At 53.0% G+C, this 60,948-nt stretch overlaps 1 protein-coding gene across 3 annotated transcripts; it reads right to left on the reverse strand.

The window, feature by feature from the left end:
- Positions 1 to 15,293: 15,293 nt before the first annotated feature.
- On the reverse strand, positions 15,294 to 60,629 carry TFEB (transcription factor EB). Of its 3 annotated transcripts, none has more exons than XM_090282385.1 (9): positions 60,462 to 60,629; positions 21,369 to 21,594; positions 21,038 to 21,292; positions 20,365 to 20,442; positions 18,537 to 18,657; positions 18,397 to 18,453; positions 17,818 to 17,893; positions 17,062 to 17,209; positions 15,294 to 16,102 (listed from the first exon to the last, which is right to left on the reverse strand). In XM_090282385.1, the coding sequence occupies exons 2-9, from the start codon at positions 21,570 to 21,572 to the stop codon at positions 15,614 to 15,616; spliced, it is 1,428 nt and encodes a 475-aa protein (XP_090138511.1). In that variant the 5' UTR covers positions 21,573 to 21,594; positions 60,462 to 60,629; the 3' UTR covers positions 15,294 to 15,613. The 3 variants fall into 3 exon arrangements, with proteins under 3 accessions (XP_090138511.1, XP_090138510.1, XP_090138509.1); XM_090282384.1 differs by lacking the exon at positions 60,462 to 60,629 and adding an exon at positions 57,718 to 57,997; XM_090282383.1 differs by lacking the exon at positions 60,462 to 60,629 and adding an exon at positions 49,357 to 49,470.
- Positions 60,630 to 60,948: the final 319 nt, after the last annotated feature.

The following is a 60,948-nucleotide window of genomic DNA, read 5'->3' on the forward strand; positions in this document are numbered from 1 at the left end:
TTATTCAGATGTCAATTCTCCCCAAAACTGATCTGTAGATTTAATGCAATCCCAATCAAAATTCCAGCAGGCTTTTATGTGGAAACTGACAGGCTGATTCTAAAATTCATATAGAGGCAAATGACCTAGGATAGCCAAAACAACTTTGAAAAAAGGAACAATTTGGAGGACTTACACTATGGGATTTATAAATGGATAGTAATCAAGGCAGACAAACTGATACACCTAAGAGAATAGAAAACAACTAAGAGAACAGAATAGAAAATTTAGAAACAGGTGCAAACGTATATGATAAATTTATTTTCAACAAAAGTGCCAAGGCAATTCAAATTTCAAAGGTGCCGGGGTAATAATCATCTTCTCAACAAGTGATACTGGAACAATTGACTATCCATTTGTAAAAAAATGAACTTCAAGCCATATCTTGCATTATATTTAAAAATTAATTCAAAATGCATCATAAGCCTAAATGTAAAATCAAAAACTATACAAATTCTAGAAGAAAATATAGGAGAAAAATCTTTGTGACTTGGATTGGTAAGTATTTCTTTAATAGGACAAATAAAAAAGTGCAAACCATAAAAGAAAAATTGATAAATTTGACTTTATCAAAATTAAGATCATCTGCTCTTCAAAAGATTTGTTAAGAAAATGAAATGATAAGTCACAGACTGATATAAAAGATTTGCAAATCACATATATTATAAAGGACTTGTATGTTGAATATGTAAAGACTTGCAAAACTCAAGAAAAAGAAGACAAGCAACCCAATAAAAATGGGCAAAAGATTTGAACAGATGTTTCACCAAAGAAAAAAATACAGATGGCAAATAAATGCATGACAAGGTGTTCAACATCATTAGTCATTAGGGAAATTAAAATTAAACATACAATGAGATATCACTGTATACCTATTAGAAGAGCCAAAATGAAATACCGACTATCCCAAATATTACTGAGATAGTGGAGGAACTGAAATTCTCATATGTTGCTGGGGGGAATATAAAGTTATCCAACCACTTTAGAAAGCAGTTTAGCAATTTCTTTAAAACCTTTAAAGAGCCTTGGCTGGGTGTGGCTCTGTGGATTGCATGCCAGCCTGTGAACCAAAGGATCACCGGTTCGATTCCCAGTCAGGGTACATGCCTGGGTTGCAGGCCAAGTTCCCAGCTGGGGCTGTGCAAGAAGCAGCCGATCTATGTATCTCTCACACACCCATGTTTCTCTCCCTCTCTTTCTCACTCCCTTCCCTTCTCTTTAAGAATAAATAAATTAAAATATTTTTAAAAAAGAAACCTTTAAAGACATCGCCAAATTGTGTACCTCAATATACACCCACCAAATGGCCCATCTATTTCACTTCTAGGTATTTACCCAAGAGAAATAAAAGCATACGTCTATAAAAAGACTTGAACCCAGATGGTCATAACAGCATTATTCACAGTAGTCAAACTTCTAAGCAAACCAATGTCTATCAAAAGGTGAAGGTACAGCCCTGACCAGTGTGGCTCAGTTGGTTGGGCATCATCCGCAAGACAAAAGTTTGCCAGTTTGATTCCAGGTCAGGGCACATGCCTGGGTTTCAGGTTCGGTCCCCTATCAGGGTGTGTATGAGAGGCAATCAATGAATATTTCCCTCTCACATCAATGTTTCTCCTCTTCTCTTTCTCCCTCCCTTCCCCTCTCTCTAAAAATAAATAAGTGAAATACTTTTTTAAAAAGGTAAAGGTATAAACAAATTGTGGTACATTCATACAATGGACTATTACTCAGCAATAAAAAGGAATGAAATACTGATACATGCAACGCATAGATGAATCTCAAAATAGTTATCCCTACTGAAAGAAGCCAGAGGGAAAAAAACAGGCTTCATAGTGTATGATTCCATTTGGGTTAAATTTTAGAAAATGCAAACTAATCTATAGCGACAGAAAGCAGGTCAGTGGTTGCCTCGGGGTGGGGGTTGGGCAGAAGGGCGGGATTACAGAGGATCACGAGGAGCCTTGGAGGGAATGGATACACTCCACTATCTTGATCGTGGTGATAGTTTCATGAGTGGAAACATATGGCCAACCTTATCAAATTGTATTCTTTCAATGTGTGCAATGAATGTCAGCTGTACCTCAATTAAGCGATTTTAATAAATGGAGAAAAAAATTATTTCAAGAGGAATACTGAGGCAGAAAAGAACAACTTCGTGGTGGGGACAGGGTGGTGTCGTGCCTGAGCACAGGGCCTGGAGAGCCAGCTTTTCGGGTCTCCTGCCACGGCTTCTCCACTGACTAGTGTTGGATATTATAAACAACACCATGACAAAAAAGCTTGAACATAAAAATCCTTCCAGCACACCTTGGATGATTTCCTTGCAGTACATTCCTTCATGTTACTTAATTTCAGTTTTCTCACCTGTAAAATGGAGAAAACGGTGATATCTATATCATTGAGTCACGGAATAAAATAACTCTGTGTATGTGTGTGTGTGTGTCCATCCTAGAACAGTTTCCTGACACATAGTAATTCTACGTTACCAAAAGCTGGCTGGATGCTCCAAAGGCAAAAACACAGATGTCCCCATATCCTTGTGGTGTTGGCCAGTGGTTTCCAACTAGATTGCCAGCTCCCGGAACTCAGGGACCAGGAAGGAGACACAGACCAGTGGAAGCCATGAGGGGGACCAGGCAGGGGAAGGGCAGGGGACAGGGAGGGGGAGAGGTTAGAGGCAGAAGGGGGAGCTCAGATCACCTAGCTTGTTTTCTAGGACAAAGCCTCCAGGACAGTGAAAACCAAAATGTTGTGATAATGTATTTCTTCCCCCAATTTCATCCTAGTAGAATTACTGGCCAGTAATTACCTAGCAAATTAGAGAATCTACCAGGACCCCAATTAGGTACCCGAGGACATAATTGGTCCCTAATTAGAAAAAGTTGTCAAACGGGAACAATTATCTCTGTTCTGTTTCATTTCCTCCCTCCTCAAGCCAAATCTCTCTGCCTCCCCTCCCCCACTCGGCCTTCCATCTACTCCTGCTCATGGGAGATGGCTGTGGGAGGCAGAGGCTCCTGTTCATCACTCCCAGTGGCCAGCTGTGCTCCCGGGAGCCCCATGCCCTTTTCACCTTGTTCTCTAAGGGCCTGTTCACGGGTCTCCTCTCCCACTAAAGTGTGGGTGCCCTGAGGGCAAGGGTTTGTCTTATTTCTCTCCCCGCCTCCGGATCTAGCCCAGGGCCTGGCTTCTGAAAGAAGTCTCGAAAGGACCCCAAGTGATGATGCTGAGTGTCTCCCTCCACACACAGGGCAGGGCGCTTCCAGCACAGCTCTCACTTACCACCCTGGCTCACCCAGCAGAGAAAGCCTGGCAGGAAGGTGACCTCGGCCCACCTCCTGCAATCTGCATTGCTCCGAACTTGGAGACATCACTTCTGGGTTGAGGGATCAGGGAAAGCTTCATGGAGCAGCTGGTGCTTGGTTTGGGGATTTGGAGTTAAGAGGAAAAGCCAACAGAAGCCATCGCAGAGGGTTGGAGGTGGAGAGCTCAGGGCAGGTGAAGGGCCTGCTCTGGTTGCATTATTGGGGTATGCAAGGGAAGAAGGAACAAGGCTGGGAGTGCAGTAAACCCTGAAGGGACACCAAGGAGCATGGGCTTCATCCCACAAATATTGGGAACCACTCAGCAAAGACATCCTGGGAATTGAAGGCAGAGTGCCTGCTCATGACGGAAATAAAAGGTGAGGAATGAAGGAGAGAGAAGGGGGACAGGAGGTGGTGGTGGGGTGAGGGGTAAAGGCACTAGAGAAAGATGGCTGTCAGGGCCGGACAACCCCAAACAACTTAGCGAGTGAAGGCAGACGGGGGTGAGGAGCAGACCAAACCACATGCCTCATCTTTTGTCTTAGCAATTTCACTTCTAGGGATTTACCCTGAAGTACTTCTTCAACAGGTGCTTGAAAGTCTTATGTTCAAGGATGTTCATCACAGTGTTATTTAGAATAGTAACGAGAGTGGAGAAAAGATTGTGCTAAATGGAAGAAGCCAGTCACAGAAGACCACGTACTGTATGATCCCATTTATGTGAAATGTCCAGAACAGACATCTCTGTAGAGACAGAAGGAGTTTAGTGATGGCCTAGGCCTGGGGTGGGGGTGGAGAATAGATAGCTAGTCACTGTTGATGGGTACAGGGTTCTGATTTGGGGTGATGAAATATTCTAAAATTAGATTATGGTGATGGTCAAACAACTCTGTAAATATACTAAAAATCATTGCATCACACACTTAAAATGAGTGAACTTCTTAATTTATATCTCAATAAAACTGTTCACATTTTTAAACAGGGTTCAGGGAGTTGAGGGCCGGAGATTCTGTGCCCTGCGAAGAAAGTGGTTTCTGCCCCAAAGGAAATGAAGCTGTCCTGCGAAGGAGATGGAGCCCCTCGGTGGACACAGTGAGACCAGGTGGCCGGGACAGGAGAGCCTCAGGGAAACAGCTGGCCAGGAGCTGCAGGGCGAGAGGAAAACCGCCGAGTGTGATATTCCAAACGTGACTTAGTCCCAAGTGCCTTCCTCACAGACAGCCAAGCAATTGGGGCCCTGCGGTCCAGCATGCCATGCTCCACCTGCAACCTCTGTCTGCAGGAGGGTAACCAGTGTGGCCACCAGGCCAGATCAGGGCTGAATAACAGAGGAAAGTGGGGCACCTAGGTAGGGGGCAGAGGAGAGAAAAACAAGAAAGAATCTGAGTCCTGGGGTTGAATCCCAGATCTGCCACTAACCAGCTGTGTGACCTTGAGGGAGTTACTTAACCTCTCTGGGCCCCCATTTCCTCACCTTCCTAAGGGGGAGCAATTGAAGTTACCCTAAAGCACATGTGGAAAATGAGGTGCAATGCCTTAAGGGTCCCTTCCACAGGAGTTGTGCAAAGTATCATCATTCTGGCATGAGCAAACCCTGGTAATGGGGAGAGCCTCAAAATCTCCTTGACCGGAGCCAGTGGGAGTGGGGCCAAGGATCAATAAATCACTGATCCCAGAACTGGAGGGGTTACAACAAGAGGAAGTAGGGCTTTCCCCATACCTGGGTTGTCACTCCTTACACTCACCTCCCCACCCTCACCACCATCTTCCATTCCAGAAGCGTCCAGCATGAGGGTCTTTCAGGCTTCTCTGAAGAGGGGACTAATTAAACCTTAATTGACACAGCACTAATTAGCTTCTTAATTACACAGAACCACATGATTAGCCACGGCAGCAGACACTAATTGCTCATTAGGAAGCAGCCTCCCCTCTCCCTCTCCCCTTCCTCTTTTCTAGAACCTACCAGCCAAGGCACCTGAGGGACCCGTGGTAGGCGCAGCCCCCATCACAAGCCCCCACCCCCAGTGCAGCCTCTGAGCCCATCCTAATCCTAGAGGGGGTTGGCTGGAATAGCCCACCCTGCCCTGGCCTGAAGTCAGGTGCCCTTCCACGAAAACACTCTATAAATAATAGCAACTTCTACCCTTATGAGCATCTTAGATTCAGAACCCTGAAGCTTTCTTTCAAAATTCCTGGCCCGAATCAGGATGGAAGTGTGTGCTACTGTAACCACAGAACCAGCTCAAACTGGTTCCATCTTGCTTCTAACAAGACCTGGAACCAAAGTTTAAACTTCGGATATACCACTGATGGGTAATACTTGTGGACCCTTAACACTTCCCTGCCCCCTGCCCCACGGAACCAAAGGACGGGGACATGACTAGGACCTGAACACGGGAACCTGAACATGGGGACCCTGTCAGAAGTGAAGGGTCTGTTGTCCAGGAAGACCTGGTGCTGAAACCACTTAAATCTTGCCCTGAACCCTGGACTGGGGAGATTTGGGAGACAGGTTTTTGTTTGTTTGTTTAGATTTTTAATGCTTTATTTATTTTTAGAAAGAGAGGGAGGGAGAGAAACATCATGGGAAAGAAAAACATCAGTTGGTTGCCTCCTGCATGCTTGCCTCACCCAGGAATCAAACCCTCAACCTTTTGCTTTGCAGAATGACCCTGAACCAACCGAGCCACACCGCACTCTGGTCAGGGCAGGGGAGACAGTTTTGAGTCTTGCCTCCTTTCTCCTTGCCAGTTAGTCTCACAATAAAAGCCTTTCCTTTTCTCGGAAGTATTGGCTCTGCCCTGGCCAGGTAGCTCAGTGGTTAGAGCATCATCCCGATACACCAAGGTTGCGGGTTTGGTCCCCGGTCAAGACACATACAAGAAGCAACCAATGATGCATACGTAAGTGGAACAACAAATCGATGTTTCTCTCTCTCTCAAATTAACAAATACAAACTTAAAAAGTATTGGCTTCTATGTGTGTCGGGCAGCGAGCCCTTGCTCAGTAACACTCTGGAGCCTCAATCTTTGGCCTCCCTGGGGTGAGAGGACCCCAGCTTGGAGAGTGAGAGGAGAGGGAGCCAGCATTCGTGAGACATCCACCTTGTGCTGATCACCTCACACAGCTTAGTATCTGAACCTGGACAACCAGTAGAACAGGTGTTTTCCAGATGAAGTGACAGGCTTGGTGAGAGAGAGCAAGAAGTCAACCAGGATGAGGCCAGATTCAAGCCAGTTCAGAGTGCAAGCCAGGCTGCTTTCTGCTAGTCCTACTGCCTGCCTCCTAAAGAGTTTCCCTAAACTCAGGATGTTCAAGATTGAAACCCGGAGCAGGAAGGACTTACCCCTCCCAGGGGAGCCGTTTGCCCGCAGCCCCAGCATCACAGCTTAACTGCTGGGTCAGATCGCAACTGCCCTTCCTGGCTCTGTGGCATTGGACGAGTTCCTCCTGAGCTCCCTCAGCCTTCTCCTCTGAAAAGTGGGGATGATAACAGCACCTTCCCCCACCTCCAGTATGTCATGTCCCCTCTTGAGAGTCTGCCACTGGGTGTGACCTTCTCTGGGTGCCGCCCCCAGCCCCCAGCCTGTGTGGCCTCTGAGCAGGCCCCTAGGTGGTCAGGCCTATCTGGCCCATAGAAGCACACACATGCCCCAGCCCATCCTGCCAGAGGTCTGGGCAGGAAGAGGACTGACCCTGATAATCTAGTGACCACACAGATTGCTTCTCCCAGGACAGTCCCAGTTTCGCCTATTACTCACAATGCCTCTGTCCACCCTCAGTGTCCTTAGACAGTAAATGGTATGATCCCAACCCCCTCCCCTGCCTGCCATGGGCCAAGTGCTATATACACCGTCCCGGTCCCGGGGAACCCTCAGCCCTGTGGGGTTTGGTTGCCTCCACACCCCTTACCCCTGACAGAGGAAGAAAAAACAAAGACATGGAGATATGGAGGGAGGACTTCCCCAAGTTCCCACCACCAGAAATGGGAGGAATTGGGGTGCCAACCCGCATCTGGGGGCCTCAGAAGCCCACGCCTCTTCTCCCCATTCCCTGCCATGTTCCATCTCCATGCTGGCCAGAGGGCTCCATGAGAGAGGGGCCAGAGGCTGTTTGTGGGGCGGTGGCCTCCAAGTTGGGTCTCTGGTGGGCAGGGCTGGGGTGCACACTGCGGTAACAGGGGGAGGGTTGGGCAGAGATCAGTGTGAGCAAAGGCATGGCCAAAGGAACCTGTGTGGTGGGCACAGCGACCGGGAGTCTGGAGTAAAGGCTTTGGGGGTCGGAGGGTGAGAGTAGGCGGGTGACCGAGTAGGTTGGGAGAAGGTGAGAAAGAGGAACCTGCAGGGGGTCAGCGTCAGGGGCCATAAGCCAAAGAGCTATCCAAAGAACTACCCGACCAGATGAGGCATTTACAGGGTGGAGGGGCCCCCACGAGACGGGAACCGGAACTTCATGGGGTAGAGGCCGTTGTGTAGGCTGGGCACCAAGAAATGGACGGCAAATAGGAACCGCTTGTGTAAATGCTGAGAAAGAACCGCCCGGGATCTCTCCTCTCTGAGAACGGAGAGTGGGGCAGCCTGTCGGGCCCGGGGCAATTTAATGGACAGGGGACATTACCCGTGCTCGTGCAGAGCCTTGTGCGCCCTGATACCTGGCTCATTGCTTGTTGAGAGGCCCCAGGGAAGTAACCTGTGGGGTGCGGCCATGCTCGCCTCAGGGTGGGGTGGGCAGAGATTTCCTCACTGCCCTCACCACCTCCTCCCACAGCTTCTTGTCTTCCTGAGTCCTCCTCTGCTCCTTTCCCAGAGAGCCAAGCCTGGTCTCCAGAGCTGGGATGTTCATGATGATCCACGCCCTCCCTAGCTGGGTCCTTGGAGGGGGAGGTGGGAGAAGGGAAGATGGCCAGCTCCTGCTCGTGCCCCAGCATGCTGTGGGCTGTGCCACACCACTCCCCACCCCCGTTACTGTCCCTGGTGTCACTGCAAGTGACACAGCAATTAGGTCAGAACGCCCCTCCAGATGCTCACCCCTTCTCATTATCTGGAAACAGTTACAGTGTATCAAAGAGAGCCCTCTGGGGGTGTTTTCCCATCTGTTGCTATATTTCTGACACATGCTGCTTTCCCACCTGGAATTCCCCTGCCCTCCTCTCCTCTTATCTATGCCCTTCCTGTCCTTGGACAAGTTCCCAAGTCTCTCGGCATCTCTTTCTCCTTGTCCATAATGTGGACATAATAGTAGCCACCCCCTGGGGGATCACAAAGGATTCAGAGGGTGTGTTTATACAAAGTGTTTAGTGCAGGGCCCAGCACAGAGTAGGTGCTCACTGAACAGTGACTACAGTTCTTTTCGAGGCCTAGCCTAAAAAAAAACACACAAAAAAAACCCCTCTTCCTCCAGGAAGCCCTCCTGGACCACCTATGCCCTAGGTGATCACTCCCTCTTCTGCCTTCCACTGCCCACTCCTCAGGGCTTATCATAACCTGATGTACATCCTTTGTCATAGATACACACCTTGCCTCCACATTTATTGGAGCATTGCTATGTGCCAGGAACTAAGTGCTTTACATCTGTTAATTCATTTAACCCTCACAACATCTCTATGAAGTAGCTACACTATTACCCCCATTTTATGCAGAAGAAAATGAGACACACAGAGGTTAAGTAACTTGCCCAAGGTCACACAGCAAGTAAAGTGATGGACCCAGGCCAAGGACCGAGACAAAATCCAAAGTCCATGCTTTTATTATAATCATAGGCTGATAAACCCTTTAGAGGTGGGAGGATATACACACAAGTGCCCATATGCTTTGTGGAGTTTCGAATTTCAGTGGCATGTATACTTGAGGCTCTACGCCAGTCGTCGTTGGCAGCCGTCCGTCTCGAGAGACGATGGTGTAGCTTCTTAAGAGTCTATCTGCACCGCCGAGAATGGCTGTGCAGTCCGACTCGGACGCCAGTGCTGTGTGTATATGTTCATTGCATGTATATAGTGTGTATACAGAGATGTGTTCAATGACTGCATGTTGCACACATGGAAAGCTTAGACAGCACGTGCTCAGAGTGTGTGCACACATGTATAATGTCTGTGTGCACTTAGTGTGCCTTTCTACAGGGGGTTGTAGAAGGACACATCACACTCCTTTGTGTGGCTGTCATTCTGCCTTAACAGTTAAATACCAGTGAGGGAAGTGGAGCAGAACATATTTCCCCTTCTTAAGAGACTGAGATGCTGGAGCCTGGAGTGGCTACGTGACTGACTAGTGCACTGTGTGTGTATGGACTGTGGACATTATGTGACCCCACGCATGTACACACATGTGTATATCTGTGTGTGCACACTAAGTACATCATGCATGTGTGTGTCAACAGTGCACGGGCGAACATTTGTAGTGCGTTGGTATATGTATTGGGGGGCACAGTGGATATATGTGACCTGTGTGTGTCTGTACGTTGGGCAGTGTACATATATATGCAAGCACACGTGAGAGGAGATGAGGGGGGTGCAAATTAAGACAGACCTGACTCCATTCCTACCTCTGCCTCTGCCTAGCTATGCGGTCTTGGGCAAATTGCTTCATCTCCCAAGGCTCTGTTTCTGCATCATAAAATGAGAATAGTGATACCTACCTCAGAAGTGGGAAAGATTAGAGATAACAGACTGAAGCACAGTAGGTACTTAGTGCTCACATGCTATTTGAGGACATGTTTGTGTGCACATGTATGTGTGTGAGCCCTGAGGGTGTGTACAGGGAGCTGTGTGTGTTCACAGGGTGTGGAGTGTGTGTGTGAGGGAGCGGAATGGGTAAGTGTGTGTGTGTGTCTAACGGCCCTGTGCACACTGGGGGTGCATGCCCAGGCTGTGGGGCAGAGTTTGTGGGGGTGTTGGGTGCACAATGGTGTAACAGTGATGTGTGTGACTGTATGTGTGGAGGGGGGAGCTGTACTCCAGGCCCCTCATTCTAGGTGGGGCTGGATTTGAGGAGCCTGGCTGGGCTGAGGGGGGTATCTCTGGCTGTCAGGCCCAGGGTGGGTGGGGGTGCACCCGCGGGCGGTGACTGAGCCCCAGCTCTCCCACCAGGACTGCCAAAATACAGCGAGACAGGGTGTAATTACCGGCACTTACCGCGGCCATTACCCCCCTAGCCGCTGCGTGTGACACACGACCCGTCAGCTCAGCGTTCGCACCATTAAGGGGCCTCATTAGCATCCCGGCTCAGAAGCAAAATTACCCTCACTGCTCATTTCAAGATGTCATCAATTTTAATTTAGGGCCCAAAGATAGTACAATGGGAAGGCCCTCCCAGGCCTGCTGCACATGGAAAGGGATGAGAGAGTGGGGGTGGGGCTGGGGGGCAGCCAGGGCCGAGAGGGACAAAGAGGGAGAAGGGGCTGAGCAAAGAGAGGAGAAAAAATGCTGACCTCCCCTGCCCCAGAAAGGTCCCCAGGCTAGGGCTTCTGCTGGCACCCCCTTGGAAGGGAAAAGAAGTTGAGGGCACAGCCAGGGGCAGGCTCCTGGTCCACCTACCCCCTTGAGGGCCATCTGGAAGCTATGATGTCCAGAGCCAAATATTGAGTGACATGCTGTGTCCAGCACTTCCATTAAACTATTCTTTTAATTCCCACAACCACCCTGGGAGGCAGATATTGAAATCCCCCATTACGGGAGGGGAAACTGAGGCATGGAGACCCCCCACCACCACCACACAGCAAGCCATGGCAGAGCTCACGTTTAAATGCAGGCCTCTTTGGCTTTGCTGCTCTCTGCCTTTCTGAACCCAGAGCCTGTGGCCCATGAAAGTCTTCCAGGCGACATGCCTGGGCCCACCCACCTACTGCAAGTCCCACCCGCCTCCTCAGCCACAGGCACTCACGTTCATCACTCCTTCACACACTCCATGCCCTGAGCCCGGGATGCCCCTTCCTCTCCTGGCTCAGCTTAATTATCACCTCTCGAGACCTTTTTAAAAAAAACCCGGCCTGCTCAGAGTGGGTGCTCAGGATTTGCAGGCACCCACAAGTGAAAGACCACTACCTCCCAGCCGTCATCCTGCCCTCAGGTGGAGGTGAGGACTGTTGTCTGAGTTGAAGGAAACCACAGATCTCTTCAGCCCACCCCTATTGTTCAGAGGAGCTGCTGAGGCTCAAGATGAATGGGCGGGCCTTCAAGAAGGGCTATTTCAGTCTGTCTCAGACAGCACAAGAGGGCCATGCCACAGATGTTTGTTGAATGAACGAATGATTGAACACATGAACGAATGACCATTCGTGACCTCTCCCAGGCACCTTCAGGTCCCTGCAGGGACAGAACCCTCAGCTACTTCCTCACTGGCCTCGAAGCAACTGGACTTACTAGCACTCCTGGGGCCTTCTCATTTTACACACAGAGCCTCCATTGGCAAGAGGGGAACTTCACAGGCCAGTGGAGAAGTTTCTGGAAAGTCTGGCTTGGGAAGTGGGGGGAGCCTTCTTGTTATTTCCAACCAGCTCTGCCACTCCAGTCTGTCTTAACTCATAGTGAGGCTCAGGTCAAGGCCCTGATTCCTGTGGGCTGTGGTTTCTCCAAGTGTAAGGCAGGAAGGAGGCCATGGCGTGAGGCGCAGGGACAAGGCAGCGAAAGGGGCGGGCTGGGACACCAGCTGAGGGGAGAAGGCACTGATGATCCCTGCACCTGCCCTCAGCCAGACTGAAGCCTGCCTGCCTCCTCTGCTGCCCCGCACCCCCAGCTCCCTGACCACCACTGGAAAGGGAAGGGCCCCCATCCTGAGTCCCAAGACAGTGTCTTTGCTGGCAGCAGGCGCCGCTGCCTGGCCTCACAAAAGACGGATAGCTCCCTTAATCACTCTGGAAAAGAACCCCAAGCCGATATAATATTATAATTAATTAATTCACTAAAAAGGTATTAAATTTCTCTCCCCCCTGTGGATATTATCTGAATTCATTGACCTTTAGAAAAATCACCCTCTAATTGTAACCAGGTCCAAAAGCATTTGCAGCCCGTCCCTTTTACATTAATAATATCTTCCCGGACTTGGCTCTGGCTGCTTAAATATTGTATAAATTCCACTGCCCCCTCAGAAAAGAGAGAGCAAAGAAAAAAATGAGGCTGGAGGAGCCTGAGAGGGGGATGGGGGATGGACCCTGAGAGATGGGGATCCCAGGGAGTGGGGAATATGAGGTGAGTTGAAGGGGTTCTTTCTGGCTGCTCCAGCTGACATGCCACGTGGTTTGGAGGAGCAGGGAGTGTGGATTAGGAGCAGGAGTGTTAAGTTTGGGGTTCATTTTCTGGAGGCTGTGGGGGGTGGGGGGTAGATTCACAGTGTGTATCAGATTCTCCTCGAGAACCAGTAAAGGAAGAACCTCTGATTTAAAGGAACAAGGGGCGATGGAAATCTGACATTCCAAGGACATTATTCTGAGGTTCTACTTCTTTCCTCCCAGGTTCCACTCCAGTTCAGTTTCCTAGACAGCCCTGGCCCACACGTGCATGGTAGACAGGCCTCGGAGGCGGTGTGGTTGGACAACTAAGGCAGCTGAGGAGGCAGGTGCTAAGGAACAGAGAGCCGGTGCCTCCCAGGGCCTGGCCTCAGCAGGGCCAAGTCCACTCCTGCCCTTCGATCTGGAGACACTCCCTTTTCACTCTTCTGTTTATTCTCAAGGCCTCGGGAGCTTCCTCGGTGAAATAAGGGCATTGGACAGGTCCATCTCTGCTTACTTACCCACTCCACCTTTTAAAAATCATTTCCCGTTGTGGACCTGAAGTCTGGAAAGGTGTTTCCTACCAAACAAAGAGCATGGATGAAGAACTACTCCCTTGTCATTTACTCAGAGGTGCTCATAACCACCATTCAGGAAGCTGTTGGCCTGATCCTCTCCAGCCAAAAGCTAAGCAAGGTCCATGCAGACCAGTCTCAGATACAACGCATGCTGGAGGTAGCACCTCTGCCAGCCTTCATCAGGCTGGTAGGACTGCAGGGTCTATGGGCAGACGATGTGAAATATACAATTAAGCTAAGACTCCGAACCTACCCACACCTTTACACACACACACACACACACACACACACACACAGACACACACACTCCCCACCCCACCCCCACCCAGCAACCAGATTGACAACTGCCAGCGCTTTGGCGCCCCCTTGTGTGTAGAACCCCACTCACATCCTCAGTCCTATTCAATGGGCCACCAGATCCTGCTTCCCAAGAAACCCAGGGGTAGAACGCCAGCAGGCAGATGAATGATGCTGATAAGGTGGTCTTGGCGGGCTGCATGAGGAAGCTGATGAGAAACGTTTCACTGCAATGAGTGAATCCTCAGGATAAAGAAGAATAAATGGAGTGACAGGGAGTTCTCAATCACCTGAAGGACCAGCCTTGACAGTTCCCAGACTCCCAACCCCTCCGGTGCTTATACAGTACAGCCCACACCTGGACCCATCAGGTATCTCCCAGCCAGAGTCCAGGGCTTGTCCCAGGAGGGACTGATGGGGTGCTCCCAGGGCATGGGCAGGTCCCTGGCAGTGAGGTGGGGCCTGGAACTGGAAAGACGTGCCAGTGCCCAGGCTGACTCAGACTCCACAAGGTCATCCTCTGCTCCATTTGACCTTGATCTTAATCCTACAGCCTCTGTCAGCCCAGTGCAATCAGTGCCCATGTGCCTGGCCCCCTTTTCTTCTCTCCCCTCACACATTAATTGCTCCAAAGCTGATTTGATCTCCAGTTCTACACAGAGGAAATTGCCCTCTTAAACATTTTCATCCTGGGGTTTTCTTTTTTAAAATTAGGCCCCATCAGCCTCTCAAAGCACCATGAAGGGGGGATCCACTTTGATCTCTGCCTGGAGAGACTGGGAGAATTAGGCAAAGCCCTAAAAAAACCCCCTCCTTCCTCCCCCCCAGACACCTGGGGCTCAAGGAGCTGCTACTCCACGCCTTGCTGCCCCAAGCCCGTCTCCCCATCATACAGCCCCAGGAGCCTGGAGCAGAAACCCTCAGGAACTACTGTGAGGCGGGGGAACTGAAGCCTCACTGTCTGGCTAGAGCAGGGAGTAAAATCCACGTCCTTGGCTCTACCCAGTGTCCTCTGTGCCTGCCTCCTTCCCCAAACCCATACAAGAACACAGCCCCTCATTACTAGGGAGCCTGTCCTAGAGACACTAAGCCAGAGAGCAGAGGGGCTGGCCTTGCCTGCTTCTCAAGCCAGGTCTGGGCCCACTCAGGGAGGAGGAAGAATGTGGAAAGGTCACCACCACCAGGGGGTGGGGAACAAGAGAAACATGCCTCCTACCCTGGCCAGGGGTAGCCTAGGTCAAGGGTGCTGGAGATCAGTCCTCCTCATCATCCAGCTCAGCCGGCTCCGAGGGAGTGAGACTAGCGTGGCTGCAGCGCCATCTTGTGGCCACGAGGGACAACAACCCATCAGCACCAAGTCCCCTGAGTAAGGCGAGTAGGAACATCGCCAGCTTCCCTGGGGCACTGCTGAGGAGTTGCGTGGAACCGGTTGCCGGCCTGTTCCCTCCTCTCTGTATCCCATACTCTCACCCCCACTCGGAGCATCCGAACTTTGTATCCATCCAGAAAGGAGCCCACTGGATTGAAGCAGCCCCAGTCCCACTCCAAAGAGACAGAACAAGCGGGTACAAAGCACGGTCTTTACTAAAGGCACACGGTGGGGAGCCTGAAAGGGAGCTGCTCTTCCAGCAGTGACCCCACACTAACCTGAGCCCAGCGCTCCCTCTGCCGGCCACCCCCGCCCTCACACCACCTGGTGGAGAGCTGTTAGCACCAAAGGGGGTGGGGGTGCCCCACCTGTGTGAGGGGGGTAGCCGGGCTGGAGGACGGGCTTGTCGCCATCTGAGTCCCAGAAAAGCAGGCGTGGGCACCCCCTGGATCAGTCACTGCTTCAGAGAAGGAACTTCCTGAACCCCCTGCTCCAATGGGTCCGATCAGGCTCAGAAGATAATACCCTCCCAGGACCTCTTCTTACCTCCAGCACACCCCCTGGAGTCAGGATGAAGACCTATTCCTGCTCAGCCTCATCAAGAGGGCTGCCCCGGGGAGTACTGAGCCAAGTGGGGGGCTTCTCCTGACCCCTCAGGCTGCCAAGCAGGCAGGCACTAAGTCCAAACACAGGGCCAACAGGGAGGAGTGAGGCAGGGCAGGTGGCTACTTCACACACAAGTGCAGCCTGAGCAGGGAGGAGGGTGGCTTTGGCCCCCCTGCCCTCAGCCCTGCCCCAGTTCCCCAGCATGGGGGCAGCCGGGGTCACAGCACATCGCCCTCCTCCATGCTGAAGCTGCTCCTGCGGCTGCTGGCTTTGGAGGCCTCAGGGGACATGGTGGAGAAGAGGGGGTCGGAGGCCAGTGGCAGCAGTGAGTTGTCCAGGAGCATGAGGTCCAGGTCCTTCTTGGACAGGTTGGGGAACAGGGAGCCATGCTCCGGCCCCAGAGGTTCAGCATAGCCTGGGGGCCCTTCATCGCCCCCGCCCCCGAAGCTCAGGTTGTGGCTTAAGTCCAGATGGTGGAATGGGGACGGTGGCTGTGGTGGCTGGGCTGGTGGGGGCAGTGGGGCCTGGGGGGGCAGAGTTGGCAGTGACTCCCGGTCGGGGACCTCGGCCCCCAACAGCAGGGCCTCCCCTGGGCCCTCCTCGCCAGGCAGCTCCTGCTTCACCACCTGCTGGGCCAGCTCAGCCATGTTCATGCCAGATGGGGAGGTGGTGGGGAGGCCGTGCACTCGAGCCTGCATCTCCAGCTCCTGCAGGTGGGACAGACAGAGGGCTAAGGGCACACGCCCGTGGATACCAGCTGACCCCTGCGGCACCCAAGACCACAAAATGTCTCAGCCTAGGGTAGCTCTAGTCTAGACCAGTGTTTTATCAAACTGTAAGTGGCAACTCATTAGTGGGCTGTAAAGCCACTTAGTGAGTCTTGACCAGCCCTCTCTCTATTTTCCTTAATTGAAATAGACTTGCCTAGACTAGACGAGACTGGAAATTACCAGAATGCATTGCATCTATTACAGATGAGGGTTCTTTGATGAAACTTTGATCTTTCACTTTGAGTGTGGCTATGGGTGCTGGGTTGTAATGTAAATTATAGTATCTACTATGAGAAAAAGAAAATAGAGAACTAGAAATAGGAAAGTTTAAAAGCTTCAGTCCAATCACCCATAGATGACCAGCCTCAGATCCAAGAGGACAGAGACCCTCAACACAGAGCCAGGACTAGACTAGAACCTGTGGCTCCAGGTGACTCTCCAAGCCTCTGTTCTTTAGTTTGCCTCCTATGGTGGTTCTTAGCACTACCCACCAAATAGTTCCAGATCTCTGCCTTTCACACAGGGTAGGTTTCCTGCCCCCTGAGGTTAGATGTAGACAAGTACTTGCATTGATCCAAAAAAAAAAAAAAATGTATGCAGAAGTGACAAGTGTCAGTTTAAGAGTGACATATGGCTTTAGGAGCCAGCTCTAGATGTACCTATCTATGGTGCTGGGTCCCAGGAATGAAGGTCTCACAGAACAGAACCTCCAGCTGATATTTGCTGCTTAGTTGCTGGTAACGTTGTTACCAAACTGTAACATCCTGACTGATACATCTTCCCTTCTCATGGCATTATTCCCAGGACTTCAGTGTAAGCACTACTCCTAAGATAAAGAGCCAGGCCAGGGGTCAGGAGTCAGAGCTACCCAAGAAGTATAAGTGCATGGGCCAGACCTGGATGCGGAGCCAGAGCTGCTTGTTGGTCATCTCCAGGCGCCGAGAGTGGTTCTCAAGCTCCCGGGACTTCTGCAGGTCCTTCTGCATCCTCCGGATGTAATCGACAGAGGCCTTGAGAATGGTGCCCTTGTTCCAGCGCACATCCCTGCAGGCCAGCAGAATCAGAGGTGTGTGCTCAGAGTGGCCGAGTATTTGCCATGCACTCAGGAGGTGGAAATAAAACCCTGCTTTGGTTTCAGAAGCCAATGTCACCTGTCCCAAACAAACCCCAGACCTAGCCAACCCCTATTTGTGGATGAGGCTGATCTCCATATGTACAGGACAGACTCTCCCAGGTGACTCCACGGCCACCACCCACCTCACTAATCCCAAGCAATTCAGCACAGCCTCCTCCCCTAGGCCTTCCATTTCTGCCACCTAAACCCATACCTGTCCTTGACCCTCACTGCTCCTACCCATGGAGCACCTCGGTAGCAGTCCAATGTCCTTGCCAAACTAACCCAGCATGGCTTCTCCTCCAGGAAGCCTCCCAGACCCCAGCCTCACTTTCAGAATATCTGCTCGTCTGTTTCGAGTTTCCTAATTTGGGTAAAGGAGGGATCTTCTTTCTCAAACAGTTGATAAGCTCTTAGAGGGCAGCAATCAAGGGATTCTCTTCCCTCCCTTCCCCCTGGCAACCAGCATGGGTGGGGCTGATTGTTCCAGCTCCTACCCAGCCTCCACCCTTCCCCAAGAAACCCCCACCCAGCTCACAGGTCGTTGGCCTTGGGGATCAGCATTCCCAACTCCTTGATGCGGTCGTTGATGTTGAACCTCCGTCTCCTTTCAACTAAAGGTAACAGATTCCAGGGTGGGCAATTAGACATGGGAACCCTGCCTGGGGAGGAGGGCCCAGTCCAAGGGAGACCTCCTTAGCCCTTCTAGGAAGTAATGCATGCCCAAAGGGGTAATGTGGGATGGGGTGGGGCGGCAAAAGGGGGAGGCATTGGGCGCAGGCCAGGCACAATCAAGGGGCTCTTCAAGGGAGGCAGAATCAGCCCTATTGGGCTGCTAGCAGGCCAAGCTGCCTGGGTTAGGAGCCCCCCTACTGCCCTGAACTCATTCCCAGAGGTTCCCAGGTTCCACACCCCAAAGAAAACAATCTGATAAACTCATTCACTCTGAAGTGCTGGGAGTTTCATGAATGCCTCTTCCCTGGAGCCCCTCTCCCACCCCTTCCAGAACAGGACAGTCTGTATAGGCCCAGTCCCACCAAAGGCCTTGGGTAGGGAAGGCTTCCTAGAACCTTGGCGGAGATGGACAGGGAGCAAGGGCAGGGTGGGGAGGACTCACTTAAGTTGTGATTGTCTTTCTTCTGCCGTTCCTTGGCCAGGGCCCGGCTCTCAGCATCTGGAGGCCAGAAGAGAAACAGGAGCTGAGAGGGAGGGAGAGGAAGCAGGGGGCCAGGACACAGGGAGGCAGGCAGGTGGTACCTGTAAGTTCACGCTTCTGGGTCAGGTCGGCTGGGCAGGAGCTGCTGGTGACACCCACCAGGGAGGCTGTGACCTGGGGGTCACCACTGTACACGTTCAGGTGGCTGCTGGACAGTGGCAGCTGTGGGGTGAGGTGGGGAGAGGGACTCGGTGAGCAGCCCCCCCTCCGCGGGTGGTCCTCCCCAGGGCCCATCGTTGCTGGAAGAGCCATTCCCAGGGACACCAGGGGGAAGTTGTGCTCGGGTCTCCCCAGCCACAGTTTCAGCTTTAAGGGGTCTGCTGCCAGCACCAGGGATGTCAGGATTCACCCTGGGCCTCTCCAGCCAGCAATTCCACGTGAAAGTCTGCAGTAACCAGAGCTGAATAAGATGCGGTTCTTAAAAGAGTCCCAGCCTAGAGTCCTGGGAACCTCAGAAGAGAGAGTAATCAGCCAGGTACTCATGCAGGAGAGGATTTACGCCCTAGGCATTAAGAAGCCCAGGGGCGGGGCAGCTAATCTGTTCCGGAGTTTCTGAAAGGTTCCTGGAGGGCGTGGAACTTGAGTCCTGAGCAGAGCCTGAGGAAGATCTCTAAGGGCAGGTGAGGGCCGGGCTGAACAAAGAATGGGGGCTGGACAGAGTGTGGGAGTCACAGCCGCTGAGGCTGCAGGAGCACAGTGTGAGGTAGGCTGGGCAGGAGGTGAGGCTGGATCCTGCAGTGATGGGTTCAACTTGCAAAGACCCTGGGACTTTGCGATGGGCAGCCAGTGCCGGTTTAAGCAAGGGCCTGACAGAAACATATTTGAGCTCTGGAAAGATTTTCCCAGCTCCTGACACAGAAACGTGTACAGAGAAAATCACAGGCCCGGAGCCCTACAGGGTACACAGAAAGCACTAAAAGGAGAGGACACTTGTGCCCTCCCTCTCTCCCTTCCTAGACCTCGGGGCCCTTGCCGGCAGTAGGTTTCAGACCCAGCTGGCCCTAGCCAGCTCCTGCAGGGGCACTGGATGTTGAGGAATGACTCCTTGAGCCCCCACTGCAAGAATTAGGGGTTTCCCCTTGGTAGCATGGCTTGGGGCCAAGATCAGGGTGACAGCCCGAGGCCCAAGGGGCAGGAGTGAACAACTGAGGTTCCGTGTAAATGCCTATCACCTTTGTGCACAGTAGCCCCCAATCTCCTGCCTTATCTAATCTTTCCACAGCCCTGTGAGTACAAGGTATCTTCCCCATTTTGCAGCTGAGAACATGGGCTCAGAACAGTTAAGAGACTTCCCAAGGTCATAGTCAAAGCCAGAAGCCAGGCCCCCTCTTGATTCCAAGCCTGGCTCCCTCCCACCTGCTACTGCCCCCCACCCTCCTCTGCCCAAGAGGCCCAGAGAGCATTCAGAAGGCTGCTGGAGGAAGGGAACAAAGCCAGCCCCTGTCACTCACCCCGTGGAGCCAGGGGCACAGGCCTATGCCCACTGGGCCCTTGGCTTGGTAGATGAGAGGAGCCCCAGATCCCAAAAACTCACCAGCTCTGGGCCATCCTGTGGCCACACTGCCACCCTCCAGGAATGCTCTCCCCACCTCCCTTCTGCACTGATGCCTCTGCCCCCACCCCCCCAGGAGGCTTTCCCTGACTGTCCAGGCACCTCTCCTTGCCAAAGCGCTATTGCGCATGCAGGTGGAGGCCCATCCATCTGCATTCATAGTTCTCCTGGGCCCTAGGCCCTCATTACATGATTTGATGAAGGGAACTCTCATCTCTGCAGCTGAGGACCCCATTTCTGGCTCTCTCCAGACTCAGAGCCATGTAGGATATCTGCCCCTCCCTCAGACAGAGCCACCCCACCCTGGCCAGCAGTACCGTATTGGGCATCTGAGACTCAGGATTGATGAAGCCCAGGACATCGTCCAGACACATAATGTTGTCGATGACATCAAACTGAAAGAGAGAAAAGTCCGCCTGGGGAGGGCCCACCAGGAGAGGGGCAGGGAAGGGCCGCTGGGACAGCCAGACCTGAAGGCACCTTGGAGACCACCTTCCTCAACCTACTCATGTGGGGGAGAAGGAAACAGGCCCAGAGAGAGGATGAGCTGTTCAAGGTCCCACAGGTCCCCAAGGCCCCCAAGGCCCAGGCCAGGTCTCTTCCCAAGGAGCCAAGTTGCCCAGGGAGATTGCTTTATATACCTTCCGTCTGGACATGGTTTTGCAGGTGGGTTGGGCTTTCCTGTATGAATCTCCTAGCAGAGCTTTCCAAAGTAGGGATGACGTTTCTCCTGTGAGACTGGGGCTCCCTGAGGTCAGGGCTGCGTCTCCCCTCAGACTGGGGCTCCCCGGGGTGGGGCCACCTCTCCCCTCAGACCAGGGCTCCCCAAGGTCAGGGCTGTGTCTCCCCTCAGGACAGGGCCATGTCTCCCCTCAGACTGGGGCTCCCTGAGGGCAGCACTGTGCCCCCACCATTGCACCAGTTGTCCCAGAAACATGGCATCTAGCACCAGCTCTGTTGGTGGCAGCTGCTGGCCAGTTCCTCACTCACCTCCCTCTCAGGGTTGGAGCCAATGTGCAGCATGGCCATGGGGCTGTTGGGCGCACTGTTGCCAGCTGAGGAGGACACCACGTGTCCAGCCCGCACCCCAGGGGAGGCAGCTGGCAAGGGCTTCGGGGAGCCCTGGGCAGGGCTGATGTGGGCAGCAAACTTGTTCCCGTAGGTCTCAGACAGGTACTCCCGCACCTTCTGGTCCCGGGACTGCTGCAGGTGGTAGGAGGTGGGGTTCTCCAGGTAGGACTGCACCTGCGAGGGGGAGAAGGCACAGGCTCTAGTGCGTCCTAGGACTGGGGCAGGAGGGGACAGGCCAGGCAGGCTCTACCTTCAGCACCTCCCCAGGCACAGGTGGCGGAGACTGGAAATGGACAGGCGTGCTAATGGCCGGGGTGGGTGGCCCTGCCAGCTGCTGCTGCTGCTGCTGCTGCATGTAGTGCATGACGGCCTGCTGCTGCATGCGCTCCCGCTGCTCCTCCTGCTGCGCCTGCTCCCGCATGAGCTGCATGCGCAGCCCAATGCGTGATGCCATGGCGGCTGCTGGTGCTGGCTTCCTGTGGACAGGGGGACAGGTCTGTGAGGCACGTGTCCTCTTCAAGGCACTGGGACTAGGGGAAGGGACCAGGGCAAGAGGGATCACACCCATCGTACAGGAGCGGACACTGAGGCCCCGAGAAGGGAAGGGATTTTCCCAAGATCACCGAGTGAGGGAGTGATGAAGCTGAGACCTGAATGCAAGTTTCCTAGTTCCTAGAGCAAAAGTACGGATTCCCTGGATTCTCCCTGCTTCCCTCACTGCAGTAGCTCAGCTCCTAAAGCCTGGCATCAAGTTCATTCCTCTCTTTCTCTCACGCCACATGGTAACCCTGTCAGGTCTAACCTCAGATACATCCTTGTTTGCCACCACCTCTCTGCCACCAGTGTGGGCTTCCTGAAGGAGCCTCCCCCTTTTCTTGCTTCGCAATATTCCATGAACAACTCAGTAGTTAGAGGTATCCTGTTAAAACCCAAGCCAGATCCTGTACCTCCCTCTACTCAGAACTTGCCATGGTTCCCACTCCACTCAGAGTAAAACCAAAGTCCTAATCAGAAAAGGGCCTCTTCCCCTCTTCCACCTGCTCAGGCCACCCCTAATCCCTCAAAGACACCAGGCACATTCACACCTCGTGGCCTTTGCACAGGGCCTTCCCTTTGCCTGGGATGGCTCATTCCTTCATCTTCTCCAAGGCTCATAAATATCACCTTACAGAGACTTTCCATGGCCGTGCTATTTAAAACTGCAAAATCCCTACCTGCCCTCCACCCCGTGCCTCTTTCCCTTTTTATGTTTTTCCATCTCACCTATCACTATCTTAAATATTATGGATTTTATTTATTTTTATTTATCTATTATACTTTTAGAGAGAGGGGAAGGGAGGGAGAAAGAGAGGGAGAGATACATCTATCTGGTTGCCTCTCACAGGCCATTTTTGCTTAGTTTTTTCATTCACTAATCTCTCTCTCATCAGGAATGCAGGAATGGGAACTCCCCTGAGGGCAGGCATTTGATTGTCTGGTTCCCTGCTGTCCCCCTGGCCTCCAGCCCAGGGCCTGTGCCAGCAGATGCTCTATCAATGTGTGCAGGGACCAGTTACTATTTATAAACCAGGCACTGGCCATATAGCCCAAACCAACTGTAGTCCCTGAGCTCGTGAAGTCCACAGGCCTTCACAACCCTGTGCAGGGAGGGCCAGTTCAGGGCACCCGGTCCTGCTAGGGCTCAGAGTGGGCTTCTTGCAACTTGACCTTTGATGGGTCTCAGTAGGACAGAAGGACTAAGGTTTCCAGGTCTAGTCTGGGAGGAGGGAGAATAGGACAGAATGAGTCCTGCAGCTGGGCCCACTCTGTCCCTAGCTCACCAAGTGACCCTGGTCACATCCCTCCTCCTCTCTGAACCTCCATCTCCTCATGCACAATATGATAGGGTTGGATGGGGCGATTTATAAGTAAGGTCCCTCCCAGCTGGGATGGACTGAGACTCTGAAAGACGAGGGGCCTCTGCAGATGCCCAGACTCTATACAGGTCCTGGCAGGGGCTAGAGGGTCCCATCTCATGGATTTCACAAGAGTCAGCATGGCTTCATAATTAAGCAAGGGCTATCAAACCGGGCAGGGGTGAGCTTGAATCCCAGCTCTGCCACTTTGCTGTGTAACCTTGGGCAAGTCACTTAACCTCTCTGAGCCTCAGTTGTCTCATCTTTAAACAGTTTCTACCTTATAAGATTGGTGACATGTCTTTCCAATAAGACAGTCTTGTAGATATAGAGACTGGTTTGTGGGTTATGTTGCATAAATTAACATGTGTGTTCTATTTTCATAGGGCATAAGCCTATGTCTCATTACCTGAGTGAGTGTCTGTACCTATAGGCCTCACTTAATCCTGTCTGCATCGCTGCCTCCTGAGACTCAACGGTTTGGCTGAACTAAGTGGCTGGGTGAGTGAAGCATGGGGTGGTCCGTAGGCTTCACTTTAAAACTGGTTTCTCTTTTTTATCCTAAAGGCTTGGACAGAAAGGGCCCAGAGGTCTGAAAGAGGGGAAACCTAAAATATTCCCCTCAACACAAACTAAGTACAATGGGCAAAGGGCTTTGGACAGGTGTGACATGCCTTGCACACCTTCCTCCAAAGAAGTCTTTTTCCCCCTAATGTGGGACATTGAAAAATTAATCCCTGCCTTTTGTCATCTAGTGGTTATGGATTGAATGATGCCTTTTAATCCTGTTGCCAAATCTGTTGCCCCCAGAATACAACAAGAATGCCAGCCTGTTAAACCAAACATGCCGTGGTCTGGGGACAACCAGCTGACCTGGAGTCTGCAATATCCTTCCCCATGTGGGAAGGCCACCCTCCCCTCCACACCCCCACTCTTATTAGGGATTTCTGGACCCAAGGGTAGGTGGGACGACGACCATGCCAGCTTGAAGCAGCTAGAGGAGCTTGAGACCTTTGCCCATTGTCCTTCATAAGATTATAAAGGGTCTTAAGTCTGAGAGGGAGGGATCGTTATTTTTTATTGTTATAAAAAATAATTAATTTTTTTAAAAGAATAATATAGGAAAGGGTGAAGCCAAAGAACTTATATGCACGACCCATGGACATGAACTAAGGGGGGTGGGGTTGCTGGAGGAAGGGGGGTACTGGGCAGAGGGGAGCAAAGGGGGAAAAGTTGGAACTATTGTAACAACATAATCAGTAAAATATACTTTAAAAAAGATTGGTGACAGTGTTAATAAAATGTGTCTTGAGCAGCACATGGCACTTAGGAGGCTGAGTGGGTGAGTAATGGATAGGTACAGACTGGTAGGGTGTGCAGTGCACACCAGAGGCCAGAGCTGCACCATGGAGCCTAAAAATGAACCCCAGGCCTCTATGGGCAGCAAAGGAAAGCAGCAAGGTTTGCATGGTCTGTCAAATCTTGGACACCAGACGCAAACATGAGGGGGAGGGACTGGCAAAGACTCAGTGAAAATCACTGGATCATGGAAATAATAACAATCTGCATTTACTGTGTGCTGGGCACTGTTCCGGGCACTTTAACCTCAAACAGCCTTATGAAGTAGTTTTGGTTATTATTCTCCTTTCACAGATAAGGAGAAACAGAGACACAGGAGGTTAAGGATCTTGCAGTAAGGACAGAGGCTAGGACCCAATGCCAGGGCATCTGGCTCCCTGGCCTGGGGTGGGCATGGGGAGTGTCTGGAGACCTCCACGTCTCCACACTGAGCTGGGAAGGAGCTTGTCCCAGGTTGAACGTCTGTTTGATACAAGCCAGGAATGGAACCCAAGGCAGCTGACCCCCAACCCAGGGCTGATTATCACCACAGCCGCTTCCTTATAAAGCAGGACAGCACCATCCACCTCCAGGTCTGAGCACTCAGTGGCCCCCCTCACCACCGCCCTCCCTTCCCTGCCCTTCTAGGCCAGGATTTAGTAAAGGGGCTGCCTCGGCCCCAGGGGTCTCTGCCCAAGACCCACCAGGACAGTCCCCAAGGAGAAGAGGGCAGACACCCCACTTCTGCCCCCTTCTCCATTCTGTAGCAGGGCCACAGCTGCAGCCTCCACCCCTTTCCTGTGCCCTTTACCCCACTGCCCACCTCACACACCAGCCCCAGGGGCTCTGACCCCAGCCTAGCCGCCCCCCCCTCACAGCTGCACACACCCACACAACAGCGCGGGGGAGCCCCTCCACCTCAGGAACAATTTCACCTCAGCTGGCCTGGCGGGGGGGGGGGGGGGCTGGGCCTGGGCCTGGCAGTGCCAGCCGGCACAGGGAGACGGGGGGAGAAGGAGCCCCTTGTTTGTTTGACAAAGTGCTGGGCTAGAGCTGGTGCTGCCAAGGAGGCCCCAGGCTGGGCCCTGCTCAGCCCGTGCGGCTGCCTCTGCCTCAGTTTGCTCACGTGTCAGATGGATGCGGGACTCCCTGTTACACTGCCCCACCACCCTCAGGGTCTGCATGAGCCTCCTGGGACAAGGTGTCAGAGACTGGGCCATGCAGGGTCTGTGTGTCACAGGCTGTGGGCAGTCTTAGCCTGTCCCGTCCGAGGGCTCGGCAGCGGCGATGGAGGCTCTCCCACCCCCACCGTTGAAGCTGGCATCCCTCACAGCACTGCTCTTCGCACAGCGTCCCAGCCTCCTCCCCTGGCCCCAGCCTGAATGGCATGGGTGTGGGGTTGAGGGAGGGGCTTGAGGGGATGCCGTGGTCCAGGAGAGACCCTGGGCATGCGAGTCCCTCCTCACCCCCAAGCATTTCTACTTGCTCTCAAAGCCGGAGGGGCCATGTGCAGCCTCCCCCGTGCCCAGTCTGGGCAGGAAGAACTGAAAGGAGGGACGCAGAAGAGCCAAAATGCCTCCAACATGGAAAACACACACTTCGGGAAAGCCACTTAACCTCTGTGTCTTGGTTTTCTCCTTGGTAAAGTGGAGCCAGTCCCATCCCCTCCTTGTGGGGGTGTTGTGAGGACTCAGGAGAGTGAGTGTGCAGAACTGTCCTCAGCTGAGACTTCAAACCCTGCTCCATTCCCCATGGACTGTGGAGGGGCAGGAACTCCCCGGGACAGGCCCTTCCTTGGGCACTCGGGAGCAGGTGGATTCTGGGCTCCCTTCTGAAACTGCCTGCTGTGCTCAGGGCCAGAGCAGGTTTCAGACCATCAGTCATTTACACCTCAATATGGACAGGCTGAGCAGTCTTTCCCGAGGGGGGATGTGGAGAAATCCCAGGATCCCCTGAGGCACAGACAAGGAGAAAGAAAGCTCCAGAACAGGAAAATCTTGACATAGGAAAAAGAATCTCAAAGATCCAGCATTGAGTGGAAAAAGCAAACTGCAGAATAAAATGTACAGTCTTGGGCCACTTGGGCAGGAAATGGATAAATGTGTAGAACAGATCAGAAGGATCAGGATGCTTCCTGAACGCCTGCCATGGATCAGGGCTGGTCTATGTGCTTTGCAAATGTTAACTCATCTGTTCTTCACAGCAACCCTACGCTGTGACTACTATTATTGCCCCCAGCTCTCAGGGAGAAACTGAGGCACAGAGAGGGGGAATAATTGGCCCAAGGTTTCACAGCTGATAAGCAGCAAAACAGAGGTTTGATCCAGGCATCCTGGCTCACAGCCCCCCACTTTATCCACTCTTCTGGGCTCCCCCAGCCCCCCAAACTGTTCAGAGTGGTTACCTCTTGGAAGGGGAGTGGGAGCAGGTGGTGGAGTGGGAGTGGTAATGAGGGTTTTTATAGTTTTTCATTCCATTTTCAAACCACTTAGCTCTTAGAATGTATATATGTGCTAATTGTGTGATTCTTTCAAACAAGGGAGAAGGAAGTTTGTGAGGGGCCCAACCTGCTTTTGATCATGTCCAAAGTTGGGGTCCCCCCATGTCTACCTGGAGTCTGGCCCAAGCCCTGCTCTGTTCAGTGCATTGGTTGTTAGGCCAGCCTAGGACCCTGGGTGAGGACACTGATTGGCCACCAGAGGCACAGGGCCAAGCACACTCAGAAGCTACATACCGGTTGGAGTTCTAGGGTCAGGGCCCATGGCCCAACTCAGTTTCCACTACGGCCCCAGACAGGAGCCTTCAGAGGCAGCACAATCTTCATGCCCCTTAAACTGCCCTTAGCTGAGTCAGGTCCCTTCAATTGCTTGTGGGGCCTAAACTCCTCTGGGGATTTTTCTGCCTTCCAGGTGATCCTTTAGAAATTGGAGCAGCCAGCAGAAAATACACCTACGCCGTCAGCCAGCAACTCCATTCCTAACCGTATGCCCAGCAGAAAAGCACCTGTGTGCTCCACAGAGGACATGCACTAGGATGGTCACAGCCTCACTGTGGTAAGCAGCCAACACTGGGGACACCGCATGTCCATCAACAGGGAAAAGGGATAAAGAAGGGTGGTCCGTCCAAACACTGGAGTGCTATTCACTAGGAACATAAACCCACTATTGCTCCCACAAGTCAGGTGACTCACAGACATGATGTTGATCAAAAGAAGCGAGACACAAAAATGAATACACCATGATCAATTTTTATAAAGTTCAAAAAAAGGTGAAACAAACCTGTGTTAGAAGGCAGGATCCTGGTTACCCTTGGGAGGGGGTGACTAGGAATGTTCTGTAATTTGATGTGGGTGTTAGGAATACAGGAGTGTCAAGTTTATGAAAATGCATCTGGACACTCACTCACGATTTCTTTCTTTTCTCTGTGTTATATTTTCATTAAAAAAAATTTCATAAGAATGAGGGCAGACCTTAAATAATTTAACAGAAGAGTTAAACAAATTACCCTCCCACCCAAGTGTGGCTACAACTTTAAAATTCCTTTGGTACCAGGCAGCTTCAACACATACAACTAACTGCCCAAGTATAGATGGGTACATCCTCTTTGGAAAAGCAATTTGGCAATATGTATCAAAGCCTTAAAAAAATAGCCACTAGCCCAAGGAAGTAATCCTAAATGCAGAAAAGGCTTTTCTGCATAAAGATTAGATAGAGAAAATTCAAAATTAATGGCAATGTGCAGTAATAGGATGCTTAGATAAATTACGGTGTGTCCTTCCTGATGGAATATTATGTTTACAATAAGGAACATGGGGATATGTCAAGTGACAAAATGTAGGCCGTAAAGTGTATATGAAATCTGGTCACCACCATGTACAAATATGTGTAGAAAAACCTCTTAAGAAGAAATAGGTAAAAACATTACTGACTTCTTTGGATGATGCAATCATGTGGGTTTTTTTTCTTTTTTTCTTTTTACCTTTTGGAATGTTGTTCTTTTTCTGTAATGGACATGTATATCTGATTGGGAAAAATACTTTATACTAATAGCTAATGCTTATGGAGTACTTACTATGCACCAGGTATTGTTCAAAGCGCCTTATTTGATTATCACAATTATTTCATGATGTGAGTACCAGTACTGCCCCCACTTTACAGATGAAAAGACAGGCACAGACAGGCTGTCGCTTGCCAAAGGTCACAGAGCTAATGAGCAGCAAGGCTGGACCCTGGCAGTCTGGCTCCACCACCCAAACTCTCAGGCTTAGAGTTTGGCTTTGGTCCTGCACTTGGGGTGGGGGTTGCCACGTTTTATCTTAGGGATCACAACTGCAGAAGCCCCCCTACAACCAAAGAGTGTCAGCTGATCTCTGAGCGCTTTCATCTAGCCCTGGAGGCCAGAGGGTGCCTGGGATGATGAAATGGTCTGGAATCCCCAACACAAGCAGAAAAAAACTCTACCCTTCCTCAAAGGGCAGAGACAATTTCCTGTATTCCCAGAAAAACACATGTCTGGCGGCTGAAACAACAAAGCGTGCAAGCCCGGAGGCCAGGACGCCTGTTTAGCCATTTAGTGTGTTCTGTGCCTCTGCGGTCAGAAGACGCTGTCTTCTGATCCAGTCTGTCCCAAGCTAACCCAGGTGTGCGGGGACTGCACAGTGTGGTGGAGGGGAAACCAAACTGACCACCGAAGGAAGGCCTCTGAACAGGTGCCCAGGCTCCTGTGACCTCCTAGGGAAACTTTCGGCCTGGGGAAGGGACGAGAAAGATTCCAGGATTGGGGTTTGTCTTGTTTTCTCTGAGCCCCCTCTGGCAGAAGAGGCCACAAAGGAAGATCCGATGAACAAGGAAAAGGAATGAGAACATCCGCACAATCCCCACACCTTAGGATAAAGCCATTTCAAATTACCAAGGCAGCCAAGGGCCCCCACAGGGCCGCGGGAGTATCAGTTGGGTTGGACCCAAAGAGAGCCAGGGGCGGGGAGGTGTCATAAGATCCCCAGGAGCCAGCAGTCCTGCTTACAAGAGGCTATGGGAACTTGCCATCAGAATCCTAGAGTCTGACTCAATGTCTGAACCTAGCCTCAGCCTTTCCATTGGTCAAGTGGGGCTTGCCAGCAGGGGCCGCCTCTCCCACAGAGCTGCTGTGACCTAAGTTGGGATGTCCCTGTAAGGGTGGAAGCATGGGCAAAGGGGAGATATCACTGTTCTGTCACTGTTTACTGTCACTTTGTCCATGCCCACCTGGGGCATCCCTGGACGAGTCTCCTCTTTCTCTTCTCTTGAGTTTTTTGAGAAAAGGATCCCATCCATTGTCTCTTTCTTGAGCTCTCTCTCTCTCTCTCTCTCTCTCTCTCTCTCTCTCTCTCTCTCTCCCTCTCTCTCTCTCTCCCTCTCTCTCTCTCTCTCACACACAACACACACACACACACACACACTCGATCAAGGCCCCAAAGCTGTGGCAGAGCAGCTTAGTGGTAACCGCAGCTCTGTCTCTCCTTATAGGGCAGGGCAGGATGGCCTTGACCAGCTTTTCCCATTATTGGGCACCCTCTTTGCTTCCTCTTCAAAAGCCTTGGGTTTTAAAGGGGTTTTTTTCTTCCCAAAGCTTGTAGATCACATTATTTACTTCAGTGCTATGGGAAAGGTAGGTAGATAATAACGTGCACTTTTGGGTTCTAAAGAGACCAAAAGCAGGCAGAGCACTCGGCATAGTCCCACACGCTGGAGATACTTACTAAGGCAGGTGGTTCCCTAGAAGTCTTGAAAGCCAACAGTGGGGCTCCTTCCAATATTGAAAAAGAGCAAATGGAAGTCACACTTGCCCCTGGTAAGTGTGCATTGTTTGATTGGAAAGTATTTGGTAACAGGAACAAGAATGAGGTCAGTGGCACATACTTTTAATATTGTCATTTTAACATTTGGCCTTTTTACTTTTACTGAGGTATAATTTATTTCAGCAAAACACACAGATTTAAAGTGTATAGCTCAATGAATTTTTACAGATGCACACCCATGTGTAATCACCACCTACATCAGATGCAGAATGTTTCCATTACCGTAGAAAGTTCTGTCTAGGTCTCTCTCCCACAGGGATCCTCCAGCCTGACCTCCATCACCATGGCTGAGTGTCATGTGACCTTGGACAGACATAAAGGCTATCATGCAGGATGTGGTCCTCTGTATCTTTTTGCAACATCATCACTCTCCCAAGTGAGAACCCTCTTGGCGCAGGCTAATCAACCCCTGTTTGTGATGAATAAGACTGGGGAACAAATAGTGAATTACAGGAGGAAGCTAAGGCTCCATGAGGGTGGAGCAGAGCAAGACTAGAAGCCGAGATGGGGTCCACTCCACCATGCAGCACAGAGCACCTGCTTCTCCAGGACCCAGTGCAGGATGCTCCAGGAGGCTGCAGCTCTGAGGGGAGGCGAGTGCAGTCAGGGGCTTGATTTTGAATCTCTGTTGAACACAAGCAGGAGGTAGGGAAGACGAAAAGGAAGGAGAGGGCAGGTAAAGGGAAGCCAGAAGAGCTCCCAGCCTGCTTAGTGGCCTCCAGTGCCCACAGCGCAGGCCATAGGTCACAGGTCCCAGCTCAATCCCACAGGAAAGGGCAGGAGCTGGCATCTCCTGACTGGCAGGCCTATTGGCCCAGGGCAAGGCAAGGCAATTATGCAGCAAAGGTGACAGCCGCTTCAAAGGCAGCCACAGATCAGGGAGGAGCCTGTCCTGTCCCATAGGGTCCAGCTGGACCCAGGCATGAGGCCACTGTGCAGGGGACTGCCACTGTGCCACTGGGCTTTGAAGGACAGTGGGGACAGGGGAACATGTAGCTGAGGGAAGCATGCAGAGGAAAAAAACCAGAAAGGTCCTAGAAGGTGTCCACCCTTGAGATATACATAGATACAGCCCAGCCACACATGCAATCTCAATCTCTCAATCTCTTTCTGTCTCTGTCTGTCTCTGTCTCTGTCTCTCTCTCTCTCTCTCTCTCTCTGTCTCTCTCTCTCTCTCTCTCTCTCTCTCACACACACACACACACATAGACGGACGTGCCAGATCCCTCACCCTGCCCCCCAATGGGCAGCTGCCTTTCTCCTGGGTTGGAGTGGGGCAAGGGGACTGCAAGCCCTCTATTTCTCTTGTACCCCCTGCACCCTCTTCTAGACACTCAGTCCACTTGAGTGTCCTGCCTGCGTCCACACTGCTTTGTTCTCTGGTTGTTTCCTGGCTACCTACCAGTCTCCCCAGCTACAAAGAAGCTTCCAGAGAAGTCAGCTTTCTTCTTCAGAACCTCCACCCCATCCCACCCCTCAGGCTTCCCAGAAGGAGACTCAGGGCCCTCAGAGGCTGCTTGTCCAATCACCCAACATCCGCTCAATTATCACTCACTGAGTCCCTATTACGGACCAGGCACTGTGTGATCCACTTGATCTACTGCCAGGTCTCATTTGTGTTCCACAAGCACCTCACGGGGCAAAGAGCACTTGTGGCCGATGAGAAGACCAAGACTCAAGAGAGTGGCCTAAGGACACACCGCAAGAACACGGGGAAGTAGGGATGTGAGCCCAGGTCTCGGGTGTACGGCCCTCACCAGCCCCAGCACAGGGTAGGAAACCAGGGTCCACAGGGAAGACCCACAGAGATGCATTACTGTGGCAGCCACGGGGACCCAGCCTCTACTTTTTCATCTGCCGGCTGCTTGGATAGGGAAAGCTGGTGACTCCTGGCGTGAGAGGATGCAGGCACAAGGGACACGGAGAAGCACATAGCCACACACAGAGTGGCTTCTGGCTCCCATCTGAAGGGCTCACTCCAAACCCAGCCCCAATGCTGAAGCCCTGCCGCCCCACCCCTCTGCCGCACTCTTCCGGGCCTCCTCCCCTGCATCTCCTGCATCCCACCTGCCACAGCCTCTCCAGTCTCCCTTTGGGTGGGGCCCTGCAAAGGACCTCCTACTTTTTTAAGAGTTTAATCTGCCTCTGAGTACAACCTCTTTATAACTGAAGAACCCAGGCCTTGCTAAATAAAAGAAGACATTGGGAGAGGGGACAACTGTATGAAGTTCACAGAAGGTGGTCTATTATCTCTCATCTCCAGGTACAAGCCAACAGGCCTTCACTGTTACTCACAGAGTGTTTACCGCGCACCAGCCAGAAGGGGCAACTGAAGCACCAGGGGCAACTCGCCCAGGGTCACACAGCGGGTAGGTAGGCAGTGCAACTGGGGCGCCTGGTCAAGGAATCTAAACACCCACCTCTGCCTGCACAGGCTCATGAGTACGCAGAGCACAGCAGTGTGCGGGGCACAGAGCCCGTCTGTAGAGAGCCTGAGGAGGCAGGTAGGGGGTCTTAAAGCCCATGAGTAGAAGGCCCTGGGCTAGGAAGGTGGGGCAGGACTTTGGCCCCACTCAGCTCCCATCTCCTCCAGCACTATTCTCCATTCAGTCCCTCCCTCCCCTCCTGGCACTGCCCATCCCCCCTACCCCCAGAGCTGCCCCCTGCAGTTCTTTGACAGCTGGGATCCAACCCTCCTCACACATCCCCTCAGCTGCATCTGGTCCTTCTGAGTCTGCTCTCAGGCAGACAGTTGGGTTTGGTGGAAAGGGCTCTGGACACTGACAGACCAGAGTTCAAGTCTGCCTTTGACGCTTACCAGCTGTGTGACCCAGGACAGGCACTTAACCTCTCAGAGCCTCAGCTTCCCCATCTGTAAAACAGGATGACTCCTCCCTCAGAGTAAGTGAGGGGATCAAAGGGGCTGAAGCGGGTGACGTGCCTGGCACCTAGGAGGTGGTCTATGCATGAGTTAGTTCCCTGGCTGGGGGAGCAGCATCGATCTAGATGGAGGTTAGATGGGAGACGGCCTTTTGAGTCCTCGCCACTCAAAGCGTGACCCCCAGGCATCACATCCCCTGGGAGCTGGTTAGAAATGCAGGCTCAGGCCCCAGCCTAGACCTACTGTGTCAGAACCTGCACTTTACCATGGCATCTCAGGAGATACGTGGGCCATTAAAGTCACTTCACTTGCAGCCTTCTAGAGGTTTGGTCACCTGGTTTCAAGCATGAACACTGGTGATAGGCGTGAGGAGGCAGCAGGGAGGCGTGGGCTCCTGGTGGACTGAGACACTTTAGGGTCAGGCAGGGCCCTTCTGAGCCCCACAGTGAACCTGAGCAAACAGCCCTGACTCTCAGGCCTGGGAGCCAAGGTACAGACAGGAACACAGGGCTCCCGGCCAGCTCCGCACTGGGCGCTCACTGGGTGCAGAGGAGGGACAGTCGGGGTCTGTGGGGAAACAGCCTGGAAGCCGACAGGGAACCACTGTGAAGGCAACTGAGACAGGCCATGTGGGACACACACATGCACACACCATCACACACATATGCACACTTACCATCCCATATACACTGCCCTGGGACCTTCCTGCCCTAAGAGCAGCCCAAACAGAGAGCAGGTGACCTCCAGAACAGGGTGTGCCCCCTGCAGCTGGCCTGGGAGGCCACTCTTTCCTCCACACTGCTCCACCCCTCTCTCTCACCTCCCTGAGCCCCAGCTCCATCTGAGCAATGAGAGCCCAAGTCCTGCTCACTTGAAGTTGACAAGGACCCACGTTTTTTTTTAAAAAATATTTATTTATTTTTAGAAAGATGGGGAGAGACAAGGAAAGGGAGATAAACATCGATGTGCATGGCAGAGAAACAATCGGCCGCCCCTTGTACGACCCCAACCAGGGGCCCAGCCTGCAACCCAGGCATGTGCCCCGACTGCAAACCAAACCAGAGACCTCTTGGTTTGCCGGCCAGCGCCCAATCCACTGAGCCACACCAGCCAGGGCAGGACCCACATTTTAATTGGTCCCCTGCAACATACCTGCATACCCGATGGTTGGGGGGTAAAAAGCAGGGTGGAGCTCTGACCTCAGGGTCCCCCTGAGAGGCAGCAACACACAGTGGAGGCTGTGCCCATCTCCCCCCCCACCCCACCCCGCACACACAGAACAAGAGCAAAGCCCACCCTCTCCCCAACCACAGAGCTTCTGGAGGGGCAGAGACCCCTATCCACCCTACCTACAGATAGATAGGTGACAGAGCTTCAGTTCAGAAACGCATACCCCACTGACCTCTTTCGCCACCGCAGGCTGGAATTCCCGAGGCCCTCAGGCTCATGTGGGTTCCAAAGAAACCCTAAAATGTGGGGCTAGACCCTCAAGCAGGCCTAGGATGCCCAAAAAAGAACCATGTACAAGGAGGGTCAGTTGGGGTGCTGCAGGGTATGTGATGTCATGGGTTCTGGAAAGGCCCTTGACCCCAAAATATCTCCCCCCTTGGTCCGGAAATCCCTCCCAACCCTTTCAGAATCACTGCCGGGAGAGGCTCCCACCTGAAGCTCTTGTCAGCTAACACCCCTGGGAGAGGAGGCTGACAGCTGGCCTGAGAGCGGCAGAAGATGGGCAGGGGGAGGGGAGCCCAGGTGGGCAGTGCTCAGAGCTGGTGACCCTGGTCCCGCCAGTGCTGCCTGCCTGCGAGCTCCGAGCGCCCACCGGGAGGGGGCGCTGCCCTCCCGGCCTCCCAGGAGGCTGGTTCCCCAGAAGCCAGTTCTCTCGGCCGGGGTGGGGGTGGGGGGCTCACCAGGGGAAGGGCCTTAAGCACCCCACCCACCCATGTACATTCCAGGGGAAATCAAGTCCTGCCCTAACTGTCCTCTTGAGGAAGGCAAAGTGCTGGCAACAAGGAGGGGGTGGGAGCCCTGAGAGAAGGGAGGTGGAGGGACAGGAGGGGGAATTAACCAGGTTCCAAAATAGCACAGTTGGTTCTGCCTCGCTTCACCCTGCGCAATGTCTGGCAGCTTCTGCTTTCAGTCTGACTCACTCCCGGTGGGGGCAGGACAGGGCGGCCATGGCAGGCAGAGGCCTCTGGATAACCACAGACTTCTTCCCTCACTACACGCACCTATAGCCGGCCTCCTCCCTGGCCCTGCCCATGAGCTGGGCTTCTGGAAATAGTCATTAGAGGCACAAGCCCCGGAGCTCCCTCTCCTGGGTCCCCATCCAGCCCTCACCCACTCGGCGCTTCCCCAGTCACGGCAGCTGCCTCAGCCCCAGAATTTGGGTTCACTCCTGCCCTGCCCAGGTTCACTCCGCTGGCAGCTCCCTGTTTCTACGGGGAAGTCGGAGGAGACCTGCTCTGAAGACCAACTTCTCCCTGACACCCAGGATAAATGACCCTCGACAGTTCCAGTCCCACCAACCAAATGAGTGAATGAGCTGCTCCAAGATATGAGAGAAGCAGCCGTCTTACTCTCAAAATGCACACAGCAGCTCACGAACCCCTTTTTTCTGTCCTTAAACTACACAAGCAACACTTTGCCCTTGGCTGGGCAGAGAGAGGAACCAAGTGCCCTGGGTTTCCTGCATGTTGGGTGGGGAGGAGCATCAGTAACTTTGCTCTCCCCTTTCCCTATTTTGAACCTCCTAACCTTCTCCTCCCCAGCTTCTCCCCTAGGAGGCAGCTGCCTTATACCCACTCCTCCCCGATCAAAGATGCTGAAGCCCCAACCTGAGCCTCATCATCAACTCCACCTCTCAGTCCCTGTGCAGACCTTCCTGGTCCTCCTCCCAGCCCTCACACCGCACTCCTGCCCCAGATAAATCAGCCACCTTTCTATCCAAGTGGGGCAGGTAGAGAGTGGCCATGAGCACTGCCAGTGCCGGCCCTTCCCATTGACTGGGGAAGAGAAGCTGCTAGTCATTAGGGGGAGGACGTCAAAAGAAACAAAGTTGGCCAGCACAGGCAGACACGCTCCTGCCCTCCGCCACCCTGGCACGCGCTCCCTGACCAGACCTGGTTTGAAAGTGAAAACATCAAGGGGAAAGGCTGTGGGTGGCAGCTAGAGAGATGAGTCAAAGGGACCAGAATTTGGCATATCTGCCTGGGTAGCCCAATGAGGAGTTTTCGATGTGAACGCATCAGCCACAGGCAGCACTTGCCCCATGCCTGTCGTCTGCCCCTCCCCATCCCCCCCCACCAGAAGGCATTCTGTACAGGCCACTTCCTGCTCTTAACTCTTCCCATGCCCTCCGCCCAGAAGGCATGAGACTGAACAGCATGGGTCTGGTGGGGGAATGGGGGAGCAGGTACCAGGCAGAGCCTTCACCAGAGACAAAGAAGGGTGCTCTTGAAGAAACTGACCCTCCCTTGCCTATGAATTGCACCCTGTTCCCCAGATAGACACAGAGGGAGGGCACCAGAAGGCTCAGCGCTGACTGACTGAAAGGCAGCCAGGGAGCCAGTGGCCCCAGGAAGGGAAGAGGCAGAGGCGGTGAGAGACAGAAAAAGGAAGTCAGAGAAACCACGACAATCACAGTCTCGGGATGCCAGAGCTGGGAGGGGACTTGAAGGTGGCCCCAGCCTATGTGCATAGAGAAGTCCACTTGCCTGGGACAGGTCCCGAAAAGGGCTGCCAGTGCTGCCAGTGTCTGGCACAGAGCAAGAACATTCATGCTGGGACACTTGCCTCTCCTGTGACAACAGCCACACTCCCAGGGACGAGCCGGACTATCAGGCCTGGGTTCAGTGAGTGCAGCAGAGGCTGGTGGGCCCCAGCCACAACCCCCAGGGTACCCCCAGCCAGCCGAGCCGGCCTCCCGGAGCCTCTCGGCTGCCAGCACCTGCATCTGTGCCAGAGCCAGCAGAGGTAGCACCCTGCCCGCCCCCAGCACCCCTCAGCCAAACAGTAAGGGGAGTGAGTGAGTGAATAAGCAGCCGTTCCCACCCGCCCCCTCACCCACCCCACTCTGGGTAGCTCTAAAGCTCCATCTACAGAGGTCCCCGAGGAGATTGGGCCTCAGGCGCCCACAGCAGTCACTGTTCCCTAACACACATTTTAGTGGCCTCCTTCCCTCCCATCAGAACTAGTCTACCCAACTACTGGTGCTTCCCAGTCACCTCCCAGTAAAGGACCTCTGCTCACACCCTTGTCTCAACCAATGAGGCCCGAGGAGGCAGGTTAGACCTGAAATGAGGAGCTAACTCAAACACTTCCAAAGAAAGGCCAACACAGGGGCCAGAGTGCAACAGGGGCCATCGTCCCGTGGAGAAGCAGGCGTGTAAGAGCCCAGGCCCTGGAGGAGACTGGTGAAGCTATAGCAGTGGCCAAGTGTGTACCTAGAAGTCTCCCACTTGGGGGAGGTGAGCCTGCCTCGGAAGACTTATTGGTAAGACGGAGAGAAGAAACAAGGATGTGCCAAGGTTACAAGTTATGTGAAGAAGCCTCCATTCCAGAGGTGGTGATGGCAACATTAGGTTATAGATGACAAATGCCAATAAGATTAGAAGCCCAGCATTGCCTCCAATCCCCATTCTGCGACTAGAACTATAGGACTCCGGCATTCCAGAACCTGAGCGTGCCCATTTGTTCGGTAGCACAGCCATTACATCCACGCTTAGAACCAGGCAGTGAGGACACCAAGGAAGGCTGTCTGATTCCACACTGAGAGCATGTATTTTGAAGCTGGTACAGCTGAATCCCAGATCTGCTGCTTATTCTCTGCATGACCTTAAGCAACTTAACTTCACGGGGTCCCAGTATCCTCCCAATAATGTCCATCTTGGAGAGCTTCTGTAAGGAGTAAATGTAAAATATCTAATATAGGTGCTCAATAAATATTTGATGGATACATGGATGAATGTATAGATATAATAGCTATATGGGTGAATATAATGCATGGATGGATGCATGCATAGATTAATGTATAGATGGATGGATGAATGGATGGATGGATATTTGAAAGGAGACAAAAGAGAGCAGTAGTTGTCTGTAGTCTGATTCTCATCTGGTTAAATATCCCTTTCTGCTAAATTTAATGACAAAAAAATGAAGGGCCATCACTCTGATTTATCTGTTAAAGAAATCTATATCTCCATTTATCAGGTTGACAAATGCAAAGTAAGAGTCCCTTAATGAGCTTTAGGTGCATTACTGGGGGAGGGCTGTTCCCTGAAGGGTGCAGGGTGATGTCAGAACAGAAGGTATCCTCCTGGCTCAGTCACCATCACACCCCTTCCCACCATGTGGTCCCACCATGCCCATATCCCTTTCCTCTCAAGTTCAACTCCACCCAACCCCTGCCCCAGAAAAGGTGGGTCAGGGGCCAGGGAGAGGAAGGGGAAGCCAAACCAAGGCAGGGCAGGGGAACAGGACAGGCAGGCTGAGCAGAGGCAGCCGAAAACAGAGTGTGGATATGTGGGATGGGGTGAACAGAGATCAGAGAGAAGGGATTGAAGAGCAGAGAGAAGGGTTTATTGTCTTTGGAGAAATGGAGAAAGAAAATAGCCCTGAGAGAACAAAGGAGCAGAAGTGAAATAGACTGAACAACAACAAATGCCATTCCCTGCTCTATCACCCCCAGTGGCTCCCCGCTGTTCACCAGAAAGAATCCAACCCCCCTAGTTGGGCCTTCAAGGCATCCAGGGTCCCTCCCCTCCCTAAATATGCCTTGAGCTCAGCCCAGGGGCCTCCTCACTCCCTCTCCCAATGCAATCTGGGCCTCCAGATCCTCCTCCTGCCCCATGCCCCTTCCACAGACTGTCCAATCCCCACTTGTCTCTGGAAGCCCGCAGATGTACCCAGTGCTATGGCCTTGGATGAAGATGTGTTGACTGGTGGTAGGAGTGGCAGAAACAGAGAGGATGAGGCCAGGCAGAATGGGGAAGGAAGTGAGGGTCCAGGCTGGGGTGAGAGGGGGCATAGTCTCCATGTCCCCCTCCAGCGTCTCTCTTCCTCACCTGTCCCCACAGCCCAGCCGTGGCATTGCACAATCTGTGGTCACTGAAGAATGCCCTGTGCATTTGCTAAGAAGGCTGAGGTGGCAAAGAAGGAGGGAACCAGGCCTCACGTCCAGGACAGAGAGGGACAAGGAGGGTGGGCCAAGGAAAAGAGAAGCTCTTCAGCTCTGCCAGCCCCAGGGGGTTGGGGCTCATGGGGCAGATAAGTTGAGCACAGGAGGTGAGAACCGGGGCAGAGCCCATAAAAGTTGTGTCGGGGCACCCTCCATCATGGCCTTAGGGGCATGGCTGCAAGGCAGAGATGGGACCCCCTCAGAGCCGAGAGCTGGCGGCGCCCCTTGGCAGACTCTCTGGCCTCAGAGACCTCTCTAGGCTGGGAAACCTGAGATGGGGCAGCTCAGGATAGAATCTCAAAATAGAAGAAACCATAAGCCTTAGCACCCCTGCCTCGGGGGAGATCTAAGTTGCAGGAGCGCCTCCCCAGCAGGCTGTGGAGCACAGGAAAAGAGAGTGAGGGTCTAGGTCCTAGCCCCGGCCACACTTGTGCCCTCTCAAGGAGCATAGGGGATACACAGTATGGGTGGAGCAGGGAAACTGAGGCACAGAGCTGCCCTCCAGCTTCAGAGACTTGCTTTGCTTTCCCAGCCCTCAGCATCATCCTTGAAAATTACCCACCATGCTTCATATAAGCACATGGGGGTCCTGCTGTTCCAGGGTTGGTCCCTTTCCACCCTGAGGACATTAACTCTCTAGAAAGTGGCCTGTCTCGGTCCCCAAAGTTGGGCTGCCCTTTCCTGAGCTCTGACCTGGAGGCCGGGGGTGCAGCACAGGAGTGGCACAGGGCACAGACTTTGGACCCAAGGCTATCTGGGCTCAACCCCAGCTCTGTCATTTGCCAGCTGTGTGACCTCGGGCAAATCACTGAAGTCTCTTGATGCCTCGGTTTCCTCACGTGAAGGAGGATAATGCTCCTTGCTCTTGTACCTCACAGCTGATGGGAGAAACAAATATATTCCTTTGGCTCCTCAAGTATCTGAATGTCCCTCCACTCAGGACACACTCCCTAATGACAGTCTGCCTGCTTCATCCTCACCAGGGCCCAGTGGCTCAGGCCCTGGCAAGGGGGTGCTAAGGAGCTGATGTAGCCGCACTGCTGATAGAGCTGGTGCCAGGCCCGTTGCAGGCACGGGGCCTGGGGTGTACAATGGAGCTGTGTATGTACCCAATGTTACCCTGGAGCAGAGCTGGGCAGGCCAGCATCTGGGCTCAGGCCAGGAATTCATTTCCCTGGAGAGGGCCTCCCCACCCCCTCCCAGGCTGCACTGCGGGGGGAGGGAAGGGGGTCAGGCACCACCCTCTCCCCCGGCGATCCCAGGCAGTAGAATGGGAACACGTCTGGTGACAGGCACTGGGAACTAGGGACTCCTGAGTCCAGTTGATGGACTGGGCTGCTCACTTGTGAGGTATTTTGGTCCCATTATGTAATCTGGGGCTGGGGCCTTCCTTGGGGGCAAGGGGAAGATGAAGTCTGTGGAGCCAGGAGAGGGTGCAAAAAAAGCCTGCTGGGACCCCCTCCCTAGACAGAGGACCTCACTCCTCACTCCCCAGCTTGTTGGGGCCCTGGGCTCAACACAGGGCCCTGTGGTGGCCTGGGAGAGGAGCTGGCTCACTCCCCAGGGGAATGAGTCACCAGTCGGCTGCAGCCAGGATGGCAGGGAGATGGTGGGCAGGTGGAGCCTCTCCCTCCCTCACTGGCAGGCCTTCTCAAGCTAGAAAGCCACTCGGCTGTGACTACGTGCTGACCGCAGCAGTCCAGCCCCATGCTCAGGCTACTTCCTCTGGTGCAGGGGGTTACCTAGAGCCAGGATGTGGGGTCCTGAAGGCCTCCTGGTCCCGCATTGCTCCATAGCTTCAGGCACAGGCCACCCTCCAAAATGCCCCCAAGAGGCATGTCAGATTGTAGGTCAAGGCACCCACTTACCCCTGAGTGAGAACCTGGGTCTGAGGCAAGGGAGTCGGGGGGACATAGGCCTCTGGTGGATGGGGAGGAGGCCTGGCCCCCTACACTTCGGGTTGTGGCCAAAATGTGGAGATGTGGTCCTTTGCATGAGTCACTTCCCATTTTCCTCAGCGCCTAGGACATGAGGGCGATGGGGGATAACTGCCCTTGCCCCTCACTGACCTGATCCATACACTCCTTCACACCCAGTCACAGCGACACAAACATGTGCTCTGTGGCTGCCGCCCACACTCCCAGAGGATCACACGAAAGTTACGGCAGTGGCCCCAGCCCAGTGGACACAGTTGGATGCCCACCCTTCCCCTCACACCCACAGGCCCCACCTCCCCTGCTGAGCTACAGCTCAGCATATCACACCCTGGAGGCCCCAAGGGGCATCCCGGCACCCCAACCTCCACTTCAGGAGAAGCTGGGAGCTCCAGCCTGGGAGATGGAGGGGACCTTCCCCACCAGGCCCACTGAGCCCTTTGTGTGTGTGTGTGTGTGTGTGTGTGCGTGTGCGCACACGCTTGCGCGCATGCGTGTGCATACGAGCGCACACATGTGTGTGACCTGTCCTGAGAACAGAGGCTACAGGAACCAGAAGGAGCCTTCTGATGCTGAGCCCATGCCCCTCATTTTACTGATGAACAAACAGGTTCAGGTTGGGAAGTGTCTTGTTCAAGTTTCTAAGCAAGACTGAACCCGGACCCCAGGGCTGGGGTGGCTTAAGGCTGGTCAAACAAAGCAGGGGGTGGGGAAGGCGGGGTGAGGGGCAAGACGAAAGAGGAAGGCATAGGGGAAGATTGGCCACCATACCAGAGGGCTCTCTGTCCTGGGATGCTGTGCTGTTACCATTTTATTCATTCATTTCAAACATTTCTTGAACACCTACTATGTGCTCAGCCCTGGCTTCTCCCCGGGAGATTTTGCTTCTAGGATTGAGTTTTGAATTTAAGGCACCCACATCCCACAAGCAGGGAGGCTGGAGTGGAACTTGAACCTCTCTCCTGAAGAGCAGCCTTGCAGCCCCCCTGTGGGGAACCCCAGCAGCCTCTGGGCATCAGTACCCATGATGCACCAGAGCCCCGCTGCACAGGTCACCTCCCAGAGTCAAGGCCAAGTCAGAGGACACAGATGTCAGATCACAAGGAGCCTGGAGGACACCCAGAAGCAAAACCCCACTTTCAGACAAAATTTATTAGGAACGTTGATATGTAAAACATGAGAATGAAGCAGCTCTGTGGGGAGGGAGAGAGCCAGACCACCTGGCATCCAACCAGGGGCCCTCAAAGCACCCCAGGGGTTCTGAGGAAGAGTCTAAAAACCACAGCTTTCTCTGGCCTCTTCTTTTGTTACAGAAATGCAAGAGAAGGAAGTAACATGTGTGGACCCTGTAGCTCAGAGAGACATAGGATCACAGCCCCGTGCAAACCTCCAGGCCAAGCTCTCTTCCCTGACGGGCAATGGCATCCCATCCCTCTCATGGGAAAAAAACATGACAAAAAAAAAAAAAGTCTCATGGATTCCACTCCTACTGTGTGTACAGCAATGCTTCACAAACATCAGCTGCTTTATTTCCTACAATAATTCTATTGCCTACATATTATCATCTTGTAGCATCTTGTAGGTAAAGAAATGGATATTCAAAAAAGTTAGGTGACTCACCCAACCTGTGAAGGGCAAAGCCCATGTTCCAACCCTGTGTGCTCCCGGCCCCTCGCTGCAGCCTTGCAGAACTCGCCACCACCATGATGCCTGGCTGTGACCACTCCCTCTGAGCTTCATTCCAGGCTTCACCCTGAGAAAAACTGAGAAGCCTCCTACCCAACTCACTCCAACATCACAGCACATACAGAGCTTCTCACTAGTAATAATAATAAAAATAATAAAAATTCCACCACCTTCCTATTATATAGCACTTACAATTTAGGCACTTCTTACATTATCATTTACTTAATCCTCATGACACTATACGCTCATCCTCATCCCATAGATGAGGAAACTGAGGCACAGAGAGGCTGATGACTTGTCCAAGGTCACACAGCTTAGAACTAGCAAAGCCCAGACACAACCCCAGGCAGTCTGGACTATAATGTCTGTGGCTCCTCCTTCAATGGTGACTGTAACAAGTGCCCTAGCTTGGGGTTTGCTTCCCTCCTCTGAGGCCCCTCTGCAGGGGTCAGAGGCCAACTGGAACCCACAAGGGCTGGATGTGGGAAAGCCTACCTGATGAGTACCACCAGCTCATGCTCTGTGGCTGGATGGTAGCACCCATGCCGCCTCCCCACCCACCGGGCGCTGGAGCCAGAATGATGAGATGAGGAGAGCAATCAGTGCACAAGTATAAACAGGACACCTACTGCATGCCAAGGTTCAAGCTGTGGCAGATACAGGAGGCTGAAGTCTTTGTCTTTGCTCCCCTGCCAGTGGCTCCAGTCCCTGGCAAAGTCCAAAGGGGTCGCCCACCACCCCCACCCGGGGTACTGGCGTCACCAGATGTTAGCAACACTTGGAAACGGGACTAAAAATAGATTCTATAATGAGTCAGTGCTAAGAATAAACGGGGCAAACAGCCCTCCTGGAGAGGACACTCTCTACTGGGGAGGCCCAACCTCTTCCCACCTCCCAACCCAGCAGCCTGGCCCACCTCCTGCCCTTTCACTCGGAGCTTCCCACAGTCTGCAAAGGGCCTGAGGTATTTACACTGCAGCTGCCGTGTGAACAGAGTTGTGGGCAGCCCCCTACAAGAAGGGTGGGAGATCAAGGGTGCAGAAGCTGGAGGAGACCGCTCTGCTCAAGGCAGAGTGGATGGTGGTGCCAAGACACTCGGGCTTCCTTCCCAGCTCTAATACCCACTCCGCACAGAAAACTAGACAATCCTGCCCCAGCTCCCCTCCCCTCATGTCCCACCTGTGAAATGGGTCCCTAGAGTCAGCCACACTAGACCACTTCACAGGCGATCAGTGCGGTGGGAGTCGGGGGAGGGGGCTGAGCCCTGAGAGGGACAGCAATACACTAAAGCACAGACGTCAGATGTCTGGGCGTGTGTCAGAGCTTAGTCTGCACCACGCCAGACCCTACAGCCGGGATCTCCCTCATTTCCTCCATGTTCTTCCCTCTTCGCTCCCCAGAAATTATAAGAATTGTTAGACTCGTGAACATCTGCACATGAACTGAACATTAATAGAGCACATTCATTCATTCCCACATGGCGTTGAGTGAGCCTCTCAACAACTCCAGATGACAGACAAGAAGATGAATTTCATTACCCAGTGGAAGAGCCTGGGCTCAGAAAACTGAATGAACTTGCGAGGGGCCCTGCAGCTGGGATGAAGCCTTGTTGCCATCCATCAGCCGAGCAAGAATCTCCAGGAGCCCGTATGCTGGGCACAGACCCATCTCCCCAGCAATGCCAGAAGGGATGCAACACTCTCTAATGCTGCTGGGAGCCAGAGGGAAGGGGCCAGAAAAGGGTGAGGAGCCTCCAGGAAGGAAACAGTAGGGGGTGTCCTGAGCAGAGTCCTGGCCCTGGATTCAAGGAGCCTTGGGGTGTAGTCCCAGCTGTGATAAAAGATAATTTCAGGATCTAGGGAAATCACTTCCTAGGCTTCACTCCAGGTCTGTTTCCCATCTGGAAAATAGTGCTTGTCAGCTCCAGGCCTTTCAGATATCCTGGGGTACATCATGACCACATACTAGGGGTATATAATGAATATGAGTATATCACAGGCTCTGTTAAGTACTTCAGGGAAGAAACTAATTTTGCTTTTTTTGACTCACACTCTGCCATACCTGCTTGACCACCAAACCCTTGCACAGAACACATCTTGGGAAACCCCAGAGTAAATTTGGGGTCACCGCCTCCAATACCTGTGGGGGTCAGCAGGAAACATGAAAGCCTGAAGCAGCCCAGACAGAATGAATCGGGACCTTGCATTTAGCTATAAGCCCTGAATACTTCCTGGCAGCTCCTGGGGTTCGGAAAGTCCAGCACTTCTGTTCTATGAAAGTCTCCCTCAGGACCAACCCAGGGTTTGAATCCCATCTGATCCTCAACAATCCTATTGAGAAGGGCAAGGAAGGGGACAGGACACTGTGTCACACATAACAGGTGACTGCTGCAGGTAGGAGAGGTGGTGACATGAGGGTGAGGTGGCCACTTGCTGTGCCCTTATTATGCACTAAGTGCTTTACCTCTATTGTCCCATGTCATTCTCCCAACAGCCCTTTGAGGAAGGCATCGCTGCTATCCCCCCTTCTCAGAGTGAGAACCTAACAGCAAGAAAGACTCGGCCACTTCTCCAAGGTTACACGGCTAGTAAGTGGTACGCCCAGATTTCAGCCCTGCCAGCCCAAATCCAAGAACTCAGGCCCTCAGCCCAGCTCTGCCACTCACTAGCTGGTAACCTTGGGTGAGAGACTTAACCGTTCCCGGCCTCAGTTCCCTCACCTATACAACAGGATAATAAAAAGACGTGTGTATTAGGTTATTGTGAAGATTCAATTTTCAAATAAACAAAGGTGCTTAGCACAGTGCCTGGCACACAGGAGGTACTCAATTATGCGACCTTTCAAGTAACCGCCACATTCACGCCTGAGCCTCTGGGATCTGGACTTACAGGCTGGAAGCCACCCACAGCTTCCTGGAAATTGACCCCTGCCAATCAGTCCCAGGGCACTGCCCCTCCACCTGGCAACACGGAATTCCAAGCTGGGGCTCCTGAGGTACCCCATGTAGGTGGGGACTCTGGAAGGTGGAGTTCCTGGACCTAGGCCAAACCTGGGTCTCATCCTCTGAGGCCTCTAACAGGCCACTTCCCCCGCAGAGCTGGGGATATCCCCAGCTCAGCATGGGTCACAGGCCCGTCCTCACCCTTGCTCCATGGCCCCAGGTCACGGGGTGGGGAGGCAGGGGGCTCTCCAGCCAGACAGCTGATGTCCTCATGACCTTCCCCAGCCCTCCTAACCTTAGAGATGACAATAACAACCCACTCAGAGCTCTTCCCACTTCCTGTAACCAGCTCATCCACATTAGGTCACAAGATGGGCATCACCACCCATGAGGCCAGCTGCCCAAGGGTTAGTAAGCCCACTTTGCAGAAGAAACTGAGGCCCTGATTTGCCCTGGGTGGGGATCCAAGTAGTAAAAAGGCTTCTGTCTCCTGGACCAGGTCTCAGGGTTGAGCCAGGTCCCAGGCCAGACCCACCAGAGCCAGCTGGGGCAGCAGAGGGGAGGAGAAGGTTCAAGAGGCTCCTGGGACCAAGGGGAGGGGAAGAAATGGTTACCCAGTGGGCCCAGGGTCTCACTCAGTCACTGGGGATCCTGCAAGTGTTGGAGGTAGGGGAACATCAGTAACCCCAAGTTCTCCTCTTCCCCAACCCACCTCTGCCAGAGGAGATGGACATAGCCCTTACCCAGTGCCATGAAATGACTGCCGACCACCCCTCTGCTTCAGCTACCACGGACACCTCTGGCCGGGCCCAGGCCTACAGCCTTCCATTGACAGGGAACACCCCCCACCCCCAGGTGGTGCTCTAGCTCCAGACTCCAAGCCAACCATTCACCCCAGGCATTATTGTCTCCTGTCACTGTCCCCACCTAACACATATCATCACCCAGAAAGCCCTCCCTTACCACCTCATCCTCTGCCTCTGCTGCCTAGTAGGCCCACTCATCCACACACACCTTGTTAAGAATTGGGTCTGACTCCCCAGTCTGGCCCCTGGCATGTAGTCCTGCACTCAGTAGTTGCTTTATAAACATTGCACAGGAAGCAGATAATCTCTTCAAAGACACTGGTTCCAAATTTTTAAATCATGACTCACAGAAAAAAGTTTTATTTGACCATAGTGCGCGCGTACACACACACACATATGAACATACAGAGAGCATGCATACACATGAACATGAGCCAGAAAAAGTTGCACAGAACAACCCTTACCTATATTGTGCAATACACTTGGATGTTTTCTATCTTTTTCATTAAAAAAAATGTTCATTGGGACCCACTAAGCTGATTTCATGGCTGGATTAGGGTCCAGTTAGTGGTCCTACTCCACAGTTGAAGTAACGACTGTCCAGGGATATCTGTGTGGCTCAAACTCTCCACCCAGCACATGACCCTCTCTACAAAAGGTGCCTAATAAGAGCATCCATTTGCGGGACACTTACTCCAGGCCAGACCTGTGCTAAGCATCTTACTGTGGTATCTCATTTCATCTTCACTGTCACTCAGGGAGGCAGAGTGCTGCTATAACCCCCATTCCACAAGGGAAGAAACTGAGACCCAAGGTCACACAGTAAATGGCTCAGGCAGATTCAAAGTCAGGGCTGGCTGAGCCTGGAGCCATATTCATCACCCCAGTGCCATACTGCCCACCAGCTGGTCTCCAGCCCCTCTCTTAAGTCCACACACTGGCAGGAAGCTTGCCCCAGCAAAGTCTGCTCCAACTCCAGCTACTAAAACACCATTCCCTATAGTAACTTAATTCTTGGAAATGGGCCAGAGCCCACGGGCTGTGATACCAGCCCTCGTAGCAGGCCTTGCTCCTTCCCCCGTACTACCTCCAGCTGAACACAGAGAAGGGCCCTGGGATGAGGGTGGGGCTCCACCTCAGGGCTATGGGGACCATTCTGCTGTCTCTCCTCATGGATATCATTGCCCTGAAGCAAGTCACTCAATCCCTTTGTGACTCCATGTCCGCACCTACGAAATGGGGATGATAACAGCAGCCACCTCATAGGGTGACTGTGAAGGAGGGGCTAATGCGGGCCAAGGATCTGGCACAGCCCCTGGTGTGGAGTATGGTCTGGGAATGTGAGCTCTTATTATCATCCCCAGTTCTAAATCAAATCCCTATCGTCAAAATAATCACCATGAGCATTATTTGCAATAGCCAGGATATGAAAGCAACCCAAGTGTCCATCGATAACCAACGGATAAAAAGCTGTGGAACACATATACAATGGATTATTACTCAGTCATAAAAAAGAATGAAATCTTACTACTTGCAACAGTATGGATGGACCTAGAGAGTATTATGTTCAGTGAAATAAGTCAGAGAAAAACAAATACCATATGATTTCACACATATGTGGAATCTAAAGAATAAAACAAACAAAAGTGAAACAGACTCATAGATACAGAGAACACACTGACCATTGCCAGAGGGGAAAGGGGTTGGGAGGCTGGGTGAAAAGGTGAAGGGATTAGGAAGTACAAGTTGGTAGGTACAGAGCAGTCACTGAGATGTCAAGTACAGAACAGGGAATACAGTCAATAATATCATCATAACTATGTATGGTGCCAGGTGGGTACTGGAAATACCAGGGGGAACGGTTTGTAAATTATATGATTTTCTAACCACTATGTTGTACACCTGAAACTAATACAAAATTATATTGAATGTAAACTGTAACTGAAAAATAAAATTTAAAAAAAAAAAACAATCACATGAACTCTGGGCAGATTTTTGCTGTTTGCACAAGCATGCTCATGTACCAGTCAAATGTCAACCTGTGCAGAGTGCATAATCACTGGTGCCAGGCACTGTTCAGAGCGTGAACTCATTCTTTCAATCCTCACCATGAACCCACATGGCAGGCGCTATAATTGTCATCTCTGTTTTACAGAAGAGGAGACTGAAGCACCAAGAAGCTAAGTATCTTACGGGACCACATAGCTGCTAAGCAGCATGTCCAGGATTCAAACCCAGGCCGGCTGGCATTGCACAGCTAGGCCAGGTGCTCTCAGCCACTGCTCCCAGTCCCTGATGTAAGTAGGTATTTACTGTGGTCAGTGTCGTGTGCGCAAAGCACATCATGCCACTACCTTCTCCGAGCCCCAAAACAAGCCTGGGAGATGAGGAGAGGAGGCAGGGAGAGCTTAGCCTGCTCTCCAGCCAGACAGCTGAGGCGCTCATGACCTTCACCAGCCTCCTAGCCTTCAGGTCAACAATAACAATCTAACCAGGGTTGCAGGGCCCCTGAGAGGTGCGGCTGGCAGCCAGCAACTCTGACTCCTGATTTCACTTGGTTTCTACCATCCCAGGCTCAGGGGAGCCCTGTCTTCTCTCCCCCGAACCCAAGCAGGGGCCCCTCCCATGGGCCTCCCGCTTCCCCAGTCCTCACCCTGCTCAAAAGCTATCCTCATGCCAGCACAGCCACCGTGCACCTCCCCAAAGACACAACACACATGCATGCACGCACACACTCTCATACCTGGGGGAGGGCAGCCCCCTGGAAGGAGGCCCCTGGAATGCTCAGCTCCTGGGGGGGCCCGAGCCCAGGGCCGTGGCCCTGCACCAGCACCAGACCCAGTTTCCTCATTTGCCCCAGCACTATTTCCCACCCAGCCCCCTGCGCTTCAGTCTGAGAGGAAGTTGCACAATCCCCTGGGAGCTGTGAATGTGGCCAAGGATTACTCACAGCACCCGGAAGTCTACCCAACTCAAGGGGCTCCCAGCTCCAATCTCACCAACCCAGGTCTCCAGGCCACCGACAGTGGCCCTGCCTCCTCCCAGACTGAGCCTCTGATAGCCACCTCCCACCCACGCAGCCTGGACTCGCAGGGCCCCTGGCCACACTGCCCCCTACACTGACATGGACAAGCACAGAGCAGCAACAATTTGCAGGAATCTTACTAGATCCACTGCAGGCCTAACCCTAACTCACCAATCCTCCTGTCCCTCCTGGAGACATGTGCCCTCTTCAGCAGAAGCCCCACAGTTCACAATCTTCCTGCCTGACCACACACTTGTCACCTGGGCCTTGGGCCTTCCCAGGGCTTCCAGACAACCAGTTCAAAGTCTTACCCTGGCCCCTGAGACTAAGCATATTCCTCATGAGTGCTGGGAAGATCTGAGCCACCACACAATTTTCACTCCTGGGAAAATGCTCTTGCTCCACATGCGATTCCAGAGGTTCCCCAGCCCCCAGAGTTCTCTGACAGCCTGTCAAAGACACTCGACATTTCACTAGCAGTTATTTCTGGTAGCCAAGGGATTCCCATTTTTGGAAGGTAATACCCCTTGTCAAGAAAAGCTGCCAATCATGGAGCTGTTACCAGTCATCTGCACCTGAGGGTGGATGAGTTTCTAGGCCCTTTCACGAGAGTATGTTTCAGGAAGGGATAGTGTAGTAGCTGGAAGACTGGGCAGGCCATGGCTCCTGGAGAAGGCAGGAGAGACCACTGAGGTGCAGGGAGCCCCAGGACAGGGAGGCCAGGGAGACCCAAGGAGCTTTGGCCCCAACGCCTGCCAAACCTGGGCCCTTCCCTGGAATAGCAAACTCTGGAAGGGCAGAGAGGGCAAGGAGGAGCCTGGCCTGGGTGTGTAGAGCCTCTAAGGATGGCCTCTGGCTACCACCGCTCACTGACTTGCCATGGGGCCTCAGATAAGAAGTATGTATGATAAGCACCTCTTACCCCTGTCACCCCACACAACCTTGGACTCCCACCCAGGTGTGGACAAAGTCAGCAATAATTTTGCCTGGGCCCCAGGGCTCCCTAGAGAGCCCCTTATTTCTGCAGTCCTCATCAGAAGGCTGGGGCCTCAGGGCAGTTCCTAAACAGCTCTTTGAGGCCCAGAGTAGCAGGAAGCAGGGTGGAGGCTCCTGGCCAGTCACCTAATGGCTCCAGCTCAGCAGACAGGGAGTACGGTCAAGAACGCAGGGCTGCTCTGGAAAGCCCTCCCTCCCCTGGAAACAAGGGCTACAGGCCACTTTGCCAAGATGCTTCTCAAAATGCCAACACAGCCTCCCTCTCCCCAGTCCTGATTACAACCCCACAAAGGGGACAGGGCAGCAGCCCTTGCCACTCTCATCTCCAGATGAGGAGACTGAGGCTCAGAGCGTTTAGTGACTTCGCTGAGGCCATGCAGCAAATTCATGGCACATCTGTTTCCTGGCTCTTTTTCTAGATCATAGTTTCTCAATCTCCACACAACTGACACTTGGACCAGATCATTCTTTGTTGTGGGGGCTGGCCTGAGCATTTTAGGACATTTAGTAGCATCCCTGGCCTCTACCACTAGATGCCAGTAGCATTCTCTGAGTCGTGACAACCAAAGTGTCATCAGACATTGCTAAATGTCCTCTGGGAAGCAAAATCGCCCCTGGTTGACAACTACTGCCCTAGAAGTCCCTGAAGGACAATCACCTGCGAATTCAAAATTGAAAGGTAGTTGCCAGGGGCAGAGCCTCCCTCCTCCTATCCAGGTGGACCTGGTGGGAGGCGCCGAGTACTCAGGGGACTCAGAATCCCCAGGAAGAGGCCCCAAACTTAGAAATCAGCCCCCTCCCTGGCATTCAATATTATAATTGTCTTTCAACTATTTTGATCATATACTCTGAGCAAAAATTTTTGAGCATTGCCAATATATGCTTTTCTCATAAATTACTTATAAATACCAGTGCATGAATATATCATGCATGTCAACAAACACACACAAAAATAGTCCTATAAAAAAGAAGAGAAGGTGAAATGTAAATTACACCCATGATAAGGCACTATTACACACTCACCAGCATGTCTGCCACTACCAACCGCTGGTGAGGATACGGAACAACAGAAACTCTTAGGCACCGTGCACAATCACTTAATACAAGGTTTACTAAAGTCAAAATATGCACTGCATACCCTGTGCTCTACCAATTTCACTTTGGGTTATATATACTCTAGAAAAATGTAGGCACCAATACACTAGGAAGCAGATACAAAAATGTTCTTATACTATTGTTCGTAGTAGCCAAAAAAGGAAAGCAACCCAAATGTCCACAAGATGGACATAAACATGGTAGCAAGTTCATACAGTGGAATACTATGCAGCAATGAAAAAAACACACTACAACTACATACAACAACGTGGATGAACCTCACAAATGGACCATTAACCTGAAAAACATGACACAGAAGAACATGCTCAGTGTTGTTCCAGCTGTTTTAAATTCAAAGTCAAGCAAAACTAAACTCGATAAAGGGTGCAGACATAGGTGGTTACATGGTAAAGAAAAGCAAGGAAGTGATTATTAGAAAGGTCAGGATAATGGTTACCTCTAGGCAGGGGGTTATGACCAAGGTGGGGCACACAAGCTGATTTTGGAGTGGAGGCTACATTCTGTTTCTTCATTGGGTAGTGGTTACCTGGACGTTCACTTTTATAATCATTTATTACATTATGTATATGTTTATGCTCTTTTCACCAAGTGTGTTATATTTCACAATAAAAAGGGGGAGAAAGGGATAAAACAGAAATAGAAATAGGAGTTCTAATATTTTCTTCTCACACCTAGCTTTGAAAACCACTATAATTAGGCCAAACTGGGTGAGAACCTATAGTCACAGCTCTGGAGTATGCGGTGACACTCGGGCTGTCTGTGGAGGGGCTCTCCCAGCTGGCCCAAGCCACCGGCTGCCCCCAGCCCCCAGGAGCTGGGTGGACACCACAGCCCCTTTCATCTCCCGCCTTCCCACCCACCTCACCCTGCCTTGGCCCCTCAGAAGCTCATGTGCACAGGCACTGAAGGAGCAGAGTGAGGCCACAGACACCCTGTGAACACATGAAAAGAGGGAAACAGAAAGAAGAATTGAAGAGTATGGAGAGAGAGGACACAGCAGAAAAGACACGCACAAACTGAAGGCCGATGTTCCAGATGCAGTGGGACCAGTTGGAGGGTGAGAGGGATTGGGGGGAGGGAAGGCTGGGGCCTCAGGGCAGTTCCTGCAGAAAAGGTGCTGGAGGCTGGGCAGCAGAGGCAGGGTGCCCCAGGGTCCGGGCCCCAGTCTGGGGCTGCAAAGATGCCGAGCTGTTAGGCCCGATTTAGCGCCCCATCTCCCATGGCCCAGGGCTTCCAAGTGGCAGGTGAGTGGCTCAGGGGCCTCCCTGTGGCCTTCCCTCATACTCTGCAGCCTCTAGTCCTCCTGGGAGAAAGGGTCTGTCCAGGAGGGAAGCCTCCAGGCCTGCAGAGGTGACCCCAAGGGGAGAGGACCCAGGGGGGAGGTAGAGCTGCCTTTCTAGGGCCCAGAGGGTAGGAAGGGAGGACCAAGGTCGCAGTGCTGGCAGGAGCCCTTTTGTAAAAACTCTCTCCAGACCAAGGAACAATGCTATTTAGAGTGAAGAGTCAGGTGTGGACATATTTACATTAATTTAGCACTTTATCCTGTCCTATTTTATACCTCTCTGCCTTTCTCTGTCCTCCATGGTTACTGAAATTCCTCACTAGGCTGTCAGCTTTGAGGAGGAACATTGTCCTTATTCTCATCACCTGCGGGGCCAGCCCTGCCCTAGGCACCCAGGAAGTGTTCAGCTATGCTTGCTGACCCCCAGGGTGACCAAGGCCATGGAATGCTGGAGTGGTGCCTTCACATTCCCTGGGCCTCAGTCCCCTCCTCTTGACAATGTGAGGGTAGCACCAGATGGTGTCTAAGGCCCCTGGCCCTACAGCCCCAACCCTCCCGCAGCAAAGCCAGCCAGTGCCACACTGGCAAGGGCAGCTGAGAGCACACCTGGCTACAGCTGGGAGGGGACAAGAAGCAGCAGGGGGTGGATGGTACAGTATGTTGCTTGGCACCCCTCAGGGACTGTGGGGGGCTGAGGCAGGTGTTTTCCCAAACCAATTATAAACAAAGCAGAGGACAGGCTGTGATTTCCCTTGGCAAACAGGAGAAAACAAATCAAGCCCCACCCCACAGCCTCACTGATAGAACTGGTAGGGGGTGAAACCCTCTGGGGGAAGGAACAGGCTGTGAGCACCACACCAGAGTGAGGCAGGGAGCTCCTTGCTGAGCTGTGTACAGTATGAGGGGAAGCTGATACCCAGCCCGCTCACAGGGCAGAGCCCATGGGCACAGCATCTGTTATGTCCTCATCTGGGCACATGACGGGGCCCGAATCACGCTCGCTCACTCACTAAGCAAAGATTACTGAGTATCCACTATATACCTCGCTCTCTTCGAGGCACTGGGGATACCACACTAAACAAAACAGATCCAAAACCTGTGCTCAGGGTGCTGACATTTGAGTGCTCCATTCATCTGTTGACCAATTGGCTCTCAGGTCAAGCTGCCTCCCCCTGCAAGGCTGAAGGGCCGGCCACAACCTCTTCTCACCCACCAGGCCTTGCTCCAGCTCCCCCCAGCTTCTAGGGAAGACTCTACCCCCACCAGCCCAGGGCGAGCCCCAGAGTCACTGGACTATCTGCAGTCCTCAAGACCCAGGACCTCATAGAAGGTAATGGACACACCCTACCTCCAGCACTGACCACCCCTCCCCTACCCACCCAACATCTGCAGGCTGCATGAGAAAAGGAGAAGGGAAGGGCTACTTTTTGTGCATTTTAGCATTTTTAGTATTAACAAGAAATTCAGTTCAGTGATCCAGTGCTTGCCCTCCACAGGGTGGGAAACAAACATAACATGATAGGTCTTTCTACTGCCTCACTGCAACAAAGTGGAGACTGCTTGGAACACCTGCCCCAATTCAATAATGCTGCTCTGGCTCCGCGCACTTCTGCAGAGCTTCAGACCTTTCTCATGTCTGACGATTTTCTGGGCTAGTTCACCCTTCACTGTCCACCTCATCCTGCCTCAATCAAACAGCAAATATTTCCTGAGCACTTGTCCCAGAGGAGGGGACCGAGACCACAAGGCTGGACAGTGGTCAGTGTAACATGAGGCAAGGGTAGAGGGCCAGGCTGGAGAAGGGAGATCTGACTATGCAAGGGTACTCGGAGTGGTCCCTGTCCCCGGGTATCTGGCTTCCAAGAGAAGACAAAATAAGAGAGGCCCAAAGCAATCAGAGACCCAGGAGATAGAAAGCTCTTGCCTGGGTAGCTGCAAAGCTGTAGTTTTGAAGTGTGTGGTCTGGAGACCAGCAGCATTAGCATCACCTGAGAACTTGTCAGAAACACAAATTCAAGATCTACGAATTCCAGACCTGCTCAATCAGAAACCCTGGGAGAGGGGGCGCCAGTGAGCTGTGTTTGAACAATGCCTCCAGGTGATTATAATGCCGACTCAAATGTGAGAACAACTGCCTTAGAGAGAGTGCATTAGAATCATATGGGGGATTTTTTTAAAAAAGATTTTATTTATTTACTTCTAGAGAGAAAGGAAGGGAAGGAGAAAGAGAGGGAGAGAAACATCAATGTGTGGTTGCCTCTCGCACACCCCCAACCGGAGACTGGCCTGCAACCCAGGCATGTACCCTGACTGGGAATCGAACCGGCGACGTTTTAGTCCCCAGGCTGCTGCTCAATCCACTGAGCCACACCATCCAGGGGGCAGATTTTTTAAAAAAATATTAATGCCTAAGCCCCTCCCCCAAGACTCAGATGCAATGGTATTTTTTTAAAAGCTCCTAGACAATTATGATATCCAGCCAGGGCCACAGTCAGATAGGACAGTCCTCTGAGTCTCCTGGGAAAGTGTTCCTTGATGGACAGAGGACTTGGATAGGAAGAAGCAGGGGACAGGGTGCCAGTGGAGGGAACCAGCATGAACGAGGGCTGGAAGAAGGGAATATGGGCCATGGGTTTCTGGAGAGTCTGTTCAGATTCCTGGATCAATCCTCATGGCATCACATTTTACTTTGGGACCTCCTCTGTATGGATAAGAGCCAAGAAGGGGATTGCCCAAGGAAGCTGGACAGGGGTGGGATGGCCAGACTTCATTTCTCCTCCTCCTTATGCCCATACTTAAGGGCTAGAAAATAAAACTGGTAATGGCTCTGCCCCTCTGAGTCACCCTCCGTTCTCCCCCACTGCCCCACCACCCCACAACAAAGCACTTCCTATGAGCATGCTAAGTTCCAGATCCTGCTCTATCTCTGGGATTGGTGCTCTGTCTTCAGCCAAGGGAATCTGTGTCTCTGGTGCAGAGTGGACGAGGGGCAGGCAGCAAGAGCCACAGGGGAGAGCCATGGGTCAGGAATGGGTAGTAGACCAGGCCAGATGCCACCCAAGGAATGCCGAGGAACAGGCAGGACAGTTGTGGTGGAGATACCGCAGGCATTGCCAATTCCCCTATGCTATCCTGTTAAATGTGAAGACCAGGCTGGGTGTGGAGCAACAGGGAGTGGTGGGGACTGTGGCCAGAGTCTACAAAGCATTGTAAGGCATTTCATTTGCAGATGTTAGATGCACAGGGGGCTATTTGCAATGCATAGGTCTTTATTTCTTCCCTAGAGCTCTTTATGCCTCTACTTCCTCACTTGAAAATGAGAAATAAAGAAATAAGTGAGTTATAAGAATTGATGATGATAATAACTAACATTTTTTGAGCATCGCACTCAGTACTGCACATGCAGCATGCGTGAACATACTTAGCCCTCACTACAGCACCATTAGGTAGGTGCTACCTGTAATCCTCACTCTCTAGGTGTAGAAATTGAGGCACAGTTGGGTTAAGCAGCTTGCCCAGGGTCACACAGCTAGTAAGTGGCAAAGCTGGGATTCCAAGCCAGGAAGCCTGGCCCCACAGCCCATGCTCTCAAGCACCCCCTGCCCAGGTTGCACTTAGCCCAGTGCTCATACATGGTAGCTATGGCTATGCCCCAAGAAAAACTGGCTGTTCACTTCACCAGGAGCAGCCTTTGGCTAAAGTTCCACTGAGTGGACTTCAATAGTCTCTCACATCCCCCTGCACCCCACATCCTTCCCTTTTTGAAGCCTTTTCTATTCTGGTGCCTCTGCCAGGGATCTCTAGGGGGTTTGCACAGATGATTGAAGTTCACAGATATGGAAACTGAGGCTGGATGAAGCACAAACCTGCCCCAGATACACAGCCTATCAGAGGCAGGGTGGGGTCTCCTGGGTGCCCATGACCTTCACTGCTATCTCATTACCACCCAATAGCTTCACAGCCTTTTCTCTATATCTGATTAGACAAGTGCCTTCTGAACTCAGGCCTCACTAGAAGTTAACGTTTGTGGTTTCCAAGAAGACCAGGGAAGCCTTGTCTGAAGCCAGTCCAGTCTACAGAGTTCTCGGCAGGGGGGTCCTTGGATCACCTGTGATAGCAGCCCAGAGGAGGAGCCAAGAGACAGGTGTGGTCCTGGGGCAGGGGCCTCATCAAGTTCTCCCTGCCTGCCCCCTCCCCATCCCACAGCAGAAGACCTGGGTGGGGGAAAGAAAGTTCCCAGACCACCACACTCCCACCTTCTGAGAGAAAAACTCCTGGAAACCCTGAACTGCTCTTTAGGGATTAAAAACATGGGTTTCGGAATCATTTGGGCCTTGTTTAGACTCCCTACTACTTCTGTCTAGGCTGTGTGACTTCAGGCAGCTGACTTAACTTTTCTGAGTCAGTATAATGAAAATAATAATTCGTACCTCATTCTAAAGAATACACAATAAATGTTGGCAACTATTGTTTAGAACTGTTTCAATATAATATGGTTCTATTATAGCATAAAGAGAATAAATATTCTATTAATATAATATTGTGTTATTGTTACAATCCCAGACACCCATATGCACAACTCATCTATATACAGATAGACACCTATAACCTCATAATCACACACACACACTCCCATCAACTACACACACCCCACAATGACACCCAGAGCAACACCACGGACTCACCATGTACCAGGCACAGCTCCTCTCTGAATCCTCACAACAGCCTATGAGGTGTGTGCATTTTTATCTCCCTCTTTTCAGATAAGGATACACACATTACATACATATACGCGGCATCCTGGGATATGGACACTCCTGAGCGCTCTGGAAATCCTAAGCTCCCTCCCTCAGTTCAGAAGAAGCCAACTCAATTTCCACGGTCATCTCCAGGGCAGCCCCAAGCTGGGCCCCAAGTGATCACTGCCCTCCATCCACAGGACAAAGGCCCAACCTGGCTTTTACGCCAGCTGGGGCTGGGGAAACCCCTGCAGCCAGCAGAAACCAAATTGACTTTGAAAAGGAAGAGACAGACACCAGCGGGTGGCTGGGCCACTCCCTGTGGGGGCAGGTGCTAAGTAACTCTATAAACTCTGGCTAACGATGCAATTACAGCCATAAACAGAGCCCCAGGAGGGATCAGGGCCAGAAGCCAGACCCTCAAAGGGCAGCCAGGCCTGAGGGGTGGGAGGCCCCTTTTCCTTAAATTACAGCAGAGACTGAAAGGGGGTCCTGACTGGCAAGGGGGATGGACACTGGGTATCTCCACTATTCAGGACCCTGCATAAGCTCCTGCCTGCACCAGCCAAGCCTCTGCTCACCTCTGTCACCAGGCCATCAGCCTTCAGAAGCCCAGCTGACTCTCCCTGGATTCAGTGCTCACCTGAGATGTCCCCTGCCCCAAACCCTGCACTCCTTCCATGGGACCCAGAACCAGGAGACCTGGGTTTCCATTTAGCAGCACCGCAATGAGCTGAGGCAAAACAGGACTGCAGCTGCAGCAGGCCTTGTCCACTGTAAGCAACCCTGGCTCCTCTCCGGGAAAAGAACACAGCAACAACCGTTCATGTGCACTCTTGTTCCCTCTCCTGTCCCAGGAGCCAGGAAGCAGCCAGAAAGGGGCCAAATCAGTTGCTATTTTTCCCAGGGCTGGGGAAACTGAGGCACAGTACAAGCATGCCAGCAGACTACCAGACTGGACTCTCGACTCCAGTCCTCTCCGTTCCAGTGCCTCTATAGACACCTTTAACTATTGCTGCTGTATCTTCCCCAGACTGTAACCTCCCTGCAGGCAAGGTCTAGGAGCTGTCTGCCAGACTGGGCACAGAGAAGGCCTCAGAGGGAACAAGCCAAGGGGCCAAGAGCTGCATTCTGATCCGCGCACACCGGCATCTGGCCGCGCTAGAGGAAAGCAGGTCGTGAGCCGGTGTTAGCTCGGCCTGGGCAAGTGCAAGGGCCTGAGTCCATATCCCAGAGGTGTCACGAAGGGGCGGGGGGTGGCTGTATCAGCCTTGTCCCCTACCCTGCTCCACTAAGCAACCCGTACCTAACTCAGGAGGGTGGGGATGGAGGCTGAGCGGTAATTTACTGGCACTTCTCCAGCGAAGGAACGGGAAGCCAAAGCACTACACTCAAGTTTAGTCGAGAAACTGCCAACGCAGAACCGTCCCCAGAACAGACAGGCGAGAAGACCACGGCTGGAATGGACGGGGATTCCGACAAGGACTCCGTGGTGAGGGGCTGGCAGGGAACCAGAAGGGGGAGCCCTGGGCAGCGCGGGCGTCGCTCTCTCTCCCCCTAGGCGCGAGGCTGGGCTGCGCCAGGCGGCTGCGGCGCGAACCTGCTCTCACAACCCGAAGCAGCTCGGGGCAGCCGTGCGTGAAGCCAGAACCCGGCCCGGACTCGGAGGCGGCCGAGGGGCGGAGACCGAGCCGGCATCAGCCCGCTCCCTTCCAGGAGGCAAGTGTGGAATAGCCGCCCGGAGTACGGGAGGGGGAAAAGTGAGCGCAGACTTGGGGGACGGGTCAGCCTGGGGTTGGGCGGCGCAACCTCAGGGAATAGGGGGAAGGGGGCGCGTTTTCCGGGATTTGGGACCCACAAGGTGTGTGTGTCGGGAGGGGTAGTCGGGGGACGGGCGGATGACTGAGAACTCCCGGGAAAACAGAAAGAGGGGCGCGCGGAGGGTAGGCTCTGGAGTTAGGGTTCCTAAGGTCGTGGAATAGTGCAAGGGGGAGAAAAAGACAGCGCTAAGGGACACCAGGGGAGGCAAGCAGGGGCGGCTTCTTCAAGAGACGGAGGGGGAGAAAGGGACGGGAAGGGAGGGAAGGATGGTACTTCCACCCGCCCGTCGCTCCCCCCTCAACCGCCCTCGGCAGCCCAGCCCCCGGGGCGTGGCGCCACTCCGGCCCTCCCACTCCCCGAACCATCCCGGCAGGGCCGGGCCGGGCTAGGCCCCCGCACACCTCCCCTACCACCGGCGTCCTCCCCCGCACCACCCGCCCCCATCGTGTCCGGGGGAGAAGAAGTGGGCGCAAGGCCCACACGTCCCTCAAACTTCTTGCAAGTTCACTCCCACGCCTCCCACCCCTTCGGCTCCCTGCTCCCGGGCCGGGAAGGCCCATGCCTGCCCCGGCCCCTCCCGCCTGGTTACATAAGGTCGCAGAGAAGCCGCCCCCGGCCCGGGCCTGAAGGGAGGGGCCGCACGGGATCCCGGGATCGGCGGGCAACGCCGCTCGGGCCATGCGCAGGGCGTCCAGGGCTAGATGGACAGCGGGGCCGGTGGCGGCGCGACGCACACTGTCTTGCTCCCCTCTCCAGCCCGCACCCCCACCCACCCACCTGTCTCCCGGACCCACGGGATGGGGGCGGGGGAAGTCTGGGCCGGGAGTTCCGGGCCCTCCGCGCACCCCTTGCTCCCCGGCGCTGCTCACCTAGCTCTGAAGGTCAATCCGTCCGCCGCCCGCGCCCCTGGGCTCCGGCAACTTGTCCCAAGTTCAGGTGTCCGGCCCGCAAGCTGCGCTTGCCGCCCTCTCCCGAGTTTCTCCGGCTCTGCACCCCCAGGGAGGCCCGCCCCGTCCGCCTTTCCCGCTGATGTCGGCTCCGCCGCCGCTCCCTACGTCTATCCAGCGGCCGCCGCCTCCGCTGTCACCGTGCCCCGCGCCCGGCGCCCTGGCTCCCGCTGTCACTCCGCACCCACTTCCCGCGGCGCCCGGCAGAGGGCAGCACCCGCCCCTCGACCCCGCCCCGCCCCTCCCCCCATCAGCCTGCCGCGGCGCCCGCTGGGAAACGTAGTCTTCGCTGAGCCCAAGGGTGTACACACGGACTTGGTGTTTAACTTTGAACTTTTCTTCCACTTCGTTTCTGCCTGTCTTGCAAGTTTTATTTCTCTTCTCAGTCACTGATGTCCCGAACCAGAGT

The sequence above is a fragment of the Furipterus horrens genome, unplaced genomic scaffold (genome assembly GCF_987537825.1).
Source record: "Furipterus horrens unplaced genomic scaffold, mFurHor1.1.pri manual_scaffold_6, whole genome shotgun sequence".
In the NCBI taxonomy this organism is placed as follows: domain Eukaryota; kingdom Metazoa; phylum Chordata; class Mammalia; order Chiroptera; family Furipteridae; genus Furipterus; species Furipterus horrens.

What these genes read in the sequence shown, in the direction of transcription:
- TFEB (XM_090282385.1), bottom strand. Translation starts at nt 21,572, where the DNA reads ATGGCATCACGCATTGGGCTGCGCATGCAGCTCATGCGGGAGCAGGCG. An exon ending in TGCCTGGGGAGGTGCTGAAG is followed by an intron (nt 21,293 to 21,368) that starts GTAGAGCCTGCC and finishes TCCCCCTCGCAG; the next exon opens with GTGCAGTCCTACCTGGAGAA. An exon ending in AGTCTCAGATGCCCAATACG is followed by an intron (nt 18,658 to 20,364) that starts GTACTGCTGGCC and finishes CTCACCCCACAG; the next exon opens with CTGCCACTGTCCAGCAGCCA.